Genomic DNA, 63,030 nt, shown 5'->3' on the forward strand with positions numbered 1-63,030 from the left:
TGGGGGCCCATTAGTAATTCATTATACATTTATGAATTAAAAAATTAGCATGTGAAAGGGATTTCACCAAACTTAAGTGTCTTACAGCACAACATTCACTTTTCCTTTTATATATAAACTCGGTTTCCGAATCCACACTTCTCTATTTCATGTTCGACCCACACCACATGTCGCAATGTAACCGTCATAACACGTGGTATAAGGCACAGGGGCGGATCTACCATACAAGAAGGTAGGTCCTAGGACCCAGAGGCGGTACTAAAGACGGGGCAAGGGGGTCCAATGCCCCCCTCCAAATTTAAATTTTGTCATGTATTTTTAAATTTTTCATAAACTTTTAAAAAATTTCTATATGTTTTTAACATTTTGCCCCCTTTTAGATTTATTTTTCATTATTTTTCTAAGTTTGTCCCCTTTGGAATTTTTCCTGGTACCGCCTCTGCTAGGACCTACCTTAGTTTTGAAAGATATTTAGAGGTTATGTGATAATTATTTCAAGGGCCTACCTAAAGATCTGGTCAGGACCTACCTTATTCTATTGTTGTATAAACATCAAGACTTGGTGGTGAGAAAAAGAATTTTTCGGCGACTATAAAAGAAAGAAACAAACGAAGAAGATGAAGTTTTTATTGTTTAATTGTTTCATGCTCCCTGACTAGAACATTTTTGAGTCACGTGTCACTAAAATGCCAAGACAATCCTATTGATCTTTCTTTTGTTTATTATATAGAAGTGCCCTCCAATGCTTTTTGTTTATTTTCTTACCAACTTCTAATGTACATTTTTCTTAGCAAAGAGTACAAGTTTTAATAGAACTAAGTCTTAAGAAGTAATTAGGTTGTAACTTGTAAGATTGAAACAAGATTAAGTTTTTATCTACGTCAATTATTAAATCATTTATCAATTTAAACCTTAAACTATATAATTTAGGGTTATTTACTGAAATAGTACCTGGACTATCCACCATATTACTGATTTCATACTTATAAATTTAAAATTACTCTCATCATACCTCAACTTATCAATTCTCCACACGGACGATACCTGACCTGACGGGCGTCAGTTTGGCCGTTAAGTTGGGGTATGACTACAGTAAATTTTAAAGTTTTAGGTATGAAACCAGTAATATAGTGGATAGTCTATGTGTCATTTATGTAATTAACCATTATTATTATTATTATAATTACATTATTATTATTATTATTATTATTATTATTACTATAATTTCTTGTAAATTCTATTAATTTCTAATGGAAGTGATGTTATTATTATTATTATTATTATTATTATTATTATTATTATTATTATTATTATTATTATTATGGTTGTTGTTGTTGTTTTAATTACACAAAGTATTATTTAGGAATAAATAATTTTAAAAAGTACATGATACTTTTTGTAAATATTTACTTTTATTTTATAAAAGAATACTTCATTTTTATAAAAAATATTGTAAATATTTAGTTTTTTTATTAAAAACTATTAATCAATCAAATTATAGATCCATGATGATTTTATTTATTTTTTATTTAAAAAAAATAAGTAAATCGGAAGCAGTACATTAATTTCATGTAAAACATTGATAAATGAATGTGAAGTCTTGAATGGATACCACCACATGGAGTTGATTAAATCTGTTTTGAGCTGATTCAAACCTTACATATTAGTTGTACAGGTACTAATGCAATACAGGAAATTATGATATTTTTTCCGGTTCACCCCATTAAAAAAGAAGATTGAAATATATTTTTTATAAAAATAAAAACTTTGTACTAAAAATGATTTTTTATAAAAGAAAATATTATTTTATTAAAAAAAATTTTTTATATAAATAATAGCTTTTAAAATATTAATAATAGTTTTTAATAAAAACTTAAATATTTACAATAATTTTTTTCTAAAAATAAAGTATTCTTTTATAAAATAAATATAAATATTTACAAAAAAAATATCAATGTATTTTGTGTAATTAAAAAAACAACAACAACCATAATAATAATAATAATAATAATAATAATAATAATAATAATAATAATAATAATAATAATAATAATAATAATAATAACAATAACAATAACAATAACAATAACAATAACAATAACAATAATAATAATGGAATTACATAAATGATATCTGGACTATCCACCATATTACTGGTTTCATACCTAAAACTTTAAAATTTACGGTAGTCATACCCCAACTTAACGGCCAAACTGACGCCTGTCAAGTCAGGTATCGTCCGAGTGAAAAATTGATAAGTTGGGGTATGATGAGAGTAATTTTAAAGTTATAGGTATGAAACCAGTAATATGGTGGATAGTCCATGTACCATTTCAGTAAATAACCCTATAATTTATTTAAAACATGGATTTGTGTTGAGTACAAATTTATTTTATAATAGTATCAGGATTATATATATTTCAATGTCTTTTTTATAATATAAAAGTAAAAAGAAATTGTGTGTTTTGATGCCCAATCTATGTTATTGCATTGACCTCTAAAATACACAAGAGAAGCATGATAACATTATTGTTGCCAATATTAATTTAGTAGTTTTCGAATGTATTTCTGTATTGTATATGGTTAAATTTATACCGGTTTTGGTATGTATGCATTTTTTTTATTTTGTTAGAACGACGTGTTAGTTGGTTAGTGGGTTCGAACTATAACACTGACATCCTAACAGACATTATGATAGAGGTTGGAACCCGAAGGCATCCCTAAAGATCAAGGGTGCGATAACACGGCCGGAATAAGTTGACCCGACCCATTTAATTAATTTTCCCTGCTTGAATTAAGTCGTCAAGTCAAAGTCAAGGATCTACGTAAGTTGAAATCCTAGATCCGCCACTGATGAGGCATCCCATACTATAGGTGATACACCTAATATAACCGTCTTACTGCATGGTATGAGACACCCTCATACCCGTGGCATGAGGCATCCCATACCATAGGTGATATGACTAATAATCTATACAACCAACCAAAGAAGCTCAGCTAGGCGTACTTGCTATTCTTTAAGAATGGTAACTCAAAAAGAATCTTTCCAAATATCTTTTTCATCGTTAGGGATTTGGATCTATCAAGATACCATGAATCTTAAGGATTGGCTTGCCACGCATGTTCAGATTTTTCCTATATAGGTTGGACGTGGGGGGTCAAGGTTAGGTTCGGGAACTCATCTATAAACACAAAGTTTTCTTTTTTGTTGATTTGTTACGCTAAACTTTGAATGAAAGTTCCAAAGGAAAGTCATTATGATCTAGTACTTTTTTTTTTGTGTCTACCAGTATTATTTGCTTGGACGGGGCCACAAAAGGATTATTAATTAAAGCGGTGGCTAATTGGCTATTGATGTACATAATTTTAATTATAACAAATCTTTAAATATATATATATATATATATATAGGGGTGAGATAATTTGAGACCACCTCTTATTTTAGGACCAACTAGGATCATTGATTTTTGTACACCATCATGATCTACTACGATATACAAGACTTTTTTGTAAAAACACTAAGACTTTCCGGCGATGGATCCATAGAAAAATCATGTGTAAATTACTTACACATGTGTAAGTGTGTAAGTTAACTTACACATGATTTTTCTGTGGGCCCGTCACTTGATTATATAATTGAAAAGATAATATGATTATATAATTGCTTTCACATGTTCGTATAATTATCCATGTATATTTGATCATCAACTATCTAATGAAATATTTATTTACAATTACTCGTATACATATGCTCGACTTACACACATATGTCCATAGCATTATGCTAATAGAATCCATGTCTCCACATAATTGTATAACGGATGAAAATTCATGTTTTCACATAATTATAAAATCCAAAATTACATTTAAATAACTCCAAAAAGAATCATCATGTAAAAAATTATCAGTAATATAAATTAACTTATAAAGCTATTTAAAATTCCTGTAATTTTTAGGGTTATTAAGCTAATTTTTTACTCTAAAACACATGTGTCAAATACTTAAGTCAACCCATACAATGTCGGATTGCACTAATGCTTACGTATACTATCCAAACATCATTTGTAAGATTAATAAAATAATTTCACTCAAGAATTAAAATAAGAAGAGGCAATTTTGAGAAAGAATCTTTAATTAAGAAGCTTTGGCATGTTGTCGGAGACAAGTAGCGACCGCGTATCCGTGTCAAATATTTACATTTGGAGTTCGTATCTTTAATTTGCAGCTGAAATTATTATAGTACTAATAATATAGTATTTTGCAACGACACCACCAACCCAACTCAACCCAACCCTCACCAATGCATATCTATTTAGATCTCATCCATTGATTAGTATAACCACTACTTGATTTTATTTTCATTTCTTTACTGTTGGAACTTCGAATGTTAGATGAGGAAGGATTTAGGAGTTGCACCTTGTACTAAAACAGGGAATATTTGTTAATCACTTCACTAATCATTAAGAAAACTATATTTTGAATTAGTTACACTAATGGTCCTTGTGCTTTCACGATCCTTCAAGTCTCGTCGCTCTTTTGAAATATCAACACGAAATGGTCACTAATAACATCCTACTTTGTTACACTACTACCGGTCCATCCCATCCAACTTCCGATCCGATAATATTTAAGGGAAGCTAAAAGAACAATAATGTCACGTGTTGTTAATTAATTAACCCCAAATATCGTACGACAGTTGGGTGGAGGAATTAGTATTAGTAGTGTAACAAAAGTAGGGTATACGTTAGCTAGTGACCAATAATAATATTTTCGTACGTTGATAATTAATGTAAGACACAGGAACTAACCATTCATATGAATTATGAATGGTTGATAATATTTACGCTGATAATTAACTCAAACTTTCTAAATATGAATTATGCAATTAATCCATAATACTAGTTTGAAGCTAGGATCCACATGTAACCCAGATGTTAAATGGCATCACAAAAACTAATATATATTGATAAAAAGAACGTGCAGTGTTAGCTAGCTAGGTTATTACGAACATCAAATAAAGCTAGCTAGGTTATTAGAGTATATGGTTATGTTAGGTCACATTATTATTTTTTGTAACATAGAGAAACCATTTTTATTACTCTTATGATGCATCATATCATGTATTCATTCAAAAATTAGACACAAATTAAATCATATATATATAAAAAAAATATATATATATATAGGGGTGGATTATTTGTAGTACATGTACTTTTTATAATACATGTGTAACATGTGTAACTTAACTTATACACTTCTTCCTTCCATCTCTGACCACCACCATGATCATCTCCGATCACCGCCATGATACTCCGGCGACGGCGACCATCTCCGGCGAGAGTTACACATGTATAACTACAACTTACACATGTGTAAGTTAACTTTCCAACGAGAATCAGGTTTGTTTTCGGGTGGATACGGTAAGGGTCAGAGGCCCTTATCCGTTCTAAACTTAACCATCAAGGGACGCATATGGGAATCGTAAGGATTTGATGGGCGGCGATCCAAGAGATGGTGACAGTGTGCTACGGTACGGGCTCCGCCCTTACTGCCGGCGCCGATGCCTCGTGAAGGAAAAAACCTAAAAACTTTAAACGCTAAAATGCTATAAAAAAAAGGTTGTACTTACACATGTGTAAGTCTCACCGGAGATGGTCGTCATCGCCGGAGGATCATGGTGGTGGTCGAAGATGATCATGGTGGTGGTGGTGGTGGTCGGGGATGAAAGGAAGAAGAAAGAAGAAGTGTGTAAGTTAAGTTACACATGTAGTTACACATGTACTATAAAAAGTACATGTACTACAAATAACTTTCCTATATATATATAGGGGAAAGATAATTTGAGACCAACTAAAAAAAGTCCTAAAAAGGACCATTGATTTTCGTAAGTTACACACCACCATCATGATCTACTATGATATACAAGACTTTTTTGTAAAAACACTAAGACTTTTCGGCGACGGGCCCACAGAAAAATCATGTAACTTACACATGATTTTTCTGTGGGTCCGTCGCTGGAAAGTAGTGTTTTTACAAAAAAGTCTTGTATATCGTAATAGATCATGATGGTGTACAAAAATCAATGGTCCTAGTTGGTCCTAAAATAAGAGCTGGTCTTAAAATATCTCACCCCTATATATATATATATATATATATATATATACGAGTACCATGTAGGTAAGTTACACGTCGGTCTATCTATCATATATACCTTTATTAATTGATAACAATCAAGATAGCATCTGTCGTCTGTCGATTGTCGGTTTTGGAAAGTAATGTAATGGTATCGTTATTTATGTTGTGCATCACTTTTTTTTGCGTTTGGGAAATTGTTGATTTTACTTTCACATGCTCGTCAGCTTTGTTGCCGGTCTAAGGAAGTCATTTACCATTTCTTCCTTCATTCCATATGTATGTCATTCTTACTACTGTCTCTTACATTATTTTTAACCACTCTATCTTGACACGTATTCTTACCTTTTGACATATACTCGTAATAAACAACTTTACTTATAATGCCGAGTAGTACGAAAATGAACACACATAATGAGCGCAAAGCATACACAACGCCCAAATAATTGACAACATGTCGACATGCAAGAAATGATCGAACTCTTGCATGATTATCTTGGGAAACTAGTCAACATACATAGATATATATGTGTATAACCTAAGATATCAAAAAGCATATAATAATTGGTACATTGAACTATTATCTTATCAATCACATAACCCATTTCTCCAAATTAAGATATTGTATACTTGTAGTACGTTGCACAGCTGTACGTTAAAATAATACACAACTCTTGTGGCCCAAAAACTTCCACAATCATATCAAACATTTATTCCATTCTCATTCAAAACTACGGAGTATATATATACTATTTGTCCACCTTTTAATTTATTATCTATTTGTTGTTCTATATCAATTATTCGCTACTAATTAATTAAAATAATAGTTTAAATTGTTTAAATTTACCATATTATTTATTTAATAGATTATAACTTTGTTAATGAGAGAAGAACTACTCGTAATAATTAATTGAATATATCTTACTTGTTTCAGTATCTGTTTCGGTTGAAAATAACAGTATAATAACAATATGTAATTCCTTAAATATATATATATATATATATATTACAATACGATTAAATAATGATGAAGGAATTAAACAAGAACAGAATGGAGCAACTAAATAAAAGAGGCAATTTGAAAGCTTCCTGCAAAACAAGAAAATGTAATAACAATAAGTAGAACCGGGCTTGTGTTTGACACAATTCCCTTAAACAGATTCGCCGTCTGTTCCCAGGGTACACCGGTTAAAAGCAGCGTACTGCCGGACGTTGAACACTTGCCTGAAAGACGAACGGAGCACAGGGATGGTTGCTGTTTCGTGACCGAAATTGCAGAGAATGTGTGTGTGGTATGAACGAAATGTATGTGTTATTGTTGTATCTTTCAAGTCCCTGATAGGACCTTATATACACAAAATTGTAACTCCAAATTAGTGAGTTAATTATTTATCAGTTTCATGAGTTACAAAACTGATACTTATGACATCAGTTTCAGGAGTTTCAAAAGCTTCTTCTAGATCATTCTTGAACGGGTCAAAAACCGTGCCCGGGTTTATCTCGGGTCGCAGCAAAAAGGAGCCCCGCACGGGCCCCAGTTTTTCGAGCTGCATTCGTGTCCGCAGGTACAGAGAATTTTGACCCAGAAACTCGTTTTCTGCACCCCCCCTGCGCGCGGGTAGAAGCCAGAGTAAAACACAATACAAGATCTTGACATAGCTTAGAAACCTCCACTTATAAACTAGTAAAAGGTTATATCCCACACCAATGTGGGACAAAGCTTTTCCAACTCCAACTTATGCACCAAACACACAACTTTGAGACTCGATATCTCATTCACCTTTAACCCAATTTGGACGCATCTTAGTTTGTTACGTAGCCTTAGCCAGAGACTACAAAACCCACTAAACGGTTCACAATATATGTCACACGACTATATATTTATTGATGTCTAAAGTGGTGGAAAATGCACTTTTTTTCAACAGTTTCTTCCATACATATGTACATGTAATAAATTTATTTATTTTTTTGTAAATCGAGTATAAAAGTACCACTCAACTTTTTCTTTATTGTTTGAGTTGGCATATTGGGACTCTAACTGATCACAAATATTTAAATCATTGTAGATGGAGTTGACCGCCTTATCTTTTAATAACTGTTCACATTTACATAAACATATAAGCTATAGGCAAAAAATATTCTTTCATGATTAATTTTTTTTTTAAATAATAAGAATTATTTTTAGTTCAATATGAAGTCATGTATACATCATAAAGAGGATGTTTGAGATTATGTTTTTAAGTGATTAATTATTTGATTATTTTATTTTTAAAATACATATAATCAGTTAAACTGTTTGAATGAAAAAATGATTAACTATTATGAAAATGTAGTTTTGGAGAATCATGTATATATATACATACTTTTTCAAATAAAGCTTTGAAAAAAACAAAATCTGTTTTCAAAACGCGACATCAAACACCCTCTAAATAACAAACAATGTTCAAGGAGTCTGGTTCAAAACATACTCAAGGCGATTAATTGTTAGTTTTTTTTTTTTAACTAGTTAAGATGTGTTTTTATTTGTGAAATTAAAACCCAGGGTTGGAATGATCGAAGGAGTATCTTGAGGAGTTGGGTGTTCAAAACATATTATCTAATTAAATTAATTAGATATGTTTATTTATTTGCTCATTTGGTGATGGTAAATGAACTTCACAAGGTAGGTGTTCGAAACAAGTCATTTTGGCTAAAATTATAGATTCGTGCACAACCGTTAGATTTGATCAAAAACTTTTGTCTTCCCGTTACTCACTTTGGACGACTGTGACACGGGTTTTCGGTGTACTTTTTCACAACTATTAATATATTTACCACATATGTATTTTATTGACTTATATAATATGTTATAAAAACTGTATACGGATGATATATCGTATACGGAGCTTTACCTCTATATAAAAGACTGGATACGAATAACCCTTTGTAAGTATCGAAGGTACCAAATAAACATGTCCGTAGTCAAAACTACGATGAATACCTCCGTAACTCCGGAGCTTCTAGGATTATTTATCTCATCATTATAAATAATAAGGAACAGATACACATAAATCTCTCCCATGATTATCCGACCTCCTAAAAAGGAATGAAATCAAACATTCCTAAAAACTAGGACACGGTTTAAGAAACCTAAACATATCTCTTCTCTACTTGGAAGATATCACGAAAAGAGGAAGAGATTTACTCTAAAACCCTATATTCCTCTCCAAGGCTTTACCCTCTATATAAATAGAGGAGATGCCATACGACACGGCATCACCAACACATATGACTTCCGAATCCCTAACTATCACAAATAAACTTTAAGCCTCATAAATCGGCCGAGGATAATCAACCAACTAAAGGCGTAAAGCGGCTTTACTGCCCTTCTGACCGGAAGAAAATCGCGAACAAAACACTGAAAACTGACCTCAGACCTACGATTGAACTATAGTGCGATTATTTGATCAAACATATAGTACGGTAAATAAATCACTAATATACTTTTCCATATTTTTGGTTCTATTTCTTTTCTTTATTATTGGGCCTGAACCAAGGCACTACCTGAACTCAAGTCCTCAATCCACATTTTATATGTATCAATTAATGGGCCTAGTTTCATATTCTGAAACATTTGCCTTAGGCCTTAAACCAACCGATCCTATTTAATCCATGTTCTCTATAGATAGAATATATATAGAGTGTGTGATTGAAGCGAACAGTTATCACCGGCGACGATCGCTCGCCATGGATTCTTCTTCTTCTCTGTATCCACCACCGCCGGTTCCAATGGAACTTCATACCGAAAACCGTGAAAAACTTTTAAAACACCTCCGTGAAAACTTAGTTTCATCTTCTCGCCCTTTACACGGATTTGTTCTTCTCCAGGTATATTTACTTACATATTTATTATTATTATTTATTTATGTAAGATATTTTATATAAATTGATTGTTTTATATGTTAGGGAGGAGAGGAGCAAACTCGTTACTGCACTGATCATGAAGATCTTTTTAGGTATATATTCCCTACATCTACGTCTATATTTATACTCACCAATACACACAACAAAATGATATAAACAAAATAAGTCTCCTGACCAATAAACTCTAATTATACTAGGCTTTTATTAAACTAAAATTTATATGGGATTTTTGCTAAGGCAATGCTTAAGCAGAATGCAAAATGGTAATTATACTCACTTTTCATCTATGAATGATTTATCAATATCAATATGGTTATTATAAGTTTGTTCACATGTAGCTAATAAACAACAAACATCTTTGCAATCCAAGTTATTGGTTAGCCCAAACCATAAATTCTCGTTTGTAGCACTTGTAAACGACATAGAAGAAGAACCACCGGTTGAGGCATTAGGAACCGAGATGGGACGTCCTTGGGGTTGCTTATCTCATTTGTAGCAGCTATTATCAAAACCAATTATAATTGTGTCCACCCATAACATGCTAGATAATTAGGGTCTTCATCCGAGTGAGTTTAATCAAACTAATCATAGATTTTGAAAATTAAATCCAACCCCTAAACTTTGTTTTACTATATATGATTATGCTATGTCATATTTATTTAGATGTTTACAAAGTAAGAACTACACGGTAGATAAATGTCGTGTGTTGTTGCTATGTAGTATGTATTTTATTTGCTTTTACTATGATTTATTGACTTCATTATAGGCAGGAAAGTTATTTTGCATATTTGTTTGGAGTGAGGGAACCTGGGTTTTATGGAGCTATTGTGAGTCCCTTCTCATTGTCCTTATCTGCCGAGAAAAGCGACGTCCATTGATCAGTATCTGATATTATTCATGTTGTGCGTGTGTAGGATGTAAGCACTGGGAAATCAATTCTTTTTGCTCCCAGATTGCCTGCTGAGTATGCCATTTGGATGGGGGAAATAAAGACAGTATCTCATTTCAAGGTAATTCCGCTCTCATGCACTACTCACTCCACGCAAATTGTAAGAAAGGCTCAGTGTATTGTTTATTTCAGTTAGTTGATGTGTACAATTTTTTCTTGCAGGAAGCTTACATGGTTAGCATGGTGCATTATACCGACGAGATTACAGAAGTCGTTAATAATCAGTACACTGGAACTGGGAAACCCGTGCTGTTTCTTCTACATGGGTTGAATACTGATAGCAAAAAATTTTCTAAACCAGCAGAATTCGAGGTACTTGTAATAGCAACTAGCTATCTCTATACATCTAATGGAATGCTTGCTATGGATTGTGGCTATGACTTTTTTCTATCTACCATTGTTTTTCACCATAAGTGCTCCTATGAGGTTCTAAATTATTAGATCTGAAATTCTCAATCCAGCAAGACAGGCATGAGTGTTTTTTTCAATTACATTTTTACAGTGTTGGTTTTGGTTGCTTTCCAGGGCATTGAGAAGTTTGAGAAAGATCTTGAAACTTTGCACCCTATTCTGACTGAATGCCGAGTTGTGAAGTCAAAACTGGAGCTTGATGTCATCCAGTATGCCAATGATATAAGCTCTGAAGCTCATGTCGAGGTGGGTACATCTTTATAATCTAGTGGCCGAACTCCAAATCATTAATTTCGCATAATATACAGTTTTCTTTTATTTAGTCCCTTGTTCCCTATTTATAGTCCCCCCCTGCTAATAGCTTGTTGGCTGGCATGACATGTATCTTTTTTACATATCTTATAGATTGCACTACTAGCTAATCAGTACATTGATGGCTAGTCTGTTCTTGCCATCTTTTGGGTAATATTTACTGCATTTTGATTAGGTAATGAGGAAAATTAAACCAGAAATGAAGGAGTATCAGTTGGAAAGCATATTTCTTCATCACACCTACTTTTATGGTAGCTGTAGGCATTGTTCATACACTTGTATCTGTGCGACTGGTGACAACAGGTAGTTGTGTTCTCTTTATAGGGTATCTTCTTTAGGGAGCTTGTCTACTACATTTCCTTGATGTTCATGACATTTAAGTTATCACTTCTACTTTGTGAATGTCGTCCATGTGTTCACTGCCTATCTTTAATCATTAACATTGTATAGTTTCAGTTTATATGCAAAACTGGTCTTGATATGAAAGAGCTAATAAGGCTTAGGAAAATGCTTAAAGATGCAATGATAGCAGAGCTAACAGTTTTTGACCATTTACTTGTGAAGGGATTGAAGTGGGCTGTGTGTTATCTAAGATGATCTGTCAAATGATACAAGATAACTAGAAAGGGAAAGGGGTTGTACGAATTGAGGGTATCCTAAAGTCTATTTTTAATGCATTCAACTTCTCAAGTCGACTTATACAGAGACATAAGTTATTTTGTGATATTATAATTGATGTTTAATTAATTTGGGGTATTATGTTCTTTTTGTGATCATAATTGATGCTTAATTATTTTGTGATATGTATTTATTCAATATACAGAAAAGTAATAAAAAAAGTATGTGAGGGGTTTTCGCCTAAGTTGAGTGTGGGTCAACACCATACTCACTTTTCCCCATATATATTAAAGTAAGACAAAAAAGTCTTTTGAGGGTGAACATTCATGTTGCCACCTCCAAATGGTAGTTTTATGGTTGAATTTGATGTTAGCTGATTGGAATGGTAATGTTGCTACCTATATAAGAAATTAGAAATGGTTAACATGGATAGAGTATAAGCAGGAAAGAATATGTTCAAGCTTTCCTATCAACCCAAAAAGCAGTCTCAATCCAAAAAGAATAGAAAATCTTTGATAAATTAGATCGATCATCACATGTAATCTGGTTTTCTGTTTGCACTGTTAGGCCTTCCATATTGTTGTTCCTTTAAGATGTTAACCAGCTAACGTTTTGATTATTCATCGTGCAGTTCTGTACTTCATTACGGGCATGCAGCAGCCCCAAATGACAGGGTATGAGAATTTCATTGGCTTTATTGTATTGTAGTGCCTCTAATGAACTTTCTAATTGTTACGGGTTGGAAGTTCTATAGATATACACTACATATCAGATTATCAAAGCTGCAGGAATTTTTGTTTCCTTCCATTCCGATAGTGTTGTTTGTCAAGCTTGCGAACACTTCAGACTTTTCTCTGCTTTAATATTATTGAGATCTGTCCAGTATTCTTTCCCATGGATGGCATTATAAAAATGTGTTCTGTATTCTTCAGACATTGCGAGATGGAGATATGGCATTGCTTGATATGGGAGGCGAATTCCATTTTTATGCTTCTGACATAACCTGCTCCTTCCCTGTGAGTATATTTGTAATAACATAGAGTGTAAGACGTTATACTGTCTGATAGATACTTGAACATAAATTCAGATATATTCAGTTGATAATCTGCGATTGATTTGTGTTACAACTGAACGCTAAGAGAATGATAAAAGTTGATTTTTTTTTAGCAATTAAATCAGGTTCTCATGTATGCTCAAGTGATGCAGCGTTTGTTTCTTTCTCTAATAAAATCATACATGAAATCTCAATTATTAATCTTGCAATTGACGTTGAAGACTTCTCTTTTGATGCCTAATACTGATTAGAAATCATTTTCTTATCTGTAAGACATTTGTCATGCGTGTAGGTGAATGGAAAATTTACCAGTGATCAACAACTTATTTACAACGTAAGGAAAAAAGTTCTATTTTTTTGGCTATGTCTCTAGCTTATTATGTGTTTTCTTGACCCTAAAACTGCGTCCTTTAAATTATTGACATATATATATTTCCAGGCCGTCCTTGATGCTCATGATGCCGTTATATCTGCCATGAAGCCAAGTGTAAACTGGGTGGATATGCACAAGTAAGATTGCAGGACAACATTTAGATATCTACCTCAATGCTCATCAACGAGATCTTGTTTAGTTGGTGCTTAGGAGTGTCACGTGCTTTTACTGATGTTAGATTAGCAGAGTCAGATATCAAGATTACTTTCTATAACAATTAAATCATAGACATCACAAAGTTCTCTTATTCTTATCTTTTTCCCTTCTTCTATTAAATTCAGATTGGCAGAGAAAATTATTCTTCAGGCACTGAAGAAAGGATCCCTCCTTGTTGGGTAGTTCTTATACTCCTTACCTGTTTTACATAACTTTATTTTATAAGCATCTTATAATCTTATTTCAATTTATGTGATTTTGGTGCTAGTGATGTTGATGAAATGATGGTTGAACGATTGGGTTCTGTCTTCATGCCTCATGGCCTGGGACATCTCATGGGACTTGATACCCACGATCCTGGTGGCTATTTAAAGGTTCATAAAATTTGCAAGGCGTTGTTCACTTGTTTGATTATGGGTTGAGTTGCTTTGCTCTTATCCAGTGGTTTTTAATCTTGAAACATATCTACAGGGAGCTGTAAGACGTGCAGAACCAGGATTAAGGTCCCTACGCACAAGTAGAGATCTCATGGATGGAATGGTTTGTGTTTAGACTCTGTTTATCATCTTCTATAGTATGTGCATTTGCAGTAAAATTTCCCTCCTGCAATGTGTGCTATTTACGATACTTGCAACAAACTTGAATGTTATAATGCATTTTCTATACCTAGATCCAAGATTAACTTTGAGATGACAAATTCGACTTATATACCTGTGGATGAGTCCATTTGGGGTATTATCATCCCTAACAATGTCGCAGTAAAATTATGAAAACAGCGACATTATTTAATGCATAAGTGCTTCAAAGTCGTTTTGGTCAATATTTTATAATATTATTGAAATAGTTTTCTAACCATGACACACTAGTTATTTATAGAAGAAAATGATGGTTGTAGATCTCGAACATGAGATCATCAGGGGAAGGGCAATGTGATCCAGCCAGCAGTCCCAGCACCACTAACATGCCTTTTTTACAAAAGAACAATGATACACCAGTATTTTTTAGATGCATTGATTTTGGGTCAACCTGCCTGCTCTGCACATTTAGCCACTTCTAGACAAGACTATATAGCATGGAATTTTAAAAGATACTTGTAGAGGGTGATGTAAATATAATCATAAATCTTACATCCTGATAGCTTCACTTGAGAAGCTGTGTTCCCTTTAAAGTTCTATTGTTAGTAAAAAAAAACATTTATTAGAGGCCGGCCATCCCGTGCCACTGTGTCTAATAGGTTGAACTTTATTCTCTAGTTCGTGTTTCCAGTTAAAATTTTGGATCAATGTTGTCCCACACATGCATAAGCATTCGATGTAGTAGTAGTATGCTTGTCTTTGTGGCGGTTATCCAGAATGACCTATAGTTATTTGGAAATTATATTTTTGCGGAAAACCCGGTGTCCATGTGTTGTGTATTAAAGAGGGTGGGAGATTTTTGCCTGCCCCGTTTCTATTCTTGAGATTAGATTTGTATGCCGGACATATGAGTAATGAAGATGTTTACAATACTTCCTTAGGTGATCACTGTTGAACCTGGATGCTATTTCATTGATGCATTGTTGGTTCCAGCCATGGAATCTCCAAAGACATCAAAGTTCTTTAATCATGAAGCAATCACCAAATTCAGAGGATTTGGTGGAGTTCGAATCGAGAGCGACCTGGTAAATACCTTCCAACTTTTATCCTCCCAATATATCATGTATAGTTTATGTTTGACCTCTGCGGGTCTGTCTGATTATCTTACTTCATATTACTACTACTTCAGAATTCGTAGTATTTCTGTCACTTGTAGGCAAACAGTTGATGGCCACTTTAAATTAATGAAAACTCAGTTAGATAACTATAAATCTGTATATCGAGTTGGCACACATTAGGTTAAGTTCCCATAATCTTAATGTTTACTTTGTCTCAAATGTGTAGACGACTGGTTACCTATTATTTGCGGCTGCAATTCAAATTGTTTCAGTTTTACTTAAAAAAAAAACATTAAAACTACTGTTGTTCTTAAACATTCTGAAATTAAAAAACTAAACCTACTTATGCTAAAATAAAGTTTTAGCTTTCGAAAGTAGATTGCCCGATCATTAAAACATATCAAAACCGACTCTTTATTAGGAGGAAACTTCATTTACCTTTATTGATAGACCTCTATTGTTACTAGGTGGTCAACACGGGTCCTGTGATGTGTCAGAAGTGGTGTCAAGTATAACTACAACAATATATTGATTTACGAGTTTATGTATAATCTACAGAAATTTGGCACCTTTCAACTTGTATGACCTATTTGACCTATATTCTTTCTAACCATTTTATCTTAAGCATTTTACTCATTAGACATAATACATAACTCATATGATAGTCATATCAAACATGTCGTCTTTCGATGACCCTTAAGTACCTAATCATGGATCAAATATCAATAAGCTATTTTAGTATGAATTCCTGTGTGTAATATCATATTGCCTTACATCCTTTTCTGTTGTGGCAGTATGTTACCTCGAATGGTTGTGTGAACATGACGAAGGTTCCTAGAAAAGTCGAGGATATTGAAGCTGTGATGGCTGGTGCCCCGTGGCCAATTAAGAAATCTACATATGAAAATGGAAGATCTTAACTTGCCGTGTAAACAGTCAGTTGTATGTTTACACAATGGTGGAAAATGTTGATATTTGGTTTTTGAAGTTCCTACTCAGTGATATGAAAACGGTAATATGGATGTTTTGTTTACATTCATGTTAGGATATGGCATTACAAGTGTGGTGGGGGATCGATCATGTTTGGTTATAGAAGTTTATTATATTACTGGGTAGTCTGAATAGGAAACCCATTTATCTGCTAACTTCAAATGAATATCTATCAATTTCTCATTCCGAATACTTGGGTTTGGCTTAAAAATTGGTACCCAATGACTCGGATTTGATAAATTTGAGATTATTATTTTTAACCTAAAACCATAGATATAAAAAAAAAAAAATAAAGACAAAAAACCGTTGATATAAAATTATAAACTATTTAAATGCTTGACAATATTGTGCCAGACATGTTGACTGGGTTGGTTTCAATTAAAGTTATGAATATTTATCCAAACAAATCCACTTCTTAAAGTTTTGGGTCCATATTCATTTAAATAGCCAGCCTAAATTTGACATAAAGATAATTGGATTTCAAGACGTTATCAATGTTTTAAAAGGCAGTTTTTTAGTGAACCGGGGAATTTTCCGCTCCCAATATTTTTCTGTATATATTCTATACAATTATTATTTAACTTATTATAACTCGACAAAAATAGTGAAAATTAAGATTACATAAGCATTTCGTAACAAAATACATGCTTTAAACTTAATAAAAGACAAAAAATAACATCTACGTTTACACAAGTTCATAAAGATTTTTTAATATAATGAAAATTAAAAAATTAGAAAACTGCTCAAAACCAAAAAAACCGTCCGGTTTGAATACCGTAAAGACGAGAACTTGTCTTTATCCTTTAAGCTTGTAACGATTTATTTTAATAAGAAAGCATGTCGTCAAGGCATCAAACTCAAAAAACAAGCGCGTCATGTTTAATAGGTAAGACCATTTGGTCTTACCTTTATTTGCAATAGCTTTAATGGGTGTGACCAGATTTGATTTTTTCCTTTAAATGTGTCTCTTTTATATACATAAAAAAAAAAAAAAAAAGCCCATACGCATTTTAATTCAATAAGAAAGCATTTCATCAATACAACAAAAAAATACCAAGTCAAAGTGATATTTGACTGACTTATCTCTCATACTCACTTATTCTTTGACCATTTGTTAGATGTCTTTATAGAATTAGTCTCTCTATTCATAATATTGCTTATATATTACATCTCCTAGATATTCAATACTGTTAGAGCATGTTTGATTTACGGAATGTTTTGGTAAAGAATTAAACCTGTTAAGGGAAATTAAATTTGATAGAATGTTTGTTGTTGGTTAAAAATTCAAGTGAGAAAAAGTTTCATTCAATATTACTAAAGAATGAGATTCTATCGAATAAAATAATGTTTGTTTTCAACAATATAAAACTCCATCATATTTTGACGACTACAAATGAAATTCATTTTTCAAATTCTATGAATGACCTTATTGTTGATGTTTGGATTTTTTTACTTTTCAAAAAACTCAATATAATTTCGATTAGAGAAAAGGTGGGAACATAACATCCATCATTCCATCCCATCAATCCTTGCAGTCAAACAAGTCAACGACTCAACAACGAAGTAGTCAATTTTAAATTACTATTTATAGCTATGGTTAATGTTTTGGTAGATGTTGGTCGAAAATTATTATTGAGCGGTTAAAATTATATTTACATACATTGTTTCATTATTTAAGTGTAATGCGTAAGGTTATGACTAGCAAAATTCTGAACTTTTAAACAAAGAAAATTCTTAGATCCCAAGCCCGATATTGCTAAAGGAAACACAAGATTATGAGAAAATGTTACTAGGACCAAAATTAATCAATATTTGGCATCAAGTTTGAACCTTTATTTCAAAAACGTGCCCAAAAATCAATTTTCCTCCTAACTCACGTAAATAAGGAGATACCACAAAAACCATTGTCAATCTCTAACCAAGGTTATAAAAACCTGTGGCTCTGATACCAGTTGTAAGTCCCTCTGATCTTGCCCTATATCAAACCAGAGATTGACTTAAGGATATGTCGAGGTGCGGAAATTCCTCGAGATAACCCACGGTTTATATATCTTCCTTTAGATGATATATATAACACTATATATATATATATATCTTTTACGTGATAATAAACACTCCGGGAACGGCTCTCCGGATGCACCTTACCAACACGAGGTAACTTGCTATCTACGAGCCGTTTGGGGGCCGGGTGTGTGTTTGCGGTTTGTGCACGAGTCGAGTACTACCCACAAGATCAACCGTGCGTGTTCTTGGTTTTCTCTCTCTAGGATTTGCTCGTTTCCCTCACTACACTCTTGTTGGAACACGCATGACACACACCCACTATTTATAGGCAAGGGCTAGGAACACGCAAATGGCAATTTGCGTATTCTGAAACACGTAGGCCCGTGCGTGTTTCCAAGCCCAGGCCCATTAGGGTTAAGGCCAGTTTGCGTGTTTCTATGGGCATTGCATACGTTTGCGTGTTTCCACAAAAACTCTCAAACCATTTGAGAGTTCTTGAGAAGAAGCATATTTTTGCTTGTTTCTTAGAAATTCTCAAATGCACATATGAGTGTTCTTACTTTGACCAAGCAAGACTTTTTGCTTGATCATAAGAACTCTCAAGTGACCACTTAGGATAGGTGAGTAACTGTCCATACTGCTGACAAAACGCATAACCGACCTTGTACTCTGAGTTAATGTCTTAACTGTTGTCATGACCGGTTCAAGACGCAGAACCGACATTAACTCGACTAATGCTTTAACTGCAGTAAAGATACGCAGAACTAGCATTAACCGGACACGTTTCAACTGCTGTAAATACGCAGAAACTGTGTCAACAATATTACCTTATTGGAAGTGTGTATATAGGACTAATGGTCAGACTGCTGTAGATACGCAGCAACACAAATGCCCTAACTTTCCTCTGGAAGTACATTAAGTTAATATCTCAACTGCTGTAAATACGCAGAAACAATATTAACTTAATTACTCATTACATGTAATGTCTAAAACCTGCAAAGTACAAATAATAAACAAACATATAAACATAAGTTTGAGCCCGATGGCTTACACAAAATATGCCAGGGTAATATTATGACAAACGATAATTACAAGATAATTACATGACTTGAAATTATACACAAATATCTAACACATACCTAGAATGCTCATGTCACCGAGAATCATGCACTAACATTTAACATTGAATTCTTTTTTTTTTGTCCATTATAGGTTCATTATGAGTTACTGTTTAACAACAAAAAATAAGACCACATTAGTTCATCTTGAGAATCTTAAGCCAACACATGTTAACCATCATCTACGACTCTGTGTTGTGCATGTATGGACTGTTTCAGAGTAGAACAACCTGAAGAAAATCAAGACGTTCGAGATGGTCTTTGTTGATGAATTGATATGTATTTTTTAAACTATATACTTTAATTTGTTACAAATATTTTATTAAATTAAAGTTGAAAAAAAAGGTACACTAGAATCACTATTTATATGGAGTTAATTTTCATATGTTTTTTTTTTAACTTTCGTATTGATTAAGTTGTTTGTGTTTGTAGTAAGCTTGTATATAAAGAAACAACAAATTTAAAGTTGAAAAAATGGGGTATATCGAAATAAATATTTATATGGAGTGAATTTTCATATGTTTCTTCTTTAGCTTTCTAATTTTTAGCATTGATTAATATTTTTTGAGACTGCCCATCTATTGGACAGGCCTGAGCACTAATTATCAAACAAATAAAATCCATAATAATATTTGTGTAGTAATATAGTCTCACGACTAAACTAAAAATAATAATAAAAGAGTAAAGAATCGACTTGGCTGATGATGAGCCTGCAGATCAACCCGAATCAGAATCTGATCATCAAGAATTTACCAACTCAAACTGAATTCGGGCCAGCACGAATTTCAAATGTAAAACATGTAACAAGATTTTTGGATCATATCAAGCCCTTGGTGGACATAGAGCAAATCACAAAAAAATACAAAGTGGTTCATAAATTAGCACAAAATGTTTCATCAAATTAAGATAAAGTCCATATATGTCCTGTTTGTTTTAAAGTGTTTAGTTCTGGGCAAACACTTGGTGGTCATAAAAGAACAAACACATGGCACTTCAGTTGTAAAACATAGCAATATGTTTATTGATCTTAATTTACCTGCCTCAATTAATGATGATGATAATGAGGAAGTTGATCAAATTGAAGTTTCTACTGTTTCAGATGGTGAATTTGTGAAAGCCATTTAGTGAAAAGATGATATTGAAGGTAACTTCTTCTTTGTTTTTTAAAGGAAATACTAGTCAAAATTGGGATATTAATTTTTGGATCAAAGTTTAATGGATTTTTAAGTATTCTATGGCAGTTATCGACTTATTTCAGAATTATTTGATAATTTTGTTTATTTGGTACCGTTACAATTTTATGTCAAAAGATGTGATTAATGGAGAATTCTAGTTGTAATGTGTCTACTTTTACGTTTAAAAAAAAAAAAAACTGTTTTAGCTTTAGGTACATTAATCAGGAATGCTTTATTCCAAAGTTAAAATTCTCTTCTTAGATTTATGATAACTTTGTTATGTTTATCAGAACATGATGATAACTTTGTTATTATTATAAACATATAGATCTCTAGAAGTCTAGTTTTCCCTTATTTAATGGGGAGGAGATTCCCTCAAGTTAACACTAAGGTCGTGTTTGTTTCAAAGAATTTGATGGAATCCGATGAAATTGGAATTGAATTCCATTCCTTGGTGTGTTTGGTTATTCAAAGAAGAAGGAATCTCATTCCGTAGGAATGTAAACATTCCATCATTTGATGGGATCTTCATTCCTTGGGGATGGAGGAAGGAATTTGATTCCTTCCATCACTTGAATTCTCAAAAAATCAAAAACATTCTGTCAAATTCCATTCCTTCAGATTCCAATTCCTTCGAAAGATTCCATTCCTTCCAAAAACATTCTGTGAACCAAACGCGCCCTAACATGACTAGTCATGTTAGAGTGATCTTGGCCATTGGATGAAAATCAAGGGCTAAGATTTAAAGATGACATTAGAATCTTGACCATTGATTTTTATTCAAGGGTCAAGATCTTCTCAACTTGACTCAAGTTGAGGTATCAACTTGAGGGAATCCTTACCCTATTTAATGAGGTGTTAGAATGTGTATATAAGCCAAGTCGGTTTTGAACACTACAAAGTGAATATTACAAAGAATTGGTACCTACTCAAAATATTTGGTGGCATGGATGTCGAAGTCCTTCACCATAAAGGAATCGCAACCAAACATCCTAAACCTTTCTGACTTTTCTAAAGCAAGATTGACCCTAAGTACCTTAGCGAGATCTTTTACTTTAACAAGTATTGTCTTTCAATCTAAGTATTCTTGTGCTATCCTCATATAGACCAACGGTTCAGACACTCTTGCTAGTCTAGCTAATTATTAGTTATTTTTGTTGTAATTGTGTGAATGTCACAACATAAATATACAATATATTATCATTAAACCTTTAGGGTAGCACACATAAAGCAATGAAATATTAGTTGAACTTGATTACAAAATTAATAAAAGTAATTAAACGGGTCGAAATGACCATTATGTTTAGGATTTGATATTCGAGGGAAGGTAACACTAAGATAAGAAAAGCCTTTCATTGTAGGGGTATTTTAGTCATTTCAAAAACAGAAAGCTCTTTGTAGGAAAAAAAAATGAGGAGTTTGTTAAGATATAAAAAAAATGACACTTTTGTTTTTAAGGTATACTAGACGGATATCCGCACGATGCGACGGTGTTGGTGGTGGCGACGAAGGTGTGGCGACGATGTGCGGCAGTGACGGTGGTGGTGGTGGCGTAGTGGTGAATGTAAAATAATTGATGTAAGAGAGATTAATATGGTTTTTTAAGGGTTGGGGGATCCACGTTGTAATTTATTTTATTAAAGGTATTGTATGTAAATAGGTGAAAATGTTTAAATTAGTGAATAAGAAAAAAAAAAGGTAATATGATATTTTAAAATTTTAATCACTTAAAAGGATGAGGTAGTATGCTTTATGGAGAAGTGATATTGCAACAATAAATTTTAGCCATCTACAACAAATTCTGCATAATACAGTTGTACACTGCGTAATGCAATTTGTACTATTGTTGTAGATGGTTAACTTTTGTTGTATAAATATCATTCCCCATAAATATAGAGTAGATATAGAAGATATGATTGAAATCCTCTAAAGTTGTTATTAACTTCGTAGGTGAAGTTGAGAGAATTAAAATTCAAAGTTGATAATTGAATCTTGACCCTTAATTTTAATTGAAAGGTGAAAATTATCGACCAATCCTAGAAGATAAGATGAGGACTTAAAAGGTGTAACATAAAAGCTTTGTAAGCAAGTTGAAGAGCTAAGGGATCATTTATGTAAAGCATATAATCTACCTAATTTTAGACACACATCTTTCTACATATCTATTTGTTCTCTCAATCGTAATTAGGGTTTTTACCACTAAGCGATCTCCATGGCTCGCACGTAAGTCTCTCCAATCTAAATTTTATATATTCGTTAATTCATTTATTCATATATGTTGTGTGTGTGTGTGTGTATATATATATATATATATGTATATTTATCATTGTTTAATTAAGAATCCTGAAACCCTAAGTATATGTTATGTAATTCACAATTAAATTAAAATGAAAAGAGTTGTGATTTTTTAATTTTGTGGAACAAAAATTGCAGTAGACAATCAAGTAGGAAGACGAAGACCTCATCTGATCAGCGTGATGTAAGAATTTTTCTACTCATTTTTTATTTTATTTTTAATTTTAATCTAATTATCATCTGTCGTTTGTAAGTATGATTTTGGCCTGTAACCCTAGGTTTTATTTTCAAGTAATTTTTTTTAATTGTTTATAAAAATTATTATGTCAAAAGACAGTAAATTTTGGTTTGGAATTATAAAAGTAGGATATTAGGTTTTTTTATTTTAAAAAATGAAACTAATTTGTGTTAATGTTGAGAATTGAGATTTTTTGGCTATCTGTTTTGTCTACTATGTGCCTGTTACAGGTAATTAATGTTTTTCCCTTCGAATTGAGATTAATGTTTCCAAACGAACTCACCTATTGATTTCTTATGTTTTCAAATATGCCTGCTCAGCTGGAGGAAAAGTTTGCAAGGATGCGTCTTGGCCGTACTTCTGAAGGTATAAGCCTAAGCAAGCAAACAAAAAGAAGACGAGTCCGAAGATGTTATCATCTCAGCAGGTACATTATCATTGCACCCTCTTATTTATTTGTTTTTATTCTATATACGTGTCATTGTATGGATGGATACACCATTTCTCTTCCCAATTTACTCATCCTCTCATGGGATGTTTTCCCAGGGCAGAAGAAGAAACACTCTGTTCAAGGAATATGAACATGGTATATGCTTTTTCTTCCAGCTTCCTTATTTTACTTTTATTTTTTTGTATATTAAATACATAAATTAAGAGTTTGTTTTTGCAATGTATATGTTTGATATGATAGGGTATGCACCTTTAGTTCCACCGCTTCTGTATGACTACCTCCAGGAAGCAGTTGGTTACATCCAGCATTTGGAGACGCATAAGGATAACCTGTATGTTCGGAAATGTCTGGAAGCGGTTGAGAGGTCTATTCAGGATGATGCTGATTTCTATAGTGAATATCTGCCAAAGGACTGGAAGTAGTATGTTTCTTTCTTTTCTTATCATTCTGCATTTTCTTCCATACTTACTATTGTTTACTTTTACCCCCAATTTCTATGGGGTTTTTGGGCGGCTGCAACTATGGTAGACGGGTCCAAATTGGGGCCAGATGCGGAAAACAATTTTTGAGCACCCGAATCCCATTGGATGACATTTTAGACGCTTGTTCCCTGCTAGATATATATTTCTTGTTTGCAGCTTAACTTAATTGCGTTTCTTTTATTTTTACTCTTCAGAATACATTATTATAAATTTATAGAAAAGTAGCACAATTATCTTTGATACTTTAAAGCTGCCCCGTTTGACCCAAATTTAGAACTGCCCTATTTTACCAAAACCTGATTTCACATGGACGTGTCTTGACTCGTTTATCCACCTCTACTAACTATCAATCTGTCTACCTAAGTTCTGGTTTATTAGTACTTTGGATGTCTATATTTGTTTTGTTTTTTTTTTCTCACTTGTATTCAATTTGTCACCGTCCTTTTTTGTACCCAGAGTTCAAATTTAATAATTAGCCACTCTTCTTAATTTGCCGTCTTGTTTATCAATTAAATCGCCGTGTATCTTCTAGTTTTTTTTCCCTTTGTTAATTTTGCCTATCCTTTCTTGCAGCGAACGGGCCACTGCCGGAAAATGGCAGCCAATTTCATATTTCTCTCGCGCATCTTTCTATGATGTCTAGCAAGGCTTTTGGTTGTTACTATGTGTATGTGGCATTCTGTTTAGAGATACCCAGGTTTCGTTAATCTCTATGATACTACTCTGTCAATGCACGTGGCTCCAATTTAACAAGTTTGCCGTAACAATGTATCTCTCTCTGTTTCATTTTGTGTGTAAATTTACGGAAAACAAGTTCTTATTATTTTTTTTTGTTTCATCAGTCTTTTGGTATCGTAAGCACCCATTTTGAAGCCTAGTGTTCAATCCAAAACTGCCAGTGTTGCCTCGAGAGGTGAAAAACTTGTCCACAAAACTGACCGACCCCAAAGGGTTTTTTTTTTTGGTGAAACTGAAGGGGGAAACAGTTATCTTCATGATAGTTCCTTTTGAACCCGCAACAAAAACTTGACCCAGTGGTTGAATTTATTTTCAATTAACCCATTTGTAAAGCCTGCGTGCTAGCAGTCAAAATTTCCTCTATCATCAAGTATATACATTGCAGCTCAATCAAACCGGGTGGAAAACTATGTATAATTTTATATGTAATTTTGTCTATCTTTTTCTTGAGCGAACGGACCACTGCCGGAAAGGGCAGCCAATTCCATATTTCTCTTTTACTGCCTCCTAGTGCGCTCACATCTTCCTATGTTGTCTAGCAAGGTTTTTCTGTTAAAAGTGTGTGTATGTGGCATTCTGTTCAGAGATACTTATGATAATCTGATTACAAGATGGAATAAACTGTTTGCGAAAAAGTTTAATTTGTTCGTTTAGAGTAGGCGAGATTGTCTTCCAACCACCATCAATCTGTTCGCAGAAAGGTGTTGACAAGAGTTCCTTCACTTGTGTTATTTTCAACCAAGGTGTCGAGTTTTCTAATCACCTTTTCAGACCTACAAGGTGTCGAGTAATCTGTTCCAGCTACTGTAACTCGAGTTACAGACTACTTGACACGAATTCAACCGTCCAAAATATTGGCCCAGATGTTGTGAAGCTTGCTGTCCAAAAATCAGAACGATCCAACGGTTCAATCTGGGAATCGAAGGTTTTCTAGGCTGCTGATGGAATTTGATCTTTTTTTTCCCTTCTATTATTGTTGTGTTCCAAAGAAAGTGGCTGCCCATTTGCATTACATGATGCCTGCAACTGAAGTCAACAAAAGTCAAATGACTTTTGGATGTGGGCCAATTTGATGGCTTTCCTCATGGGCTAAGGAAAATTAAATCCAAACACTTAGATGTATTTTGTAGGATGAGAACCACTAACAACAACCTAGCCCTTAAAAAAGTGTTAAAACTGTGAATCTTGAGTTAATCTAGAAAACTATCCAGACAAAACGACCAGGTTGACCTACTAACACATTTGGTCTGTTTTCAACACTTCAGAGATAATTATTGTTTAAAAATAACTGGAATAAAACAACCATTATCACAATATAATCATTGTAAGCATTTTCATCACACTTTTGGGAACTTTTAAGGGGAAAATAACTCGTATAGACTCAAACTTTCATTTTTTTGTCATTTTAGTCACCCATTTTTTATTTTTTCTAAAATAGGGTGTAACCTTTTATTTTTTTACTACTATAAGCACTCACCTTTTATTTTTGTTAAATAGGACGCAACTTTTCACTTTTATAACATTTTAGTTAACCAACTTTTATTTTTAATTTTAGTTTTAACCATTATATTCATAAAATAACATATAAATATATATATATGATGCATAACATAAGAAAACATATATGATATCAAAGTAATACTTATCATAAACCATTTATTCATTAATTAAAGCTTAAAAATTATTATATAAACAACAACAACAATGACTTTATATACAAAGATATTTAAAAGGTTTTCGATTCCTTTAGCTACAAAGAAGTTTTAGGTTAAAAATAGAAACGGTAAATGGGTATGGATGGATTTAATAAGGTTTTGATGAGTCATCTTAAGTTTTGATGACAACAATAATTGTTTTAAGTGACATGACAAGCTACGTGAAAACAAAGATGAAATTTTTATAGGTTACCTAATTACATGTTGGTGTTCAAGTATATTTTAATACCATTTTTCAACAATATTTTACAATGTGAGTAATTAATGTAAAAACTTATCCAAATGTTACATTTCATTTTAACAAAATAAAAGTTGAGTGACTAAAGTGGTAAAAAAGTAGAAAGTTGCATTTCATTCTAACAAAAATAAAAGATGGATGACCAAAATAGAAAAAAATGAAAGGTTGAGTTTATACGAGTGATTTTTCCCATTTTTAACCCATTTCATTTAAATCTATGATTTACTCATGTAATCAAAAAATCTGCTTCCTAAACGGAGGAACATCCATCCATATATAAAGTGTGGTCATAAACCCTAAACCAAGTCTGCCTTTTCATTCATTCATTCAGTCGTTCTGTAATAAAACCCTAATAATAAAAACCAGCTATCCTCATAAGGATGAATAATAATAATAATACTAAAATAAGATTCAATTACGATAACGAAGATGAAATAATTGAAGAAGAAGAAATGGTTACTTCACCACCGCCACCACCACATGGTGGTGAAAGCTCATCTAACCTCATTATGTCTACCGAAGATAATAACACGAGCGCCGATTATTACTTCGATTCTTACTCTCACTTTGGTAACTTTTTACTCTCTCTCTCTCTCTCTTCTTTTTTAACCAAATCTTGATTCTGTATATATATATATTGTAGAATTTGTTTATCTTGATTCTTTTTACTATTCATCTATTTTTCTTGTTTACGCGTTTCTAATATTGTTATATTTGTTATTTCAGGTATTCATGAAGTAAGTCCGTAGCATCTTGATGCCCTGCACATTCATAATCTCACTGTTTTTTTTTTTTTTTTCTTGGATATTAAAAAAGCACCTACTTTGTGATAGAGGAGCGAAAATAAACCATTTTTTATTTGTTTAAGTCGTGATGACTGATGTGAATCTGTTTATCTTTCTTTATTCTAAGTATCAATATTTTGACATCTGCTGCTATGATTTTATATTTATTTTCAGTTATGTACACTAGCCTTAACACTCCTTACATTTGCAGGAAATGCTAAAGGATGTTGTGAGAACTAAGACATACCAAAACGTTATTTATAAGAACACGTTTTTATTCAAGGACAAGATTGTTCTTGATGTTGGTGCTGGGACGGGGATTCTATCTCTCTTTTGTGCAAAAGCTGGGGCTAAACATGTTTATGCTGTATGTATCCTGTTCATTCTTTCATTCATTTGCACATAATTGTGTGATCATTTAATAGGCTATTTCTTTGTTACGCGTTCCCCATGTTGCAAGAAGTTGTCTTTCTTTTATTAATCTCGTCAAGTATGTTTTTTTTAGAAAAAGTAAGGAACCATTTGTTTCTATTTTAATCAATAGATGGAAATCGAGTTGGGTCTTTCTCATTTATTTCATAGCTGATATGCTTCTCTTCCAATACATTTGCCAGTTTAAGTTTGGAATTTAGTGTGTTGAAATCAGTTTATTAAAGATTGTGAATTTTCCCTTTCTTGTTTGATATGTTGAACATACACTTATCCAGTTAAAAGTCATTAGCTTTCATGTTTGTAGGTTGAGTGCTCACAAATGGCTGACATGGCGAAACAGATAGTTGAAGCAAATGGTTATTCAGATGGTAGTTGCTTTTTCAAATTCCGTTCTTACTCAAGTAATTCGTAGGGTACTAATCTTACCCTCTTTTTTTTGGCTTACTGTTGCAGTTATAACTGTTTTGAAAGGAAAGGTTGAAGAACTTGAACTTCCTGTACCCCAAGTCGATATTATAATTTCAGAATGGATGGGATACTTCTTGCTATACGAGAACATGCTAAATACAGTTTTGTATGCTCGTGATAAGTGGTTGGTAAGTTTCGCCCTACTCCTGATAAACAAAATAAGTAACTTCCTTATTATTAAAACCTTTGTTATCCAAACTTTATGTTTTACACTAATGGGTTCAGTCAATTCTCACATAACTAATAATGCATAAGTTGATTGGTTCTTCGTTTTTTATTTTTTATTTTAGAAAACTAGTGTCCTATTCCTTATTCATTGATTTTTCTTCTAAGGTAGTTGGTACTATTAGTTTCAGAGGAATTACAATAATAATATAAAGGTTGTTTTTTTGTATCTTGCTAGGGTTCTTGAATTTAAAAATTATGAATGAAAACTTCATAGTTACTCAAGTTTGGCTTCCTATGTTTGACCCATGACATCACTTTTTTAAATATCTTCGTAGAAAGTTCGTAGCTCATTTTTATAAAAATATCTTTTAAGAGTCATAATTGAGTGCATACGCTTTCTTGAAGATGGTTACTAGGAGCGTCACTACCCAAGACCGGTACCATAGCATGGATACTGTTGGGAAATAACTCTCTTGGAAACTCCTGGAAACCATCTTCAAAAAACTTGTGCCCACAATTGTGATTCTTCAAAAATCTTTAAAGAAATGCACTATACAGTTTTCTAGTTCTTATGTTGAGATGGCTAGCTGCAAAGCAACATTTGACTATTTAAGTTAGCTAAACCGGACCGTGGGTGATTTATTCTGTTGTAGCTCTTTGCGAAGGGAAATAAGTTGTTGAGTTGGGAGTAGAAGAACCCTGAATATGTATGAACTTTTTATTTCTCTTCATAGCTAGAAACAAACGCATGGTTAAGATGCATGTAAGTAGTGCTTGGTGAAAGTAAGATCAACTGACTTTAAGATATATCCTTTAATGTGGAAGTTGACATTGAATAATTATTTGTGGAAGAAAGTGTATACAATGTTGCCAGTAGTTGAACTTGAATTTGAATTTTAGTCTGCCTCTTGGGTAATACAGCCTGTAAACTGTAAGTGAACTTGAATCTTATACTTTAGATCTTTTCTTCTTAATTGTAAACTAAATAGTTAATGTATGTTTGGCTCATTCTGCTGTTCAAAGAAGGATGCGTGTTTAACCCAAGAAAGATATCAAAAGAGGTCTTTTTAGTTTGGGTCAATTCAGGTTGACATGGGAATGGGATCCCAAAAACACTTCATTGTCCATTTTCCTGTATTTTATAGTTACAAGTCAATGTCTTTATGATGGTCACAAAAATAAGAATGTTACAATACTTGTTCAAAGTTCTTAAATTAAACATAAAAGAGGTTATATGCATTAACAATACACTTTGGCAACTTTCTGTCCATCTCACAAGTTACCTTTAAAGCTAAGTTCTTTTGCTGAACCCATTAAGACAAAAAAACAGGAAAAAACCCATTGACCCATTTATAAGTAAAGGGGCAGCCATTGTCACTGACTCACTTCTAATGTTACCATATTTGTTTATCAATTTCATCTGATTTGCATCACCTTTCTTGATGTTTATATTTCTCTCTTCAGGTTAACGATGGAATTGTGCTACCGGATAATGCTTCTCTCTATCTGACAGCAATTGAGGATGCCGAGTATAAAGATGACAAGATTGAATGTAAGTGACTGATTTTTATAGAAGTCCTCAGGTTTATTGAATATGTCTCTTTTTTTAAGATTGCGAATTCATAAATTTGCAGTTTGGAACAATGTGTATGGCTTTGACATGAGCTGCATCAGGAAGCAATCCATAATGGAACCTCTTGTTGACACGGTTGACCAGAATCAGATTGTCACAAACTGTCAGTTACTTAAGGTGAGAGTTCCTCATGCATCTCCGCATCCCTTGATTCGTGAACTCGTTGTCCCCACCTTTGTGATTGTAACATGTTGAACTTGTTTTTTTTCCCTTAATAGTAGTTTCTTTGGACCTACTTTATACTATATAGTTTGTTACTTTTCACAAAACGGGTATAAGACAGTGGCAGGTCAACCAATATGTTCGGACACACCAATGCTAGATGCCTGGACCCCCTATAACTATGTTTAACTTGCTTCTACAGACTATGGACATCTCAAAGATGACATCTGGGGATGCTTCCTTTACAGCACCCTTCAAGCTTGTGGCCGAGCGTGATGATTACATTCATGCTCTAGTTGCATACTTTGATGTAGCATTTACCGTGTGTCACAAAATGACAGGGTTTTCCACAGGTTAGCTATGCTCTTATTAAATTATTTCTGGCAAGCGGTTTAAAGCATTTGTAATCTATAGATCATACTTGCTTCATGTTGGTATTGGGACTTGTCGGTGGGGCACAGATAATGGGTCGGTTAATCAATAGATCATACATGCAATAAAGATAGAGTTCGCACTTTGGGCATCCATTTTAAGGGGTCAATATGGGTGGGATTGATTGTTAATACTTTCATACAAGTTGTTGATTTTTTCCGTAAATAATCAGCGAGTCAAGTTTATTTCAATTTCATTCACAAGTGTTTGGATTAAATGTGGAAAGAGTGGCCTTTTCTTACAGTTTGTTTGACATTAGATCCATTTATGATTTATTTGACCCTTCAAAAGAACCTGAAGTTCTGAATCGTCCATAAACTTCTATGAGACAAATATACCACCTTTAAGTGCATTGTATGCGATGACGTTTTGGTGTTGCTATCTAGGTCCAAAGTCCAGGAATACACACTGGAAGCAGACAGTGCTATATTTGGAAGATGTGCTGACTATACGTGAAGGTGAATCCATAGTTGGAAGCATGACTGTGGCACAGAACACGAAGAATCCGAGAGATGTGGACATCACCCTTAAGTACTCATTAAATGGTCAACGTTGCGTTATCTCAAGGACCCAACAATACAAAATGCGTTAATTTGCATCAAGTGTCTCAAACACAGTCGAAGAAGGTGTTGTGTGGCGGGTCAAGTTCTTGTACGATTGAAATTCTTTTCTCCAAAGATTATATGTATTGAATTTTGTAACATGTATTAATTTTTTCTTATTTTCTCTTGAAAACTGTGTTCTTATCTAAATGTTTGTATCTGAGCAAAATTTTTCTCCTTGCACTTTTGGTTTTTTATTAAAGTTTAAAGTTTATAGCATTTCCACTTATTAGACCAAAATTGAGCGCCAGAGAACTTTGTGTGATGAAAAGAAGCCATGTAAACAAACAAAGACTTTGAGCTTTCTTTTCTAAAATTATTGATTATGTTTCTGTTCAAAAGGAAAGTTGCATAAAACTGTTTTTTACACGCTAAATATCAATACCAAAATGATATACCAATCAAACTAACAAAGTAACAATATCGACGTTTAGCACTTTAGCTTGCAAGACATAAAAATGTGAAATCCAACAATTATAGAAATTGTGAAGAAAACATTAATGCTAGATTTTACTCAACCAGTACATATTCCGTAATTCAAAGGCCTTTTGAAGAAGTTAGAATACTCCATTAAAATCCAAAAGCGTTTTATGTTTGAAGAAGAAAAAAAAAACATGGCCCAAAGGTTGGAACCATTGTTGTATGTAGAATAACAAATGAGGTTTTCTCAGGTTATCCGGGAATGACGAGTTATCTTTTAATTAAGATTTGGCAACCTAGTCCAACCTGGTTAAACAAAAGTCTTAACCACTCAACCACTTGATGATGGTTGTATGTAGATTAGGAAGCATACAACTTTTTAATCAAATTAAGACAAAAAGGAAGCATACAACTTTTTAATCAAATTAAGACAAAAAACATACTTGATAAGCCTAATTGTGTCACAAGTAAAATGCTTAGATGATGTAAACTGTTATTGTTAAATATACTCATAAAAGCATAGTTCATAACCTATTGTGTCTTTTAAAGAAAATGTAAAATTATACAAGTCAACTCCCAAAAGAAAAGAAAAATTAGATTACAAAATTTCTGTTGAAAAACCAGAGCATAGGCCCTAAAGTTCAACTTTCTGCTGCGTGAAGCTTGCCTTCTTTGCTTTCCACCAATTTTGTAACTTATAAGACATTTTTGTTGCATGTTTCCTTGTTGCTTCACCAACATCTTTTATCCCTTTTGTTATCTTTTCCTTCCAGCCCACATTCTTCTTGCTGCTTTCCTTTTCCCTCAATATTTTTCCCTATTAGAGTTACAATACACGAAAATATTTCAATACGTAACCAAAATTCATTTAAACGTGAGATGCTCTTTCTATTCTCGGCTAGAGGTATGACTGTCTACATATCACGTCCCTCGTACCCTGGACCTTACGTATCGCTTATTAATTAAATGTGAGAAGAATGGACCCTGGTATTTGAAAGTCATAGCAAAAGGAATAGGTCTAATGGGCAGGGGAAATGGTTCAGATTGAGTAGTTTTACAGTTTTACTAAGGGAAGGACCGGGTTGACCCCACAAACTCTCTGTTAGCCCTTTTAAACTTTGTAGGTAATTAATGTGTTAAATATAACTTTATACAGAAATAATCTTTTATTTTGGATTAGACCATATACATAAATAATCTATTATTTTGGATTAGACCATCTAGGGGACTATATGCTATAAAGTGAACTTTTGGACCACTAGATATAGGATAAATAAAACATAACCCAAATCAGGCCATTTTTAGAAGATTGGTCATAATGACAATCTATCTAGATTCTTACCAAATTTGAAGGGATTGATGGTTCATCATCTTCATCTTCGTCTTCATCGTCCATGCCTTTTCCACTCATCAGTTCTTCCCTTGAATACATTTTCATGCCAGGTGCTCCGGGCATGCCCTCCATTGATTTTAACATCTTTTCCACTTCAGCTTCTTTTGCTGACTTTGGGACAAAAGCCTCCCCTGGCTCCCTACCCTGAAAATTTTACATGATACACAAGTCAATGAATGTGATAATCCAAGCGTACGAGATTATAACCAGATTAATATGAAGCTCAAGGAAGTGAAAGTTGGGCAGTAACAGAGTATGGTAGCTGCACACCATGCTCAAGAACCAAACTTTAGTTTCATTCATAAATTTATGTTCTGTTGATTTTAACCCTCTTCAAGTATTTACCCGCGCGGCCACGTTGTACATAACTTGATTGCAGGCATGAAGTATACTTGGTATTCGAAAGTTAGAAAAGTTGGATTTAACTGTTTGCCATAAAATAATGATACCCAGATTATAGCTTCATGATTTCCATATTTTGTTACTGCTGGAGAACTGTTAAACATCTAACAAATAGTCGAACAATTCGCTAAATTATAGTCAAAACATTATAATTATCATGGAATTAGGAGCATACTTGCACTCCTCTTCATATTATGGAAATAAATGAATTTGACAGAATGAATATACCTTAGGAACTGGTGGTGGCTTAGTACTACATGCTCCGGTAAGATCTTTGCACATGAAATTAACCAATGAGCTCAACTGAGGCTTCTTTTTGTAAATATACTCAGCCACGTCCGTGTCATAGTCTCCTAAAACCTAATACAGCCAAGTATTAAAAATCATACCTTAAATGTAGCACAAACATTATAATAGAAATGCTCATATATAGAATCACAGTAACTTGGGAAGATAACAAGAACAATTGTGAAATTCAATTGTAAGCTTTCCGATACGTCAAGGGTAAAAAAGTAGAAAAAATAAAAGGTAACATTAGTTACCTGTTGACAAGCTCGTTCGATGGTTTTGCATTCCGAGCCACATTGTCCTTCAGATTCTTGTTCAACTAACTGCCAATGGACCAAATTAAAAGATAAGATACATGAAAAAAAAAATGTTCCATTTGTTAATACCAAACTTTTATTCTTTATTTTGGCATCTCAGTTACATCTTAATATTGCGTCATGCCACTCAAATGAAATGACACGCGAAAAATGGAAAAACTTGCAGCATAACAAACTTCACAGCATACATCAACACGTAAATTTCAATTTAAGCGGAATAGTGGATATATCCTGGAATCAGTACTGCAATCATCCAAAGTTGTCACGTCAAGTAGCGCAACGAGCTACCAATGGACCAGATAGAAGCTAAAAGAAAACCTAATCTAAAGCATCAAAAGATACCTATGCTATGCGTTTATACCATTAGATTTCATTCTACATACATCTTCTCAAACTAATAATTCCTTTGTTGTTTTCCTTGTCACAATATGCCTTGTATTCGCATCGGGCCACACATTGAATGACACAGACTAGGAAAAACTACCAAAATGGGTCCTACAATATTGCATTATATGTTTACATCAAACTCTGCCACTTACAAGGAAAGAATGAATTAGATTGATTACCTCCAATCTATCCCCGTTCTCTACGACATCAATCTTAAGGATCCAATCAGCTTCTTGCTTCTTCAAATTGCATACATTCTCGGCAATCTCAATCACATCATACTCCGATACCTGATACCAAATCATGTTTATAAAAAGAAAAACAAAACCCTACACATAGAATTTATTACCTTCTTGGGAGAGATATTGGTTTGTTTATGGAGAACTTGATGATACAATTCCTTGGAAAGTATCTCACAAACTTGACATTTAATAAACGGGATGTCTTCTTTTCTAGCTACTCCACCTTCTTTTTTTAAACAATCCGCTATCTGCATATATGATGATGACGAACACACTATTATTATTATTATACCTATTATTAACGATGTATATCCATTGATTTCCGCCATTCCCTTGTTTTATTACTACTATGTATGTGTGTGTGGAGTTAATAGCAGGAGGAAGAAACTAGATACTCTGTTAGTACGACTTGGAAGTCTTTTTATTTCTGGTTGGACGGATTTGCCCTTAAACACGTGTTTACTTGATTCTGATTGGTTGAATATTGTGACACGTGGACTGGTCCCACTACTTTGACCAATGAGAAGACCGGGAACACTTTGTTCCATATGTACTTCTTCTTTTGTTAGTTCTGTTTTTCGATCTGTTCCAAGTATAAATCGTCACAATTTAAAGTAAACTAGGGGGTGTTAAAATGAAATTTTTAAGTTTTTAAAACTATGTATTAAAAAAACATGTCTCTATATGTTTTTCTAAAATTGTATTTTTTATTTTATGAAAAAATTGCAGATAATCATTTTTTTAGCCAAACAAATTTTCTGATTATTTGTATTTTAGAAATGCATAATCACTCTAAAATGCAATTCTACACCCCTTTTGAAACAAAAAATAATTTTTAATCTTACCATTTTCGAAACTTCCAAATCCAATGGTTGATAGTCTCCCATCTTTACCGGTTTCATTGTAAAAAAATGCTCCGTACCATTTATTTCCTAAAATTTATCTACACCTAATTTCAACCTTACCCGTTAAACAACCTTATTGGTGGTAAAATGATAAGTGGAGAAATGGATATTGTTACTTAGGATTAGAACTATCGACTAAGATGGACAATTAGGGGGGAAGGAGTGGGGATCGGGTAGGGCTCGGGTTTCCCAAACCCGATCGGTAACACCATTTCTAGGATTCGGCTAAGACTCGGGTAAGGTGACATCGGGTATCAATTTGAGCTCCATAACCGAGTAGCGGGTATAAGTTTTGAACGTTGGAAAGCTGTGGACCCCCCCCCCCCCCCAACGGCTAAAAGTGCTTTATTTATATAAAAAAAAACCCTTTCTTCCTATATATATACATATACAACTTTATGTATTCATTTTAACACACACAACAAACACACATATTATTCACCAACATACAAAAAAAAACATCTTTTTCTCCTCAAATGTCTACTTCATCGGAATCTTGTTGTGTCGTTATCGGATCGGATTCATCATCCGAATCCGATGGTATGTTCCTGCATAACGCCCTTCAGTGGATGGAAGACACGACATCTTCCAACGCGGTTCAAAACCGCCGAACCGTAGAGCGCCAACGCAAAATTGGTCATCAAATTTTACTTAATGATTGGTTTGTTGATGAGCCAAAATACGATGACGCTTACTTTCGAATGGAAAAAAGCACGTTTTTGAAAATCGTCGACGACATCGAGGCGAATTTTCCATATTTTAGAGACGGGTTCGATGCACGTGAGCGAGGCGGTTTCAAACCGCTCCAAAAAGTCGCATCGGCAGTACGCCAACTCGCAACGGGCAATCCGCCCGACGAGTACGATGAGTACTTACACATGGCCGCGATTCTCTTGATCAATTTTGTGACGCCATCATTAAGTTGTATGGCCGTGAGTACTTACGTAGGCCTACCCAACACGACGTTGCTCGTATTTTCCAAGCTCACGAAGAGCGCCATCACATGCCGGGGATGCTTGGTAGCATCGATTGTACACATGTCAAGTGGTTAAATTGTCCAAGACACTTGAAAGGACAATATACGAGAGGCGACCATGGCGTTCCCACTATTATGCTTGAGATAACCACTTCTCAAGACTTGTGGATTTGGCATGCTTATTTTGGTGCTCTTGGTTCAAACAACGACATCAACGTGTTGAACCAATCTGACTTGTATCACACGGAGCGAAATGGCACGGCCCCGGATACTTCATTCGTCGTTAATGGTCAAGAGTACAAACGCAGTTATTATCTAACCGACGACATCTACAACAAGTACTCGACGTTTGTTAAAGCATACCCGTATCCTACTGACCCGAAGGAGAAAAGATTCAAGAAGTTACAAGAGGGGACGAGGAAAGATGTGGAGCGTGCTTTTGGGGTTCTAAAAGGAAAATGAAAGATTCTTAGACGTCCTCTCCAACCCCTGATCAAACACAAGATTGGTCAGTATGTTTATGCGGCGTGTTGTTTGCATAACATGGTGATAAAAGGTGATGGTCGAGCTATCTCGCCGGTTCACATCATGGACCAACCGGTCCAACCGGTGTGGGACGAGACCTTTTACGCGGAGTTACTAAACGAAGACATCCATCATCGTCTTCGTAATGACCTCACTGAACACGTGTGGGCTCAAGACTTGGGACATCTCGACGACTAGTTTTTTTTTTTTTAAATAAGTTTAGTGTTTTTATTTTAATGTTTTTTTTTTAATTATGTATTTTTTTTAAGTGTTATGTAATGTTTTTTTAAGTTTTTAATAAAATGTTTTAGTTAAATTATTGGTGGAATAAAAATAAAAGAAAATGAATTTGGGTAAGTTTAATGAATTGGGTATGTATTTCAAGTGTTTTGGGTAAGAATTGGGTTAAATTGGATAGTGGTGAGTTGGAAGGTTTTGATTGGATGAAGGATTGAATATATTAACCAAATTGGGTACCACTCCTTCCCCCCTTACGTCAGTATTGAAATAAGTTATATACTCCGTATCAGCTAGTAGATTGACATATTAAAATATGTTGTATACAATACAAATATGTACAATGCATGTACAATTACATAGTACTTATATGTATATCCATACAAGGGCGATATTAAGGGGGGGCAAGGGGGTCCAATGCCCACTTCAAATTTAAATTTTGTCATGTATTTTTAAATTTTTCATAAATTTTTAAAAAAGTTCTATGAGTTTTTAACATTTTGCTCCCTTTTAGATTTATTTTTCATAAGTTTTCAAAGTTTTCTCCTTTTAAAATTTTTTCCTGGTACCGCCTCTGTATCCATACATTTACAAACATGTGAATCAAGGCATGCAAATCTTGTAAAAGGCATGGATGAATGGTCCCTTGAACGTAGGCTTACGTTGAGTTGTTACTTCCAATTAACAATATATATAATTATATAGGTTTTGGTTTGATAGCTAAAATGTTATTTGTCGTTGCCAAATTTGCATATATTGATCATTAAATCCTAATTTGAACCTAAATTTCGTACTTTCTTTAATATAGTAAGTATGCATTAATCTCAATGTTTACAAGTTAAAGCAACCTAACTAATAAAGAATGAAATTAATTAGTTGCGTCCAATTACAAATGGAATGGAAATATAACTGAAAAACTGCAACAGCCGATTCCCAAACAAATCTAAGGGATACAAATGAATTAATAATATTTTTACTAAGTAATCAAGATATCTCTGTGATCATATGAAAATCGTTACCATATCCACCCCATAAATATAGCAAAGTTACCTAGCTAATAATAAGTTTCACACATGAGAAATCATGTAATGACATCAAGGGTATGTTTGGTTATTCTCTTTATCTCTCCTTTTAACATTTCTCGTTTATCAAATGATGTTTTTGTAAAGTCCTATGAAAAAATACACAAATATATATAAATTTATATAAACAAGTAAACATCTAACATGAAATTATGAATTAACTCATACTAGTAATGATAATGTATATTTGTATCCAAATTAATTTAGTCAAAATGACATGTTTAGCTCATCAAAAGTATAGGAAGTCGGTTCCTAGAATAAACAGAAGAATATACGGGACAGAGAATAGTTATCATAGAATAATTAATGGTAATGATCATGAAATAACAAGTATCGACATCTAAGATTTTGTCAAGAAAATATAAATATAATATTCTGTTTATTTAAAAGAACAGAAAAAATAAATATCAATGATCGTGACGACGACGACGTTTTAAAGTCGAAAGCCAAATGCCAAGGTGTCGGTAACCATGGTTAAATTTGACCAAACGGGGTTAACAGCCGTTAGTTGTCACGGAGAAATCGCTATCATCTTCCGCGTCCCCATGTGAGTGAGAGAATACCGTCGGTGGAAGCTAACCGCAACACATTTTATTTATGTTTTCTTATTTCAATTTCTCCATATTTTTAATTCTTTCAAGTGTATATCACACAAGTGGTCCCTATAGAAACTATAAATTTCATCATTTGGGTTTTCTTTTTTTTTAAACACCCTATACGGTTAGTCCTTGTCATTTTAAAGTCATAACATGAATAAAATTACCAATAAAACTACAAGATCGAATTCTATTAGGTATATTTTTACCTTTTAGATTTGGTGCATATTAAGGGAGAAAACAATTATTGACGTGAATGTATATGTACCTTCATATAAATCTTTAATTTTATGTGTCATATCTTAAAGACACTTATCGAATATATAATGAAAATAATGAGTTATAATATGGAACATATTAATGGTACTATAAAGTTATAAATCAAATGTTTTTTACATAAAGATTGGAGTGTTGAATAAAAGGGCTTGTAATTTTATTACGAGTACTTTTTTTTGGTTTGAAATATCACATATGTAAATGTCTTACGGGTGGTTTTTGATATATCTTATATAAGATATGTAGATTTTTTTATTTTTTTATTAATACTTTACCCTCTAATTTATATTATTTAAAAAAAATAAAATATTCTCCTCTCATATTACGAGTATGATTCAATCTATTTATGTTGCTTTTCAATTTAGTAGTTGAAATCTATATAAGGTGCAAAAATTGTGTCAAAAATGAGAAAAACCTTCCAAATATTTGACGAATCAAGTAATATATCTATTCTCAAGTTATTGTTTTGCACTTTTCAACTTAGAATTTGTCTAGCATTCGTTCTAAACAAACAGTAAACAAATTACAGATAAACATAAAGTAAGGACTGTAAATGTAGCTCTAAAAACTAAAATAAAAAAACCATAACTTCATGCAACATACAAGGACCACTTACGTAACTTATTATCTTATAGTTATACTGAGAAAAGAAAATATAAGGTTATCGATACTTAAGCTTAAGTGTAAAACCCCTTACATACTAATATTTTATTATTTATTATTTAATGAATATCTTTACTCATGATTTGTATTGTTTAAAAAATTAATATATGAATGTTCGACATCTAAACTTAGATATTTATATACTCATTTCCATATATATATATATATTAAATATTAAACTAAATTAAATGTTACAAAATTTATTCACAGACAGACAAATGTAGAGAGAGAAAAAGAAATATAGATACAAACAAATATATATATATATATATATACACAGAAAAATTAATAATAAAGATGAGATAATAAAAGTGGAAAGAATTGCTTCGTATATAAGCCACCGAAGCAGCTTACAGCTTATAAATGATAAGAGAGGTACAGGAGAGTTTTTAGAGAGAGAAACAAGTTATATATTAAAGAAAGAATCATACACACAGGTTTAGAGAGAGAAAGTAAGAAGCAGACGGCCATGGCGGATTCATCTGATTCCGTCTCTGTTGATATGGAAACCATTTATCTTGGTGGAAAGGTGTGTTTTATATATAGATATAGATATGCATATTTCGATTGAATGTAAGGTGTTTGACGAAATGTATCAATGAAAGTTTTGATTTTTCTTGTATTGAATGTAAGGTATTTGATGAAATGCTTATGTGGGTTTAACTAGTTTTTTTTTTTTTTTGCAATCTTTGAGTTTGTGTGTTTGGTCATGTGTAAACTGTGTTGTAATCTAGTGGGTTTTTTTGATGTGCTTTTGGAGATGAACTAATGTTCATTCCCAATTTAGAAACCCCCCTTTTTCTTGATTTGGTTTTTGTTACTTCTATATATATTGAGTTTAAGGTGTTTAATGAAATTCTTAAATGGGCTTATATCTCCATTTTAGAAACCTTTTTTTCTTTCATCCGGTTCAGGTTTCCCGGAAATTTCTCTTTCGACTGGTTATCACCCTGTGTTCGAACCTTTTTTTTTTTATATTTGATTAATGAAATGCAAATATGGGCAGCTAATGTTTCTTAATCTTTTCATTTTTAATAAAGAAAATATATAAATTAGTTGATTTTGATGCACTTTTATGGGATGACATGCTCCTTTCCAACATAGAAACCCTTTTTTCGCCTTGATTTTTATATTTTTGTTGACAATACAATTTACTTGCTTTTAAGCTGTCAGTAAATGACTTATGTTCTTGTAGATCTCTTGTTGAGTTTTAGTTCCATTGTTAGTTTGTTATAATCTTGAAATATTAAATTCCAAAAATTATTAATATTCAAAGCATAAATTTTGTGAGTTATGTGTATGTGGTCAGTAATCTGCTAGCTGTTAATTAATTCCTCTCTTTGTTTGTATCTTCATTCTATAATGACTGTTATTTATATGAAGCAATAGCATATACCTTATAGGGTTAATTTATCGTCGAATGTACACAGACGTGAAAAAAGATGAAAATTTTGGCCACATGTCCCTTTTTTGTTGCAATTTTGTTGTTGAAGTGCTTTCATATTGACTGACATGGCTTAAATTTTAATTGAAGGTTTTTTTATTTATGGTAAAAACTTGCAATCTTCAAAAGCATTGTGTTACATTGTCATTATCTTGAGGTTATGACTCATTATCTTTGCTTAAATGTCCTTTTATATCTTTTGTATGAATTAATTGTTGCAATCGTTTTTCTTGTAAGTTTATCCGTCATAGTCGAATTCTTACATTGTTAAATGTTACCTTTAGTTATAATGTAACATTGACATCTCTAGAGTTTAATGATTGCGTGTTCATAGTTTTTGGTTTATATAGTTTGTAGATTCTTTATAATAATATTCAGCCGACTTCTTGTGGAACATATAAACGATCAGGAATAACATCTTGAAGCTTAAAACAAATGGTTGTTCGTACAAAACTATGTCCCCATCTTCTTTTGGAAACAAAATCTATTTGTTTACTCATAATGGGTTTCTCGTCTCAATGATCTTATTGGTTGAAATGTTTTCACTGTTTTCAGGAGCATATCATTCGGACTGGCCGTGGTTCTGTGTCTGTAATTGTGTATGGAGACCAAGAAAAGCCACCTCTGATTACATATCCTGATTTAGCTCTAAATCGTAAGCTGTGAAAACTTTGTGCTTCTTTTAAGTTTCATTGATTGTCTCATATGCTCTAATCAAGTTCTGCCTGTGATTTTTGTTTGCAGATATGTTGTGTTTCCAAGGATTATTCTTCTGCCCCGAAGCGGCTTCGTTACTTCTCCATAATTTCTGCATTTATCACATCAGTCCACCTGGGCATGAGGTCTGTGAACATATACTACCTATTATATAAGCGTGTCACATGTGTGTTTCGAAAGTGATTATGTGATGGTGAATAATCAATTGCTGATATCAGATAATCAGTTTTAGTGAAACAGGCTGCATAACTAGTAATAATTGGTTGTGATTATTAAAATTAATAATAGATTAAATGACTAATGAAGACATTTTCCGTTAAAAAGGGAGGCATTTAGTCAAAGGAAGGGGTTGTAACTAATAATTAATGTCAACTTATATCCTTAGATAATCAGCTTTGTTTCTATTGGTATTGAATTGATAATTTGACCCAAGAATAATCAGGTAGTCAAAAACAGGATGTCGTACTTGTAGTGACAGTCCTTCAAATAGTCGGTTTTAAAACGAAAATCCAAGCATCTGTTACTCACCTCGTGCTTGAAAAAAGTTTATGTATATTGTAATTAACGTTAAAGTTCTCTTGTGGGCTTTGTACAAGAGTTGTTGCAGTTAGGAGCAGCAGCAATTTGTCCAGATGATCCCATTCTATCTGTGGAGGATTTATGTGATCAGATCCTCGAGGTCCTCAATTATTTTAGGTAAGTTGTTTAGCCATTGATTTTGGTACTAATATTATTATTCATATTGAATGTATACGTTGATCTTAACAAACCATGTATTTTAAGGCTTGGTGCAGTGATGTGCATGGGGGCTATGGCGGGCGCCTACATCCTGACACTCTTTGCGGTGAGACTGCACATAAATTTCGTTAATAATTATGGAAACTTAATCTTTGTTCTTTATGGCGGTGTTTGACTAACTATGGTTTTATATCACAGACGAAGTATAGAGACAGAGTTACTGGTTTAATACTTGTTTCTCCTCTTTGCAAAGCACCTTCATGGACCGAATGGTTTTACAATAAGGTTTGTTCTTTTGCATAATGCTCTCTAGAGGGTGTAATTTCATAGTGAAGCACAAAGGTGGCAACTTTGGCACGTATATTAATCTGGGTTATGTGTTCTCTAATGCGTCAATTGGGACATTAGATAAAAAATGTAAGGATCAGAAATTGGCCAAAGTTTATTTCCAATACATATAACCTTCTAAACATATGATCTTATTGTTGTTGAAATAATATTTATTTATTTATTTAGTGCTGACAATATTTGACATCAACTGTTCACCGTAACCCCTACCAAAAATGTTGAACTTCGGTATTAACCAAAACGCTGATCTATTGTGCAGTTGATGTCGAATTTGCTCTATTACTACGGTATGTGTGGACTATTGAAAGAATGTTTGCTTCAAAGATACTTCAGCAAGGTACTTTCCAACTTCTCGCGACAAAAATACTTCTCTTATAATGCCATGCTTAGGGGTTCTATTTAACGAAATGTCTTTAAATAAATTAGGAAGTTCGAGGTAATCCAGAAATCCCAGAATCAGATATAGTTCAATCTTGCAGAAAGGTTAGTCTTGAGCTCCTTTTGTTCCTGCTATATTACATTATTTACAGTTGAATGGTTAAAAACTTGTACACATTTTTATTTTAATATTTGTGTATATATCTGCAGTTATTAGATGAAAGACAGAGTATAAACGTCTGGCGGTATCTGCAAGCAATCGATGGGAGACCGGACATTACCGAAGGTTTGAAGAAGCTAAAATGCAGAACGCTTATCTTTGTTGGGGATAGTTCCCCGTTCCATTCTGAATCACTTCACATGACTGCAAAATTGGACAGGCGATATAGTGCTCTTGTTGAGGTATGTAATATCTTGCTTTGATTGTCAAATATGTGCTGTAGTTGATCTGAAGTTATGGCTTTTCAATAATAAAGATCGATATCCTGATTAGATCATACAAGGAGCACACCACAATTAGGAAAGATTGCTGAAAATGCCCTGGAGTTTATCATATCTCATGCAAAAGGGTTTTTTGACTTTAATCATACAAGGAGTACTTTTGTCTCCGTAGATGTGTGTATTTATCTTATGCAAAAAAGCACCTAAAAGAAGAAGGGCTTTTGTTAATGCACAATAATTTGTGTTGACTTTCAAACAACAGTAAATGGTTTTGACTTTACAATGAAAAACTAGCTACTTTTAATGTCAACATTGATACAATGCATTGATGTTTGATATGAGAGGTTGATAATTTCATGATCATAACGAACGAGTTCAAAAGAATAAAATTGTGTGTTGAAGAAGTGTAAAAATACAATAAAAATCGGATTCTCTAAAGCATTGGTTGTAACTTTGACTTTATGCAGGTACAAGTTTGTGGATCAATGGTGACAGAAGAGCAACCACATGCAATGTTGATACCCATGGAGTATTTTTTAATGGGGTATGGACTTTATAGGCCGAGCCAATTTACGGGTAGTCCGAGGAGCCCACTAAGTCCATCATGCATATCTCCTGAGCTACTATCTCCGGAAAGCATGGGGTTGAAGCTAAAACCGATAAAAACCCGGGTATCATCACCTCACTCGAACACCATTGAGAGGTAAAAATTATTTCTTGCAATACAAAACAAAAAAAGATCAATCACGGGGTTTGCGTACAGTTTGTTGGTAAAATTTTTTTGTCAATTTTTAATTTTTTTCCGATTCAAGGGTAGATATATACAACATATCATATATGTAGATATAGAGGAGAAATGGGGAAAATATTCTTTGAAATGGTGGACATATTCATTTGTAGGGCTGGTGGTCATAAAAACAGAAACATTGTATTTTGTAAAGGAGAATATGATGCATTTATTTATGATGAAAAGCAATAATACCTTCTCTTTTTGTAGCCTGTCAATGAACTGTCACTTTGTTTGAGTGGAATATATAGCAATCTAAATGATTGGCTTGCATATATATATATATATATATATATAACACCAAAGTGGTTGTAATATATAAATCTTGTAGCAATCACCAAAAGTGGTTATAATATATAAATATGGTATCATACACCAAAACTCCAAAAGTGGTTATAAACTTATATTCCCCTTTCTAAAGTTAAGTGTAGTAAAATTCTTTTCTTTGGTATCAAAAGGGGCTATGATATTCCTTTAGAAATTAAAGTGATTCTGTTGAACTTTTACTTTTCGTTCCATCAATTTCGGGAGTATAAAGTATGTTTTGTCAATACGTACGTATGCAATGTTTGATATCACTAGCCCCTTCAACACCTTGTGTTCATGAGTTATTCAAGCTTTATCATCGTAAACATTAGTTTTTTAGTCACTTAACAAATATTTGACCGTTTCAGAAGGTTATATAATTAGGGTACTTCCTAATCAATTAATAATCTTGTTATGAAATAAGTTTCTGATATGGTTGACTTAAGTTGGATGCTGTAAATACTTGAAGAATAATATAATGTTGAAAATATATTCCACATATAGTTTCTTGATTGTCAATAAGTAATTGGTACTAGTAATATGGATTTTTTGGCATGTATTTAGACATGAGATGTAATTGTGTAAACGAGCTCGAACAAAGATCCAAAGACAAGATGAACTATCTCACTCAACTACTGAAGCTAAAACTTAAGTTGCAAGTCAGTAATAACATCATCACTGACTTGGAATGCCTTTGAGAGAATATCAGTTGATATATCTGGGTTTGAGCCAAAAACCGCACTAGCTACTGCAATCACTCCAGGGTTCTGGCTACTCAAGGCAACCATAGCAACTGCATACGAGCTTCCGACATTACGTTGGTAATGCACCAAATTCACAGGAAACACAAAAACGTCACCCTTGTTTAGTATTTTTGAAATGTGACGGTTTTCAGGGTTTGATGTCACGAATCCTACTTCAAGCTGGCCTTCCAAGACGGTTAAGATTTCAGTAGCACGGGGATGAGTGTGAGGTGGGATAACTCCCCTTGGTGCAAAGTCGAGCCGGGCAAGTGAGATCCCTAGTGTGTTTAATCCTGGTACTTGAAATACAAAAGCTGGGGTCACACTTGATCCCAATGCATTTGAAGTGTTGCCCATAATATGCATGCCACCAAAGTAAAAGTCGTTTGCTTGAACCGAACTTGGAGTCTTGCAAGCGAATCCGTTCACCCGTACTGCGATATATTACACCAAAACATTAAAGCCTTGCATCATATCTAAAGACTTACTCTTTACTATCTATAAATGTTGCAAAAGTTTCTAAATGAATGGATGTCGTTTCGACAATATTAATGACCCTTGTGTAAATATTGGCATCAAAACTCGAGACTTATATGGACTTCTTTAAAATCTTAAAATTAATCTCATCATGAGTAATTAGATGAGGACCAAAATATATTAGCTACAAAGTTGAAGGAATAAAGTAATAGTAGGAAAATTTAACCCACAAGAACATGTTCATAATCAGTTTGGCCCTAAACCAAAACTTAAACGAGATACTACGTACATACCAAGGGTTTGCTACAATGAATATGATGATGATGGTTAAAATGTAAAACAAAACAGTCAATGGTACCTTGTCCATTCATATCCGCTACACAAAAGTCTTGAAGAGGGCTATGGTCCGCCGCATGGGCCGCGATGACAGACAATGCTAGAACAACAATCAAGCAAAGACCGCGAGCCATTTAATGTGTTAACAGGCAGGAGTGGTTTATATATTAAGATAATGTGGTTATGAGTTGATGGTTTAATGCTGATAAAGTGGTTTGTTTTTATAGTTATGTTTAGCAAGTGTTTTGGCCGTCCTACGTTCCATTTGTCAGAGTATTATTACATAAAATAAATATATGCAACGAAAGAGGCCTTTCTTATCTTCTTGTTTTATTATGAAACTGAACCGGCCCGTTTGTGTTTGATTGTTTGGGAAGTCTTGATGCTCATTGTACAAATCTTTGAAGCTAGTTCCAAACTTGCATCCTTTTATCTTATATATACGAGTACATGTCTACATCACTTACAAGCATCTTTTAACTAACCGTTCTGCCTGCCTAGCTCAGTCAAAATATTTGTACTAACAGATTATACCATGGCATATAACCGGTTGTAAATTCATTCAGCATTTTGCTTATGATTTGATTACAGCCTACATATGGAAAAGACGACCTTAAGCTTGCATTAGAAACAAGATGACACTTATCACTAGCTAAAACCGTAAACACTTTTGGCTAACATTTTAAGCTTACAGATATTAGTAATTGCTAAACCGAAAAAAAAAAAAGGATGTCAAGTGCAGTGTTATGAATACATGTGTAGGTTCTAGGTAAATTAAAACAAGTATTAAAGTAAAACAAATAAAGTAATAAGCTTTTGTTCACTGAAAATTACTATGCATCATGAAAATCATCATGCATCAATATATATATATGCTTATACATCGTGAATCTCCGTGCATCAACATTATCATAATCTAAGGGATCTTGTCTTATATGTTTTATTTTAATACTTGTTTTACAATAACTAACCTTTACATGTGTATTTTTTTTCCTGGATTTTTGTCTCCATGGATTTTAATTTTTACCTAGTAAGTTTAACAAGTAATGTTATGAACTTGACCCTTTTTATATATATAACCTTCGGTCTGGGTTTTCCTAATTAAGTTATTGAACATCAACCTATATTCAACTTTTGGTTTTGATTTTTGAACCAAAAACCTAGTTATGATTAAAGCCCAGTCATCCAACGGGTTATGGTGATGGCCTGGTAGAAACTTCAGAAAAATTTTCTGAGAAAAATGCTTTATCCTACCAAAGTAAAGCCAAACAGCCAATTGTGATTTTACGTAGTCTTGAGTCTTTACTCTTGCCTATTAATTTCTTTTATTTTTTTCATATCATTTTTTCTAAATAATAATCGTCTAGTATTTGTTGGATTACTTTTTTGGATTTGCGAACAAAGTCCTAACAGCGTTAAGGTATAATAAATAGTTGTACACTTACTCATAAAATTCGTGGGTAAATTCTTGATATGGAAATATAAAAAAAATTTATATATGGGCTTCATTTACCATTTCATTTACCATTTGGCATTTTCCTTTTTCTTTACCAATATATTTATAAGGTTTTACTTTTGATATGTTTTAAGAAAATTAAATCTTTAAAAAATCAAAATATCTCACTTACATAATACACCATTTATTTTTTATCTCTTAATATATATATATATATATATACACATTTTATATGAATAACTCAGATATACCATACTCGTCGCAATCACTACCACTACCATACCACCAGTTGCCACCCACCTATCACATATCGCCATTGTCATCATCATCATCATCATGTGTTTTGATCTTGACGTTGTGCGGATTGAATATTTTGTTGTATTATTCATTTGTTCAATCGGTGAGTTATTTTCCGTTGCTATGCGGAAAAGGGTTGTAATAGTCCTTGTGATATTAAAGAATCCGACTTCGAATAATGCAACCAATGGAGAGCCATTGAAATAGCAAATGATATACGAAGGAGAGAGTATATTAGTGTATAACTCATATTAAAATGGATATTTTTACATGGAAATGGTGTTGTATTCCACTTTGAAGAATATAAAGTCAAACGGAATTCAATATGACGTATATGCTTTTATTATTCAACTCTAGCAAAAATGCAAACTACTATCATCATATCATATAAATTCATATATTCTTGTACAGCCTTTATTTTTTACCTATTTCAATAAAAGTGGCGAACAATATGCCACCATTATAATTACTAATTGAGACCATTTTGGTTTTACATAAAATCATTGAGTTTGATATTCATGGAGTAAATATTTGTAATGACTTATGGTAAACATCTTGTTATCTATGATACATACAAGGCTTTACTATTATACGTTGAGGTTATACTAATGTCCAAAACGACTGAATGTTCGGAAAAAAAATTGAATTCCATCGGCAAGATCATCTCTAACTAAAACAAAGATTATCAGTTATTGTGGTTTTAAACAACATAATCAAATCCAAACATTATTTTTCATTAATATGTTTTGTTACGACTAATTATTTGATTCTAATTATTCAAAATGCATAATCTATTTTTAAAAGGTAATCTCAATAAGTAATTGTTATGGCTTTGTATATGTAGTGTATAATATTTATATCTATATTATATTATAAAGCAAAAAGACTCTAAATTTTCAAGCATTGAACTTAAATTTTCAATATTAATTTTAATTACTTTAAATAACTATAATACTTTTTCTTTCTACTCAAATCTCAACCAATCATTTTTTTTCTCCATTCTCCATAAATAATTTATTTCTACAATTCATTCAAAATCTTTTATCTTAAAAACCGTACATCGATAAATTATAAAACTTATATAGGTGTTCTTAAAATTTCATGCTTTTTCATTAGAGATGTCATTCAGTATACTTTCGACGAATTTTTAAATCTGAGGCGGAGCCATACGGCTAAGACATTTGACTATCATATTCTATGACATATCAAATCCTATGACCTATCATACTCTGTAACATATCACACTATATGACCTAGCAATTACCCCCACCATCTCATCTTCGCAACGCGCAGGTATTTACTCTCGTTTATATACAAACACCTATTTAAAACAAGTAAACTTAAATTTGAGACGAAATTATAAATAAATTTTATGGTATTAGAAAAAAAAATGATCGTATATAACTTTAAAAAAAAAAAAAACTATAAAAAGAAGGGGAGTGGCCCACGCCTACGCCTACCCCCTCTGCCCATCCTTTTCTTCTCGTCAAATAATTTCTTCATCGATTCGTTCCTCTCATCAAACCTCAACACTCAATATATATTCACGAACAATATATCTATCCCTCTCTTTCTCTTTTGCTCCTATATCTTCTCTCCTGAATATCTATCTAATATATCTATCTATCTATAATAATAAAGCAAAAGGTAAAAAAAAAAAAAATTGTTTCTTTCTCTCTCTAGGATCTAGAGAGAGAAAGAGAAACTCCGTCCTGCGCGCGCCATGGCAGAAAGTAATAACAATTATGATAATGGTGGCGGTGTTGTACAAGGAATTCCGTTGTTTGCGAAAGAATTGATCGCCGGTGGTGTCGCCGGCGGTGTTGCCAAAACCATCGTTGCTCCTCTTGAGCGTGTGAAAATCCTCTTTCAGGTTTTAATTAAGTAAAGGAGTCGAATATTGGTGTATGCATTTAGGAGAGGAATTGTTTGTAAAATCGAGTTTGGTTGTTACAATGCCATTAAATAGGACCTGAAATTTCTTTCCGTCGATAATCCTAAACGATGGTTCGGCACGGCACATAAATTTGTTTACTTACACCTGACCTGCTATTAGGAAAATTATTTGTAGGGTCGCCGTAATGGCCTTAAGCAGAACCAAATTTAGAAGCCTTTTTCTAAAGTCGCTAACAACCATCATGTGATCTATCTTTAATTCTAAAGCTTGTTATTCTTGGTATTGTATATGCATTTTATTGTGCAGAAAGTAACCGTTGTTTCTCTCAAATGCTATATTACAGACTAGAAGTGAATTTCACGATATAGGATTGTTAGCGTCTTTTAGAAGGATTGCAAAGACCGAAGGACTTATTGGGTTTTACAGGTTTGTCACCAGACTTGTCTTTCTATCTATTAACTATTTGGACCCATTACGTATGATTAGTTGTTTAGGTTGCGTTCTAACTCAAACTGGTTTAAATTCATATAATTACCTAAAGGGGGAATAGTTCATATTGGTAGAGCAGGTCAAATCAGTTGAAAGTTGCCCAAAGTCTACTGTAAATGCATATGACTTTGTAAATTCTTTTATTTAAAGGTTTAAGTTATGTTTGCAACAATATTATTCTGTTATAATAACCTTGCATTATATGTTAATGGAAAAGATAGAATTGGGGATAAAGTTTTTTTGGATTGATGCAATTTAACCTGGCCCGTTTTGACGCCTACTTAAACATGAGACCGTGCCTATCCTAGCAAAAAGATTATTTGCCCTATCTTGGCACCTGTACTAGTTATTCTTGTAACTTTTATTTTCCAAGCTAATATCTTCCTGGCATGTATGTAATTCACTCTTTAGGGGAAATGGAGCTAGTGTTGCCAGGATTGTTCCTTATGCAGCTTTACATTATATGGCATATGAGCAATATAGAAGGCATATTAACTACAACTTTCCTGGCATGGGAAACGGTCCAGTTGTTGATCTGTTAGCAGGATCTTTATCTGGAGGAACTGCTGTGCTTTTTACTTACCCACTTGATTTAGTTAGAACTAAATTAGCTTATCAGGTATAAGATCATCATTCTACAACTTAATTTGAGTGTCTCTCTTTTCACACACACAGAGATGATCATGAACACACGCGCACACACACACCCATGAGCATGAACTTATACACACACATATAACTTGTTTAAAGATTCTAAAAACTTTTCAGATGGTTAACCAGTAATGATTCTCATCTGATAGTACAGGTTGTTGATACTCCCAAATTGAATATTAAAGGAGCCATGGCTAGCGAACAAGCATTCAGAGGAATTAGGGATTGTTTTTCAAGGACTTATAGAGAGGCTGGGATGAGAGGGCTTTATCGGGGTGTAGGTATGAATTTTTAGTTACCATGTTCTCATAATTCTAGCAGTACAGTTGGCAAAATGGGCGGGTATGTTACACATCAAAACACGGAATTTTTTTTGCTACATGTTGAAATGGGCCTGGTTGGCTTGGCCAAAAGCTCCCCTTTTTCCGGCTATTTTGGTAAACTAGTGTTTTAAAATTTTTAAACAAAAGATTACAAAATCACTTTGGGAAACTTTGATCTGTTTAACATGCTGCCGTTTTTGCTATATCTTTCGCTTTTTTCATAGATCCGTTAGACCGCTTTGAAATGAAACATAAATTGATTTCACCCATTCTTTAGTAAACTGATCAAAAATGTTACATTTAGTTTTCCTTCTCCATTTTGCTTTTATATGATACAAATTAGCCATTAATTTATTTGTAATAAACTTAAATCTTGCTGTTAGCTCCATCACTCTATGGAATCTTTCCTTACTCGGGTTTGAAGTTTTACTTCTATGAGGAAATGAAAAGCCATGTCCCTGATGATTACAGAAAGAACATAATGGTCAAACTTGCTTGTGGATCTGTTGCTGGGTTACTTGGTCAGACTTTCACATATCCTTTGGATGTCGTGCGGAGGCAAATGCAGGTATTCTTTCATGTGTGATTTTCTAATATTTACATTTGTGTGTTGTAAATGTATACATGCAGGCAAAATGTTTGTAATTCTCAAGAATCGGGATACATGTTCTTTGACTATTACAGGTTCAGCGGTTACAGGGTTCCAGCAGCTTACAATTGAAAGGAACAATGGGAACTCTTATCATGATTGTCCAAAAAGAAGGATGGAAGCATTTATTTTCAGGACTGAGCATTAACTATATGAAGGTGAGATATTCCTATAAACTGTTCATTACCATATTTAGAGGTGGCATGATAAATGGTCAGACAGGTTGGGTAACATGCCAAAATTGGTGCAGCTGAAAGGGGTCAGTCTTAGGTCATGACAATTGGGCCGGTCAGGTCGCTTGACCAACTAACACCTTTTTTTTCGCCAAAATTTAATTCTATAACAATGAATGTTCTAATCACTATGGTCTTTGGGAGTGCATATGTCAAGTGCTCATATCTTAGTGCATTTTTTAGAGAGAAAATAGCATAAATAACCAAAAAACATCTTCAATATACGAAAATACCAAACTTTTTTCCAATTCACCAAAAATACCCATAAAATCGCAAGACTGCAAGGAGGGCATGCGGATCGCAAGAAATTCCTTGCGGATCGCAAGCACTGCTTGCGATTCTCAAGCAAGTCTTGCGATCCACAAGGAAGGCTTGCGATCCGCAAGCAAAGGCTTGCGATTTTGACTTTTTTGACTTCTGGATAAGATTTTTTGTGAGATTTTCTTGACTTTTTTACTTATGGATTAGTCAAAAAAAGTCAAAATCGCAAGGCTTGCTTGAGAATCGCAAGGAGTGCTTGCGATCTGCAAGCACTACTTGCGATCCGCATCTCCTCCTTGCGGTCTTGCGATTTTATGGGTATTTTCAGTGAATTTGAAAAAAGTTGGGTATTTTCTTATATTGAAGATTGTTTTTGGTTATTTAGGCTATTTTCTCTTTTTTAGAAGTCATAATGCACTTTGACATGTTTGGATATGAGGTAGATTTTAGCTTTATTATAGAGGAAAAATGCACTTAATTTTTATCTGGTGGAGCGATGCTTACTTTCAACACTCATTGTAACCCGTAAGCACTTCCTAACGCCTGCATATAACTACTTAGGAGGTTGTATCCTTGAAGAATAAACTTTGGGTACTTAGACCTATTTGACCCCTTTGAGACTAAACGCACTTCAAGTTTCCAAATTGACCCAATTACAAGTACATGGGCCAAAGTTGTCCCCTTTACGTTATCAGGTAATTTTAGTTGGTTCTAGATGACAAAAAAATATCAAGATTCTGAGTAATTTGTCAACTTTCAGGTTGTGCCATCAGTTGCAATTGGATTTACAGTCTATGACGTTATGAAAGCGTATTTGAGGGTTCCACCACGAGATAAAGTTATTGATGAAATGGCCACGAACAAAAGAGAGAACCAGTCGTCAACCTTGCCCTCATCACAATCCGTCTCTTAAAATTCCAACATACTTTGGTATTCTTTTCCTCATTAGTATTCAGGCCATTAACATTTGTACATCTGATTCTTCCATGACCTAGCCTAGGTTTGTATGACGTATAGATACAATTATAACCTCTCCAAAAGTTTGGTTGAGGTGCGTATAAATAAATCCTTAGATTAAGAACAATGCAGAAATATGTTACATGTCGAGATCAAATTTGTACATAAGAGTGAGATTTGTATATAAATTTGTAACATCTTTTCATGCAGCATATTATGATTTGAATAAAGTAAGCATAAAATTCCTTTACATTGAGTTTCGTTTCATGCGTGTAATATATACACTGCTGATGAATTTAAAGATATCTGCAGAAGTTGATCTACTATCTATAGCTACCATGGTTATCTTTAGATCATATAAAAGTTGGGCAATTTCCACTAAAAAGGTAACCAACTTTGATCAAATTTTGGTATTAGGCAACAAACTTTCGTTTAGCCGGAAAAAATCTCACAGTTTAAAAAATTTTGATTGAAGTATTATTCTAGGCCAACCGGTTCCCCAGCCACATTAGTAAAAAAAAAATGAAACTTGTCCAATTACTAGCTGGCAAGTTAACTGCCATATCATCATTTTGACAAATTTCTTTTTTTAGAAGTATCAAAACTTTGAAAGTGCAATAGAATTTTTTGGCCAACGAAAGTTGGATACCTAAAGTAATTATACGATCTAGTTGATTACCATGTTATGCAATTAGTCCTTCAAAAATCTACCAGTAATCACCACAAGAACATTTACCATCCTTAAAATGATGAAATCGCTTATTATCCCTTACAATGAGCTCCCTGCCAACAATCTTGGACATAATTTTGATAGCGTTATGGCAATCACCACAAATCCTAAGGTTCTTGATGATCCTAAGAGTCGTTCTAGCAGGAGTGCTAATCAAACCATATGCAATTGCTAGCCGCTCACTGTGGTACATCAACGCCTGCTCTTTAGCTTCTTGATCAATGTCATGAAGCACATACCGGGTGTCTGGCACATACCCAGCATCTCTCAACTGACCATTTAATCCACTTAATTTACCGTATGCATCTTCCTTATACAGATCTGCATTTCTGTATTCATCAACCTTATTCTTCCCTTCAAGCATATTACTTCTTGATTGATTCCTTGCTGGTGACAGAACTGTTAATGGAACCAAAAACGCCTCCGTACGGTCTTCAATTTCAATATCACCATGGATTCGAGCATAGTCCCTCAACTCTTCCCATATTTCAACAGGAGGTTCGAAAGGTATACTTTCAATGAACTCCATAGCTTCATTCAAATGCCCGGCTTTCCCCAAAACACCAATAACCCCTAAATAATGTTCCACTCCTGGAACCAAATTATACTGATTTTTCATTGATTTAAACTGTTTCAAACATTCTTGAATCGAATAAATCCCTGCACAAGCCAAGAAAACTAATCTAAAAGTCTCCCCACTTGGATTCAACCCTAACTCTTTCATTTTTTCAAACAACAACAAACCCGCTTCACCTTCTCCATTATCTACATACCCGTTAATCATCAAATGCCATAACGCTAAGTCTTCACGTTCACGCATTCTATCAAACACTCTCCGTGCATCCCTCATACTATTACATCTCACATACATTTCCACCAATCTAGAGTTCAAGTTCACATCCCCATAGTATTTCGACCGAATAAGAATCTGCTGAACTTTCTTCCCCAGCTCAAGATCGTTACACGAATCCAACACAACCTCAAAAACATCGTATCCTGCAAACACACCCTGAGACATGAACTCAACAGTTTCTTTAATAAGACCTTGTTTGCTTAAAGTTAGTAACTTTACATCATTTGGTGGAAATGGGGTGGTGGGTTTTTGCTTATAGTTGTTATCTTTGCGAATAAATGGTGGTTTTGGTGGTGGGGCACGGCGGCGATTGGTGGCGGCATCATTTCTTGAGGCGGTGCAGATGATTTTGGGGGGTTGTTTGGGTATTTGAATGGTGAATTGGATAGATGATGAGAGAGATAATGCCATAGGAGAGAACTTGGAGCTCTGGTTTCGCTGAAATGTGGAAGAAGGGAGATATGATAAAAGGAGCAAAGAAATATCTCTTAATACGATGTCGTTTTATGTGCAAGCTTTTTAGACAGGCAAGGTAGTTTGGTGAAGTTGCATAGTTGTCCCTTTTACTTTTAAAATAACCTGATGTTTGGCTTTATAAATTACTTTATAAATGAATATTTAGCAAAAGCTATTTCATCCTCTACTATACCATTATTGTTACAAGAATAACTAAATAGATATATAAATAGGATTTATTCAAGTTCACTAAACAAATTTGACAATTCTTTGCCTTAATTAAGGCTGGCATAACAGGTCACATGAAACCTGTTAAGACACGAACATGTTAAGACACGAAGGTCAAACACGAACACGACCTGTTAACTAATCGTTTCATTTTTTTCAAACACGAACACGACACAAAAATTAACAGGTGCACCTGTTAAGGAACCTGTTAACATGTATATTATAGAATTCTTGACTAATATTGAAAAAAAAACCTTAAGGATACAAAAACTCTTACAAATCTCAACTATTATATAGCGACAATAATCCTTACATTACAAAAGTTCATAAACATCTTACCTTATAATAATCATATATCAAATCATAGTATCAATTCTTGGTATTTTATATATATGTATAATATTAACATGTCTTAACAGGTCCTAATAGGTCCGGATCTGTTAAGACACGAATCTTAACGACCTGTTAAGACACGAAACCTGTTAAGGTCAAACACGAAACCTCTGTTAAGAACATGTCGTGTCGTGTTAACAGGTTCCGTGTCAAAATTGTCAGCCTTAGCCTTAATATATAGTCATACCAGTCATACCTGTTATCGTTGCTGCTTTAAGTACATCAAAGATGATGCTTACAAAACATTGCACACATTGTGAATAAAGGGTAAATTAGAAATTATTACGAGCATATTGCAGTTTTAAGGTGTCCTAATGGTCAAGGTTCCATGAGATGTCTCAACCGTCGTGAGAAATCTTAAATTCGAACATACTATCCAATCGTCCATGTTTGTTGTCCGATCATGAGATGTCTAGCCTAGCGTAATTATTGACCATATAATTACAACGTACCTTGGCTTTTACCCACACTGCACTAGTAAAGGACAAAGCAATATTTATAAGCTAAAGATATAGGCATATAACCAATTAACCATATAGGATCAACAGAAACCCTGTGCAACTAATAAGCATTTGATGCACCCTCAAAAGTGGTATATACGACTAAACTAGTTATTATTAATATGAATTTCATAAGAGAACACTAACATAACCATCTTTGGATAAGGTCGGACCAAAATGATCTGCTAAATATACATAGCCAAAAGTACTTTTTGATCAAAATTCCAAAGGCAACGATATCATATAGTGTAATCAGACCAATCTGATATGAATGATGTATGATCCATAGACATCCCAGGGCATTCTTCAAGCTTTGATGCCTCTTTACCTTCAACCAACCTCGCTGGATTCCCAACCGCAGTTGCTCGTGGTGGGACATTGATCAAGACCACTGATCCTGCACCAATCTTTGCTCCAGCACCAATGCTAACGTTCCCCAATATAGTTGCCCCCGCACCAATCAGCACACCATCTCCGATCTTTGGGTGGCGGTCACCACCAGCCTTGCCCGTCCCTCCTAGAGTCACATGGTGAAGAATGGAAACATTGTTGCCGATAACTGCAGTCTCCCCTACAACAACACCTGTTGCATGATCAAAAAGTATTCCCTTTCCAAGTTTAGCACCCGGGTGAATATCAACAGCAAAAACATCAGATATCCGAGATTGTAAAGCAAGGGCCAATGGTTTTCGAGATTGAGTCCATAGCTTATGAGCAACCCGATGAGCCTAGTCAAATGGTAAAATCAACTTGTTAACAAAACTACCCAAGTCATTGAAATGCCACATTATATTTGTAAGAAGATTAGACATGGCAAAATGGGTGGGTTGGCTTGGTTTGGCGTGGAACACTTCAATCAGACAATTTTACCGCTTTATAATTAACTTTTAGGTTTAGAAGATTAGAAGGTTTCTGTTTAAGCCGTGTTCTTCTTTCTTTAACCAGTTTTAAGCAGTTTCATAGATCAAACAAAACCTGAAGCAACTCGTTTATAAGTAAACGGGTCTAATTTTCCTCAGGAGTCCTGAAGCAAATATACAACTCAGCTGATTTTATTTTTTTTACCCTAACTTTATTTAATTATCAAAATTTGATATGATTAATAAGTACACAAAAATGTCAATGTGTCACATTTGATCACTGTTACCAAACTTCAAACCATCTACTGTAGTTGTCAAATGTTCGATATATTACTATTGTATGATGTATGTGTCCAAAAACCGTTTCATTAGGTAAACAAAATCTTTATTGAAGTGACAACCATATAACTTAGTAATTTACCATGTCGCAAAACCAAGACCACATCAATGGTTTATAAGTTATAAGACGTCAAATAAATCAACCGAGTAAATGAAAGTTTGACATTTTCAAAAACAAGTATGAGAGTCAGATACAATACTACAACAAAAAATAATATATTTGACACATTTAAATTTAAAAAAAAAAGGAAAAAAAAAAAGAGCCTACCCTTAAGTCAAAAGCTCAAAATATAACATAAGTACATATCTTAATATATACTATAAGACAGTTGAACTAATGACTAATTAACCAATCACATCGTTCGATTTCATCAAATTGACTTTTGATGATGTCATCATTTAGATAAACTACAAATTAAAAATCCTAATAATCATTATCCAAATATATTATTATATTAATATTTATATTAATTTGTAGAAAAAGTCTCATTAATTTACACTTTTTTTGTTTTCCATCAATAATTTACACTTTTTAGCCCTGAATACTTAATTTATATTTATTTTTAGGCATCAACTTGAGAGAATTTTTTAAAATTTACAATCATTTAATTAAATAAAAAAAATTTAACCTATGAAACATTTTCTACAAAAAATTATTTGAAAACCTAATGACTTATTAACAAATATTAGAAGAGTCCTAATTGTTATCAAATTATCATAGAACAAGTGATTGAAAATAAACCTATGCTTGTTATGAACGCGCATCATGATTAAATACATATACTTGAATGTCATGTTCGGGATCACAAATATGTTTATATTTTAATTCTTAATTATTTTTCCTAATAATATCACATTATGAGTACACCTGTTTCAAAATATATTATAATAGAGAAATTATTATATATAGCATGTGCCTTGTGGAATGACTACGACAAACAATTTCATCAATATGTCTAGGCTAATAATGACAGTGAGGAACCTATGATTATTGTACTACAACTTGCAAAATATAACACTTAAAACGGTGTTTTTTTTAAAATTGTAAGCTTTTATGACTTAAATGTATGAAAATCTAATATTGTTAATATCGTAAATCCCGTGTCGGACAAGGGTCTAAAATCTAGTAAGCATACTAATACGAGTATTTTACAAGCAAATCCCAAATTATAATAGCCACTAACCAAAACAAACCTTTTAATCAACCCTTTTCACACTAAATGTTCAATTATGTGGAACACACAACATAAATAAAATATATTCATTCAAATTATATGCAATTAACACAAAAAAAATAAATCAAATTCCACTATGATAAGAAGAAAAATCAAACCTGACAAGCAAGGAAGCCTTTATAATTGAGCAAACAATGAGAGAAAGAAACACAAGCAGGGTCACGTGACCTAGCAGCACGCAAGTCAGCAACAGCGGCTAACCGGAGATCAGGGTCCACAGAGAAAGTGTTGAGAAACAGATCGTAAAGCAAAGTGGACAACAAAGTGGAAGAACAGAGCTTATTTCCAAGATGGAAGGAAAGGGATCGATCCAAGGTAGAGTGAGAGAGTATGGTTGAATACAAGTAACTGGCTAACGCCGGTTCTGATTCTGCATCACGCCGAGCCTCTGCTTTGATTTCAGCCCATACCCATGTTGCTTCTGCGTCTGGGTCCGCCGCTGCTTCAGATGCCTGCCGGGGTTCGCCTGCCGGCATTTGGGTATATATGAGATGATTGATGTTAATTGGTTGTTTAGAAAATATCGGGGGACAGATGGACCATGTCACCTGAATCAATGTTTGAGATATTATTATAATGGGTTTTTTTTTAAGTCTAAACGAAGCCTAAAGCTTTTAAAGTGCATTAATTAATATGATACTTACTAAAAAATTTAGAGGTAGAGGTGGAGTTTTAATATATAAATGAATAATTTTTTTATGCATGTTAAGTAAAATTTAAGTTTTTTGTTGGACTTATTGTTTGGAAAGTGCTCTAACTTTGACACTTTTATTTTTTTAGGGTTTCAACAAAAAAAGTTCTATTTTAAGGATTGAAACCGGCTAAAACGACTTTTGTGGGGCTCCAACCACTTTTTGCTGATGTGTCCTGTAATTAGCAGGTTTTTTATATTTTTTTAATACATATTCTGCCAAGCCTTTCTATGTGGATTCTATATCTATTTAAATGTATATATCCTAAATCAAAACAAACCCAGGAACAAGGCATCATGCCATCATCCATCTGATTAAAGTTCATCCACCTAAATCCTTATTCTTTTCGTTGACAAACTCATTATTTCCATTTCCGTATTTCAATACAATACGCACCAATCATCATAAACTCTCATTCAGAAAACAATTTTTAATCCCTTACATCTTAGGCTTTCTTCATCAGGCATCCTTTTATCATTATCATCATCAATCTATTTTCATTTGTTCGATGTAATCTACTGTAAGTGAGGAAATTGTTTCTTTGGCGGCTTGGTTTTGGTATAGAACGAAAGGGAAGAGAACGGTATTAAGTATTAATTTTAGGTTCAAGTGTGATAACGTATACCTACGGCTATGCTTAAAGAAAGATTTAGTTGACGTAATCCTTAGGCTATCACCCTTAGGCTACCGCCTACTTAGGCTATCACCCTTAGGCTACCGCCTACTTAGGCTATCACCCTTAGGCTACCGCCTACTTAGGCTACCACCCTTAGGCTATGGAGTATAATCCATAGACCACGACAATATCATGACGTCTATACACATCCATAGACTACGACAATATCATGACGTCTATATATCTGACACCCTCCGTACTGCATGAAGACAAGAGTCTGTTACACTAGACGACGCACTGCTCAACGGCTTCCTGCATCCATGGCGTCATGGATTTGGGACCAGGTCTAGATCCTTCCTTAGGCCCTATAAATACCTTGCCATGAATCTCGTTCAAGGCAGAATGAAACACACACAAACACTCTCATATAAGCTTGGTGGCGTGCGATTATCTCACTAATCTCACACCAGTTGGGAACCGCCAACAAGCCTTATGCAACCTTTCAACCCTTCCTAAGCTAGATTAACCCTTTAGAACTTAAGCCTATATATTTGCTTAAACAAGTGGCGCCATCCGCACTCAAATATAATCTAGTAACGGAAAAATGGAGGAAGATAACCCAAATTTACCTCCTGGGTTCGAAACCTTTAATCCACCAATCACAAATCAAAATCCACCTACTACAAATCAAAATCCACCTACTACAAATCAAAGTCCACCAGTCATACAAGATTTCCCACGGCCTACGGATCAGCAGTGGGAAGTTTTGGAGTCAGTGATACAAGAATACCTTCGGCGGAAGAATATGAGAAGTGTACGGACACGTCTATTCGAAGAAGAGAGTGAAGCAGTTGACGAAGAAATAGAAATGGAAGCTCCCCCACGTACCCGGTCAGATAGTAGGCCAAGGGTCCACTTCAACTCTACTGTAAATGCCTCCACAATGGCACAAGCACAAGGTCCTAGTTTACCACCACTTGCTGCTTCATATGTCCAAACCATGGGACAAACATACAACCCAGCATATCATGGCTACTCCAACCTAAATGTCACAAGCCAACAAGCACACCTTACTCACCAACCCGCTGGGGGGACGATGTCATACACCCAACCTTGTGTTCCACAATACCAATCACTCACTCCCCAACAAGGGTATAACATGAATGGTCAATCTTCTACACCACAACCTATGGGAACACACGGAAGCTACACTACACAGCCACCCTACTATCCCATTCCTCAATCCTCAACTTGGTACCCCAGCGAACAAGATATGATTGTTAAGACGGACCCAGGTCCATTCGTTCAATGGATTGAAGACTACCCTTTGCCGGAGGGAGGGCTACCAAAAGGCATCGAAATGTACGATGGGAAGGGTGACCCAGACAATCATCTCAAACATTTCAATGGCATGATAAGAATGCAGAAGTGGAACGTGCCGATGGCATGTCAAATGTTTTCACTGACCCTAAGGGATACGGCACGTGCATGGTTGGAAAGCCTACCCGTAGGAAGTGTCACTAGTTTTGAAGACCTTAAAAGGAGATTCAGATCCCACTTTAGCCAACAAGTAAAGTACAAGAAAATACACTTGGAGGCCCATAATATAAAGAGAAGAGACAATGAAAGCATCCGGCAGTTCATAACAAGATACACAGATGAGACTTCCCTCATAAGAGGCCTTAGCGAAAACCAACGAGTTTC

The 63,030-nt window shown here is 33.7% G+C and overlaps 9 protein-coding genes and 1 long non-coding RNA gene across 10 annotated transcripts; 6 read left to right on the forward strand and 4 right to left on the reverse strand.

The window, feature by feature from the left end:
- Positions 1-9,816: 9,816 nt before the first annotated feature.
- LOC122595757 (xaa-Pro dipeptidase) lies at positions 9,817-16,769 on the forward strand. The gene is made up of 16 exons (XM_043768191.1): positions 9,817-9,999; positions 10,078-10,127; positions 10,802-10,862; positions 10,950-11,045; positions 11,147-11,296; positions 11,510-11,641; positions 11,883-12,010; positions 12,957-12,999; positions 13,258-13,341; positions 13,672-13,713; positions 13,819-13,889; positions 14,094-14,147; positions 14,237-14,342; positions 14,440-14,508; positions 15,485-15,628; positions 16,456-16,769. Exons 1-16 carry the CDS (start codon positions 9,859-9,861, stop codon positions 16,579-16,581), a joined length of 1,497 nt encoding a protein of 498 aa, XP_043624126.1. The 5' UTR covers positions 9,817-9,858; the 3' UTR covers positions 16,582-16,769.
- A 10,635-nt stretch (positions 16,770-27,404) lies between these two features.
- Positions 27,405-31,970, forward strand: LOC122595473 (protein arginine N-methyltransferase 1.1). The gene is made up of 9 exons (XM_043767840.1): positions 27,405-27,675; positions 27,832-27,842; positions 28,102-28,257; positions 28,627-28,690; positions 28,776-28,918; positions 30,423-30,510; positions 30,593-30,708; positions 30,956-31,106; positions 31,572-31,970. The coding sequence occupies exons 1-9, from the start codon at positions 27,486-27,488 to the stop codon at positions 31,775-31,777; spliced, it is 1,125 nt and encodes a 374-aa protein (XP_043623775.1). The 5' UTR covers positions 27,405-27,485; the 3' UTR covers positions 31,778-31,970.
- A 718-nt stretch (positions 31,971-32,688) lies between these two features.
- LOC122595718 lies at positions 32,689-35,605 on the reverse strand. Its single transcript, XM_043768145.1, has 6 exons — positions 35,344-35,605; positions 35,174-35,284; positions 34,545-34,613; positions 34,231-34,362; positions 33,550-33,744; positions 32,689-33,024 (listed from the first exon to the last, which is right to left on the reverse strand). The coding sequence occupies exons 1-6, from the start codon at positions 35,563-35,565 to the stop codon at positions 32,842-32,844; spliced, it is 912 nt and encodes a 303-aa protein (XP_043624080.1). The 5' UTR covers positions 35,566-35,605; the 3' UTR covers positions 32,689-32,841.
- A 1,012-nt stretch (positions 35,606-36,617) lies between these two features.
- LOC122597706 lies at positions 36,618-37,579 on the forward strand. Its single transcript, XM_043770274.1, has 2 exons — positions 36,618-37,009; positions 37,090-37,579. The coding sequence occupies exons 1-2, from the start codon at positions 36,618-36,620 to the stop codon at positions 37,577-37,579; spliced, it is 882 nt and encodes a 293-aa protein (XP_043626209.1).
- Positions 37,580-40,808: 3,229 nt separating this feature from the next.
- Positions 40,809-45,567, forward strand: LOC122596287 (protein NDL1). Its single transcript, XM_043768836.1, has 10 exons — positions 40,809-41,025; positions 42,496-42,595; positions 42,685-42,782; positions 43,265-43,353; positions 43,441-43,501; positions 43,594-43,680; positions 44,003-44,080; positions 44,170-44,226; positions 44,332-44,523; positions 45,030-45,567. The coding sequence occupies exons 1-10, from the start codon at positions 40,966-40,968 to the stop codon at positions 45,267-45,269; spliced, it is 1,062 nt and encodes a 353-aa protein (XP_043624771.1). The 5' UTR covers positions 40,809-40,965; the 3' UTR covers positions 45,270-45,567.
- Positions 45,568-45,785: 218 nt separating this feature from the next.
- On the forward strand, positions 45,786-46,950 carry LOC122597320. Its single transcript, XR_006323418.1, has 2 exons — positions 45,786-46,476; positions 46,551-46,950. It is a non-coding gene; the product is annotated as an uncharacterized LOC122597320 (long non-coding RNA).
- Positions 46,297-47,349, reverse strand: LOC122597318 (putative germin-like protein 2-1). The gene is made up of 2 exons (XM_043769925.1): positions 47,234-47,349; positions 46,297-46,832 (listed from the first exon to the last, which is right to left on the reverse strand). Exons 1-2 carry the CDS (start codon positions 47,343-47,345, stop codon positions 46,297-46,299), a joined length of 648 nt encoding a protein of 215 aa, XP_043625860.1. The 5' UTR covers positions 47,346-47,349.
- A 3,247-nt stretch (positions 47,350-50,596) lies between these two features.
- On the forward strand, positions 50,597-54,674 carry LOC122596152 (mitochondrial carrier protein CoAc2). Its single transcript, XM_043768682.1, has 7 exons — positions 50,597-50,837; positions 51,205-51,287; positions 51,762-51,969; positions 52,156-52,282; positions 52,708-52,892; positions 53,009-53,131; positions 54,228-54,674. Exons 1-7 carry the CDS (start codon positions 50,688-50,690, stop codon positions 54,378-54,380), a joined length of 1,029 nt encoding a protein of 342 aa, XP_043624617.1. The 5' UTR covers positions 50,597-50,687; the 3' UTR covers positions 54,381-54,674.
- A 433-nt stretch (positions 54,675-55,107) lies between these two features.
- Positions 55,108-56,481, reverse strand: LOC122596151 (pentatricopeptide repeat-containing protein At2g15690, mitochondrial-like). Its single transcript, XM_043768681.1, has one exon. The coding sequence runs from the start codon at positions 56,416-56,418 to the stop codon at positions 55,132-55,134; it is 1,287 nt and encodes a 428-aa protein (XP_043624616.1). The 5' UTR covers positions 56,419-56,481; the 3' UTR covers positions 55,108-55,131.
- Positions 56,482-57,681: 1,200 nt separating this feature from the next.
- LOC122596244 (serine acetyltransferase 5) lies at positions 57,682-60,595 on the reverse strand. Its single transcript, XM_043768793.1, has 2 exons — positions 60,117-60,595; positions 57,682-58,312 (listed from the first exon to the last, which is right to left on the reverse strand). Exons 1-2 carry the CDS (start codon positions 60,492-60,494, stop codon positions 57,824-57,826), a joined length of 867 nt encoding a protein of 288 aa, XP_043624728.1. The 5' UTR covers positions 60,495-60,595; the 3' UTR covers positions 57,682-57,823.
- Between the last annotated feature and the right edge of the window lie 2,435 nt (positions 60,596-63,030).

Source organism: Erigeron canadensis, chromosome 4 (genome assembly GCF_010389155.1).
Source record: "Erigeron canadensis isolate Cc75 chromosome 4, C_canadensis_v1, whole genome shotgun sequence".
Taxonomy (NCBI): Eukaryota; Viridiplantae; Streptophyta; class Magnoliopsida; order Asterales; family Asteraceae; genus Erigeron; species Erigeron canadensis.

Coding starts and splice junctions, on each gene's coding strand:
- LOC122596244 (XM_043768793.1), bottom strand. CDS start 60,494: ATGCCGGCAGGCGAACCCCGGCAGGCATCTGAAGCAGCGGCGGACCCA. Junction 58,313..60,116: donor AAGGCTTCCTTGCTTGTCAG/GTTTGATTTTTC, acceptor CCATTTGACTAG/GCTCATCGGGTTGCTCATAA.
- LOC122596152 (XM_043768682.1), top strand. CDS start 50,688: ATGGCAGAAAGTAATAACAATTATGATAATGGTGGCGGTGTTGTACAA. Junction 51,970..52,155: donor GAACTAAATTAGCTTATCAG/GTATAAGATCAT, acceptor CTGATAGTACAG/GTTGTTGATACTCCCAAATT. Junction 53,132..54,227: donor TGAGCATTAACTATATGAAG/GTGAGATATTCC, acceptor GTCAACTTTCAG/GTTGTGCCATCAGTTGCAAT.
- LOC122595718 (XM_043768145.1), bottom strand. CDS start 35,565: ATGGCGGAAATCAATGGATATACATCGTTAATAATAGGTATAATAATA. Junction 34,614..35,173: donor AGAACGGGGATAGATTGGAG/GTAATCAATCTA, acceptor GTCCATTGGCAG/TTAGTTGAACAAGAATCTGA. Junction 34,363..34,544: donor TCGAACGAGCTTGTCAACAG/GTAACTAATGTT, acceptor TGGCTGTATTAG/GTTTTAGGAGACTATGACAC.
- LOC122595473 (XM_043767840.1), top strand. CDS start 27,486: ATGAATAATAATAATAATACTAAAATAAGATTCAATTACGATAACGAA. Junction 28,919..30,422: donor ATGCTCGTGATAAGTGGTTG/GTAAGTTTCGCC, acceptor TTCTCTCTTCAG/GTTAACGATGGAATTGTGCT. Junction 30,709..30,955: donor CAAACTGTCAGTTACTTAAG/GTGAGAGTTCCT, acceptor TTGCTTCTACAG/ACTATGGACATCTCAAAGAT.
- LOC122595757 (XM_043768191.1), top strand. CDS start 9,859: ATGGATTCTTCTTCTTCTCTGTATCCACCACCGCCGGTTCCAATGGAA. Junction 10,863..10,949: donor CTGGGTTTTATGGAGCTATT/GTGAGTCCCTTC, acceptor GTGCGTGTGTAG/GATGTAAGCACTGGGAAATC. Junction 11,642..11,882: donor GCTCTGAAGCTCATGTCGAG/GTGGGTACATCT, acceptor CATTTTGATTAG/GTAATGAGGAAAATTAAACC.
- LOC122597706 (XM_043770274.1), top strand. CDS start 36,618: ATGTCTACTTCATCGGAATCTTGTTGTGTCGTTATCGGATCGGATTCA. Junction 37,010..37,089: donor CCGCCCGACGAGTACGATGA/GTACTTACACAT, acceptor GTACTTACGTAG/GCCTACCCAACACGACGTTG.
- LOC122596287 (XM_043768836.1), top strand. CDS start 40,966: ATGGCGGATTCATCTGATTCCGTCTCTGTTGATATGGAAACCATTTAT. Junction 42,596..42,684: donor TCCTGATTTAGCTCTAAATC/GTAAGCTGTGAA, acceptor TTTTGTTTGCAG/ATATGTTGTGTTTCCAAGGA. Junction 44,227..44,331: donor TAGTTCAATCTTGCAGAAAG/GTTAGTCTTGAG, acceptor ATATATCTGCAG/TTATTAGATGAAAGACAGAG.
- LOC122596151 (XM_043768681.1), bottom strand. CDS start 56,418: ATGGCATTATCTCTCTCATCATCTATCCAATTCACCATTCAAATACCC.
- LOC122597318 (XM_043769925.1), bottom strand. CDS start 47,345: ATGGCTCGCGGTCTTTGCTTGATTGTTGTTCTAGCATTGTCTGTCATC. Junction 46,833..47,233: donor AGCGGATATGAATGGACAAG/GTACCATTGACT, acceptor AATATATCGCAG/TACGGGTGAACGGATTCGCT.